The following is a 50,806-nucleotide window of genomic DNA, read 5'->3' as shown; positions in this document are numbered from 1 at the left end:
CTTTATCTTTGGCCTTCTAGTTAAAAGATGTTCCTTGTAGAAAGCATTATAAGTAAATGTAGCTTTAAAATGAAAGCTTGATGTCAAATTGACTATATACCTGATATAAGGTATATAGTCCTTGGTTTGTGGCACTCATAAAAGGGAAGTGGTAATAGTCTTAACAGGGACTCAGAAGTTTAGACTTTTTTAAAGATTTATTTATTTGAGAGAGGGGGTATGAGATGACCAGAGGGAGAGGGAGAGAAAGAACCCCAAGCCGACTCCCCGCTGAGCCCAGAGCCCAACTTGTGGCTCAATGTGGGGCTTGACGTGGGGCTGGACATGGCACTCCCCACAGGGTTTCACACGGTGCTCTATCACAGGACCATGAGATCATGACCTGAGCAGAAATCGCGAGTCTCTCACTTAACCAACTGAACCACCCAGGCACCCCTGGCAGCTTAGACTTCAGAGAGCTGAGAGGAGAGAGATCTCACTCCTGGTAGATTATTTTTATATAATAAATTACCACCCTCAGATTTATGTATTTCTAAAGTATTTTATCTTTATTATAAATAGTGTTAGGTTAAAGAAGAATAGACCTGAATTGTGGACTGGCTATCATTCAAAACCCTCAGAGGCAAAGCTGTGTAGTCAGTGCTGTGCAAATCTCTGAATTTGTCTTAGAAAATTTCTAATTGAATTATTTCATATTGGAATGATAGATTAAACAGAAGATTTTTAAGTGGTAAGGAAACTGAGAAACCATCCCATGCCCATTATTATGTTTCTGAATACTTGGATATGGAAATACAAAGTGTACTCTTTTTTTTTGTCATGCAGATAAATGAACAGCAGAATACTTGGAACTTTGATTTTAAATGTCATTATGACCTTTAGAAATAACAACTGGTTTAAAAATGGACCAAAGTGTAGGTAAAATGGGCAAGTAATACACTTCAGTTCCCAATGAAAATTTATAAGGAAAAGTTATTTTTACTTTGCAGCTTTTGGTCTTAGAGAAAAGACTTCATCATTTTATATGTGATGCGGCTTTCTGGGCTCCTGGTATCTTCATAGCATTTGACTGGAATTTCTTTTTCTTGAAAATGAATTGGCATTTTCTTGCTCTCCACACTCATGAGCTTCACTTGCAGGGGACCCAGGTTTACATAATCCTGTGGTGAACAGAAGAGAATAGGAGAGGTTATTTAACAAGTTACCAGTCTCAATAGTTAGGTTTCCTTTATTATAATTGGCCTTTATCTGACAGATTTCACTGCCTTCTTAACTGCCTAAATAACATATGAAATATGAGAGCCACTGTAAACAGAAAACCAGTCAATAAAAATATATGCCCAGTGGGGCATGGTAGGCAAGATCTCCAAATGAGCACACCGCAAGGCTGACAGGCTTGTCTTTCTGGGAGTTGGGTGAGGGGCACCAGTTACAGTGGGGAGATATATTCTCTCAAAGTCTTTAATTGGTAAAAGAAAGTGGTGGCTGTACATATGTAGCTCTATGCTGGCCAGGATATAACCATGGCAGAGTTTTCTGTATTATTCAAGAATGGGAAGGATTTGTAAACATCACTTTGACTATAAGTATTCTAATATTGATCAAATTCTCCATGAATTTTTCTCACTTTTCACAGAACCGCTGACTACTGGAAAGGTAAAACTTATCATTTTCTGCCTTAAACTATAGTTTAAGATATCAACAAATGGAATTAAAAATCTAATTTACATGAAATCCCACAGCCAACCAAATACTGAGTTGAAACAGCTCACTCAGTCCCTACCTAGCATGCCTTCTCAAGCCATAACTCTCTTTGGAATTCCTTCAACATTTCAGCAAACCTTTCCTGAGTGCCCATTTTGTGCCAGGCCCTGTACGAAGTACTGGGGTGCAATGATAAGGTCACACACTGGTCAGTGAGAAAGACACAGGTGGTACATTTCTCTTGTACAGTAATAGTGACTTTCTATCTGTCTTCTAGCATGTAAACAATTTGAGGGTAGGGCCTATCATATAGGCATATAATTAATTCTATTTATTGTATTTTAAAAATATATAATTATAGGGCTATAAAAAATGTAAGATAGGAGAAAAACAAACTAATGGATGTCTACCACATATTTCAGAGTCTGCTTAAGCTGTCATGACAAAATATCATAGACTGACCAGCTTACACAACAGACATTTAGTTTGTATAGTCTGGAGACTCAGAAATTCAAGATCTGAGTGCCAGCATGGTTGAGTTCTGGTAAGAGTTCTCTTTTTGGTTTATAAATGGCTACTTTCTTCCTGTGTCCTTACATGTAAGGCAGAGACTCTTGTTATAAGCCATAGTCCTATCAGATTGGGGCTCCATCTTTTTTAACCTCATTTAACCTTAGTTACCTTCTAATGACCCTATTTCCAGATTGGGTATTAGGGCTTCAACATATGAATTTGGTGGGTTAAGAGTGGAGGTGGGGATACAATTCAGTCCATAGGATATACAGTGCCATTTCCACCATCCAAAAACGTCCATGGAAAGTAAGAATGTCTTTCATCAACCAAATGGTATGTGACTTTGGAATTTTGTGGACAATTGTCTACTAGCCTGAGGTCATGATAACATAGCAGGTGTCAGGATTTCAAGACTCCCATGGGGGTGTTTGAATGCCTTAGAGAGAACTTTAGTCTTTAAGTTGTCACTTGATGTTAGCAGGACTGAGCTGTAGTTAGCTAATAATGATTTTTGTTGATCTTTTCCGTTTTTTCTGCTTTCATATAGCACTCTTTCTCCTACCAGACTTTAAGTTCTAGGAGAATACTTAAAGTTATCAGTAGTATTAAGAAGGAAAATAGCAAGGGATGGATGTGGGAGTAACTGGAATGTACCAAAAGGTTTTAAAATTAAAAAGCTTTGATATTGCAGTTTTCACCTAATATGGTATATACGGCAGTTTGTACTTTCCAAAGATGGCCGCACTGATATCCTGTCCCATGTGCTTTTCTTTTTTGTTGTTGTTAGATTTTATTTATTTATTCATGAAAGACAGAGAGACAGAAATAAAGAGAAGCAGAGACACAGGCAGAGGGAGAAGCAGGCTCCATGCAGGGAGCCTGACGTGGGACTCGATCCCAGGTCTCTAGGATCAGGCCCTGGGCCGAAGGTGGCACTAAACAGCTGAGCCACCCAGGCTGCTCCCCCATGTGCTTTTCTTATTTTTTTTTTTTTTTTTTATGATAGTCACACAGAATGAGAGAGAGAGAGGCAGAGACACAGGCAGAGGGAGAAGCAGGCTCCATGCACCGGGAGCCTGACGTGGGATTCGATCCTGGGTCTCCAGGATCGTGCCCTGGGCCAAAGGCAGGCGCCAAACCGCTGCGCCACCCAGGGATCCCTCCCATGTGCTTTTCTTATAATGTGATGCTCCTTCCTCTCTCCAGATGCTGGAACTACATTCCCTCCCCTTGGGTGGAACTTTGTAACTACATCAACCAATAGAATATGATGGAAGTGATGATGTATGATTTCCAAATCTAAGTCATACAAAATACTGCAGCATTCACCTTGGTCTCTGGCATTGCTTGTTCTGGGAGAAGCCAGACACCATAACAGAAACAATAAAGGCACCCCAAGGAAAGGCTCATGTTAAGAACCGGGGCTCCCAGCTTAGCCAGCATTAATTTGCCATCCATATGAGTGAGCTACCCTGGAAATGGATCCTGGCTCTAAACAAGCCTTCAGAGGACCGTTGCCCCAGCTGACATATGACTGCAACTGCCTGACGGCCCATGTGAAAAATGTTCATTGGAGCCCTTTCCAAATTCCTAACCAACAGAAGCCACAAAAGAAAATAAATGACAATTGTTATAAGCCACTAAGTTTGGAGATAATTTGTTATATAGCATTAGATAACTTTCATGGTATGCTAGGAATGGGACCTTGTTAATGAATATATGTAGCAAATTGCACAAGGGTAGGAGTGAAAGTTATATCTAATGAGAAATGTGAATGGTGGGCAAATTTTACTAAAAATTACAAATAATTTTTCAATATCCATATTTCAGGTTAATTTTTTTCCATTAATAAAACGGCATTCTCTTAATACTCAAAATTTTTTTCATGAATCCTACCTTGAAATCCTGTTCATCCTCATATAGTAAGTATTTCATATCAGAGGCCCCAAATTCTATACATGAGTTGTCTTCTTCATCTATCTTCAGGTGCTTGACATATCTGATACTATCCTCATGACAGAGATATAAAGCACTGCTCTCAGATGATGAGCTCATGATGTCTGTACTTTTAACTTCTACGGGTTGTAATTTTGACTCTTCTGGATGAATACAAAGAAACTGGTTATTTTGGGATGGATAAAAATGAAAATACAATCAATACACACTTTGTCACACTTTTAGTTTGAAAAGGATTTTAGAAATGTAGAATCTATGTATTAAGGCGAGAGTGAGTCCCATTTTTAGAATCACTAAGTTGTTTTGCCTTCTGTTAGCTAATAGGTTTTGGTAACTGAGGTGCATGTTGGTGTTTTGGTTCATTGACTAAATTGGAACCAAAATGCACCAGTGTAGACAGCATCCCATCCCTCCCATTACTTACGTAATTCACTGTGAAACATGGAGACTTTAATTCAAAAACAGGACTAGAGAAAGCTACAAGGAGAAGAAAACTATGGAGAAGCTGTCATGTATCTATTCCCTGAATAGCTCTTGGATATGAGGTACCTGTCTATAATATATGCTCAATAAGTATTTGTTAAATTTTTGAGATGCTATCACCATTACAATAAAATAATACCTTCATGTATTTCTGGCAACTCCAGAGGCACTTTATGTGGTGCTTCCAGTCCAGCAGCTTGAGTAAGATAGAGTTGCCTAAAAAGAACAAATGAGAAAAGAAGTCTGTCAGTCAACAAATTTTATACCATCTGCTCACTGGTGTCTGTTTCTCTGGTAGGTGTTGGAGACACAGTGATGAACAATGAGACATAGTTTCTACCCTTTGGAGCATAAGGCCTAGTGGGGTGACAGGCTCACAGTGTTTTAGGACAATGGTCTGTAACCCTGATGGGTGATTGGGTAAGTGTGAGAAATACTGTGGGGCAGAGAGAAGAAGCACCTGATTGACCTTTAGGAGGTAAAGGAAGGTTTCCAGGAGGAGATGGTACCTGAGCTGAGTCTTGAAGAACCAGAGGCTGTTTGCCAGGGAAGGGCTTGGGTGAGGAAGGGTATTGCATGATAAGGAAATAACACACTTATGTCCTGGAAATGAAAGTAAGCATGACACCAGTTAGGGTGCTGTTGTAGTAATCCAGGTGAGGAACAACTGTGGCCCGAATGGATGGTCTTAAAATGAAGAGAAAAAGAGAAAGACAGTGAGCAGGAGGGGTCACTGGTGACGTTGAGATTCTGGCCATTGCTGAGTGGCATGTTCCAGTCACATGCCTGGTGACTTCTACATCTGCTACTGCAGCTCTCTATGCATGTAGGCAAGCCTGTGCTCTGCTTTTCAGCACCCACTGAATTTCAACCAGAACATATAATGTCTTGAAAGCTCCATGTAGCTTTTCCTTGAAGTTTGCCTGAAGAGAGCATGAATCAGACTCATGCAGATATTCAAATCACCACTCCTGCTTAGCAGCTCAGCAATCAGAGTGAAGCCCCTGGATTACAGGTTGTCAGTTATTTAAAGAACATGAGTAAAATGTTATTCAAAATGCTTAAGTCTCCAGCAATAATGTAACTACATATAATATTTATTTTGTAAAAGTTTCTGAAGGTTCAACTTTGTATAGGTCACTTTCACATGTAGCTCTGGTCTACAGGTGGATATGTCTGGGGTTTTAGAATTCCCTTTTCCCCTGGTTTTTCCATTTTGAATCATTATGATCTCACTAAATGTTATAAATATTATAAATCTAGATTCTCTCTTAACCATTAATTTATTGTCATTTTTGTACCACTACAGGGTGACAACACTCGATGATCTAGAAAATACTTAAAGAATATTATTATTAGATTTGTGAGTGTTAGATTTGTAGGTATTGGTCCACTTAGCCTCAGTTCTGTGACATGGGAGTCCCTGGGTAGTCACCTTTGGTGGACATTGGCCTCATCTCATATGAGTTGTAAAGGGAAAAAGTCTGAGGAGCATTGGATGGGAAAGGTAGTAAGTCTATTAGCTAAAATATCCCATTCTTCAGCCAAATAGGAAAACAACCTTTTGTATGTGCTTGGGGCACAGTTTATGTCTACTTCTCACTACCTTCTAGTATCTTACAAGACCTGAGTTCTCAACAGAAAGGTGAAAAGGGAAGTTGCCATAAAATATGCAAAATGTATTATATTTCTTTGACTTGAAAATGGTTTATAGTAAAAGCTCCTGAATATGCTCAAAGTTCCCCTTCTAGAAAAGTAGTCTAACAGACAACTGAGGGTTTACACATTTCTGTTCCTTTACACAGATTTTTCTAAAATTTCCTAAAGACTTGCCTCGAGGAATTTACAATCTAGCAAGGAAGCAGACATTAAATAAGTAATCATGGGTGTGATAAATGCTGGCCATGAATGAAAAGATTAGGGTACCATGGAAGCATATACCAGGGCTCCTCGCCTGGTTCTCATAAATGTCACTTTCTTTTTGGTTGGCCAGATTTTGAACTCCTCTGTCCCAACTCTGAAGCAAGACTAAACACTCAGGTCTCTCACTAAAGAAAACCAATCCACAAGGCACTGATGAACATTGTTTTACTGAATTTTTGTGGAGTTAAGGATAAAATTGGATAGGGTTAAATTGTACATGTCACAGCAAACAGCTTACTTAAGCTGACAGCCAAGTTCTCCCTGGCCAGTGAAAAAATTCCCCTTTGTATGACTAGCGATTCACATCCACAGCAGCACCAATCAGACGCAGCAGGCTGAGCTGACCAAAGCAGCAAGTGGAGTTGGCACTTCGGAGGGTAGCTCCTTCCTAAGGTTGGGCCCATTCAGAAGAGGAAAGACGACAGAGGAGGCAGGTGGAGCTGTAAGCGTAAGCGTGTAAGCCACGTGTAGAGATTAGACCTGCTGCTAAGAAGGTGGCAGCAGCAGCAGGCAGCGGTGGGACAGGAGCATGGAGCTGGAGACCTGATCGGAGAGGAGAGGCCTGGCAAGAGCGCGTCACCTACTGGAGGAACGGTGAGGCCCCCACCCCCTAGGACACCTTGAGGGCATCAGGTCAAGAGATTGGGAATTCAGGAGTCCAGTGAACAGCCAATTCATTCAGCCTGACTGCCTACCACATCTGCACATCTGCCTCTCCAGGGCAGTACGTCTACACTGTGGAAGGGAGCAGGTGACCCCCTTCTCTGTCCAGTCTCGCCAAGCTTTCAGCCTGTAATGCAACTGCATTGTTTCCCAGATTCTCCAGTTTTGTATCCTGCTGCCCATCTCTTAGCCCAGCAAACAAAAACCCCACAACTTACCTGTATCCACCCTTCTTGGAACACATCGGGAAGTTTGTAAACAAAAAATGCCTTATTATGTCATAAACAGTATTTTTCCACGCCACACCAGCAACAGGAGCTACTCGGGTAGAAATTTTTTCATGGCCCTTTCACCATGTTGAATTTCTCTGCTTTAATTCCTAGACCTAGACATTTGTCTCCCATCTTCCACATGTACAATCTACATTTGTGTGAGTCATTTCTCCTCTTTTCCTAAACATGCTACTATTCCTATTAGTTCTTGTTTCTGACCACTTGCCCAACTTATAATCACCACTTTGAATTTTAATTTCATATTCCAAGGCCCTAATTTTCCTTAAGACTTGTGTATTGAGAATTCTTTTGTCAGGTAAGAAAAAGAAATGACCTAAAATACACCGTTGGTTTTTCTTGCGCAGGAATAAATGTGACTTGGAATACCAGGCTACCTTCTCTGTCTAGAAGGTAGTTTGACTCTTCCACTAACTATCAAAGGAAACAATTTTACAGTCCACAAGGTAACCAGAAGCCGAGAAGACTTCCAGGAAGTTACCACAAAGTTGATCACTTCCTCCTTTGTGCTGACTCCACACCTCATACATCTTGTGCTGCACTGGTATGCTTTCATTTTCATGCCTACTTTCCCTGCTGACTTGGAGGCTTTTGAAGGTCCGCACTTGTAATGTTCATGTTAAGTGTTTGTTATTAAGACTAGTGCACTGCTAGAAAAAGTAAGCCAAAGTTTGCACTGTACCAATGAGCAATTGTAATACTTATACCTTCACCACAGCCATTTGGTGAGTTCCTTTCTTTTCAACTATTGCCATCCAGATGGAGCACTAAGAAATCATCTTTTAAAAATAACTTTTACAATACAAATGTTTACAGACTACTTTCTAGATATGTTAATGACTTTCACCTGGGTATTTTGAGATCCACAAGTCTACAGTTGAATAGTTGATCAATAAGTACCAAGTTTTCTTCTTCCAGTTCATGAATAGTACTTTCCAGTTCTTCAACTTCCTTTCTGTGATTTGCAATCTGTTCTCAGAAGAAGACAATGGATGGATGTTGGTACTTGTTAACTTAGTTCTATCTAGTCTTCTGTAAGAAATTCACTTCTAAAAAAGTTCATTTGCCTGAGGGAAAGATCTATCCTTTATTATTTGTTACTTGGTTTCTTTGTCCTTACTGTCTAAGAAGGAATGGGTGGGTCTTTTTTCTAGACTGTTTGCCGAACTTGTTTGCATGGTTAGACAATGAATGGCAGGAGTTGTCCTTTCTTACCCTTTCAAAAACATCACCGGATTTATTTGTGAGCTGGAGTTAGAGATAAACATGAAAATACGAATTAAATTATCAATGTGGTTAAATGGGGGAAGATGGTGATAAAACCAAAAGTGGTATGATCAAACCATAACAGAAGCTGCCAGGTACTATGGGGGATTCATCTTATGTCTGGTGTAGGGGGGAAGGGAGTTTTAATAGAGGAGATGACATCTAATCTGGATTTTGAAGACCAGAGGGTACACTGTAGGCAGAAGAAACCACATGTTACGCACATTATTTTGGTGTAGATAGATAGAAAGAGGACGTGGGGAGAAGTAGGAGAGAAACTGGACAATTAGGGAAATAATGGCAAAGGATCTGGATTTTAATTTTGCAGGTGATAGAAGGTCATTGATAGACATAGTAGTTTTGATGTTTACTAAGGAAATATAGCTAACTTCATTAAACATAAACAAAATTTGCTGTTTCTATTGATGGAATTCCCATTAGTCTTTAAGAAGTGTATTTTGAAAACCTCTGTCTAAAGAAGGCTAGGATAGTGGGAAAAATGTATAGAACGTGACTAGATAGAGCTCCCGGCTTCCCTCCCTGCCCACCTCATATGGCATGAACCATACAGATGCTGCATCAAGAATTCATGGAGAGAGGTCAGGACAATAGAATTAGAAGCAAGAGTATAAAAGGGGGCTCCTGGGTGGCTCACTCTTGATTTCGCCTAGGTCATGATCTCGGGGTCGTGAGATGGAGCCCCGTGTCTGCTCTGGTCTCAGGGGGGAGTCTGCTTGAGATTCTCCCTGTCCCTCTGCCCCTCCTGCTGCTCGTGCTCGCTCTCTCAAATAAATAAATAAATAAATATATATATATTTTTTTTTTTAAAAAAAGATTTTATTTATTTATTCATGAGAGACAGAGAGGGGCAGAGACACAGGGGCAGAGACACAGGGAGAAGCAGGCTCCATGTGGGGAGCCCGATATGGGACTTGATCCTGAGACTCTGGGATCACACCCTGGGCCGAAGCCAGATGCTTAACTGCTGAGCCACTCAGGTGTCCCAATAAATAAATATTGTTTAAAAAAGATTATAAAAAAGAAAGTAATAGGCTGATGAGAATAATAGAGATAAACTGGGAAAAGTATCTCAAGGGACAATGATGAAACAAAAAAGGTTCAGGGGTTAGTTTAGATGCAGTATCTCTTGTTAGGCATTGCCAAGAGAGTGTAGCTGAGATGAGTACTTAGATAACTTAGACATTTTGAATTTGTGCTTGAAATTTATTTATTGGATTTTGGAGTCTGGAAACATTCTGTATATTACTATATGCATATCTCTATCACATAAGTCATGATTAAATGTTTGATTTTCTATTATGGGCAAGGTTCTGTGCAAGGCACAGAAAGATACAAAAGTGAATAAGGCATGGAAAGAATTTCCTCCAAAGAGGTTTATTGGATTCAATGAACAAATACACAAATAATTATAACATAAAACAATACTAGTGCCATAGAAAAGGCTCAAATATTGCTAGTGGCTTGGAGTTCGAGAGAAAAGCATATATTATTTACCTGCCTTAAACTATTTAGCAAACCATTAAGTCCATTATGCTAAATTAGAAAGCAAGGGGTTGTTTCAGCATCCCATGTGTTGGGAGTTAATCAGCCTGATTATAGGCTTGAACGCCTTAAGGAAAAGTTAATACTTTTCAAATGTCAAAGGATGAGAAAGAAATTATATTTAGAGGATGTAAACAGAAGGAATTGATAGAACATTTGGATATGTTTGACCCAAGGGCTTGGCATGCTTGGGAGGCAGCACACAAAGTTCTTGGTCTCCTTCCAAAGCTGGGAATGAAGAGGACCCGTTCAGGGAGTTAAGTCTGATCTTTGGAGCTAAGGATATCTTGTGGTATCACTTGGCCATTTGGACTACTAAGGTTCTTAGCATTTACTGTCTCCTTTCCAGCCTATCAAAATACAAGGGAAATGAAAACTAGTTCCTTGTTATAACCATATATACGGTTTAAATTTCCAGGGTAAGAAAGTGAAAAGGAAGATCAAGATTGCTTTTTCCTCCCTATCCTGCTTCTCCCCAGATACCCAAGAAATGGACTTAGGGAATTGATAAAGATAATTTAGTTAGAACTTTTATAAGTCAGACCCCTAGGACCCTGAATTAAATGCATGCTCTTGCAATTTTATCCTGTGAGATCCAAGTTAGCTTTATGCGTCCTCTCACTTGAAACTCTGATTTCTAACTCTTTGAATCCCTTTGTCTAGTTTTATGGGCTATTTGTTGAGTTAGTCTAAGTCATTTGGAAATTTCAGGTTTCTTCATTTCCTTAATAAGCATGCTAAATAAAACCAGATAATGGAAGTCATGCATACGACATTTCATATCCTTCCCTCAGATCTAAGTTTTTGGTTATTGTTGAATAGTTAAATGGAGAAATATTTTCAGGAGTTCCATTATTAAATATCCCTTGTTACTCATTCTAAACCTTCCTTAAAGAAACTAATTGTCATATATCATTCCATTTCTAGGCAATTTTCAATTCTTGTGATAATACTTATAACCAGAGATGGTTTTAATTAATTTGTGAGTAAATTTAATAATGCTGAAATAAATATTTATTGAAATAAGGAGAAATTAAACCTATTAAATTTCCTTAAAATGATTTGTCCTTTATTACTAACCTCTTTTGCTCATGATTTAATTAAACTTGACATTTTTCCCTGTCTTTTATTTCTACTGAATTATGAGACATAAAAAGTAAAATGAAACAAAATGTAATTTGTGGCTTTAGTAGGATGGATCAAGACACCAAAAAAAAAAAAAAAAAAACCCTTTCTTATCAGTCAAATACAAATTTTTGCAGTCATTTTCTCTGAGCCTAATAACTATGACATCTTATAAGATTTAAGATTTGAGGTGTGCCTGGTGGCTCAGTTGGTTTAGTGTCTGCCTTCAGCTGGGGTCATGATCCCATAACCCTTCAAATATCAACCTTATATATATATAAAACTTGTTAATAAGAGCTGTGTATGATTGAAGTGAATTTTTTCAAAAGATGGTAAGTTTTCTTTCATAGATGGTATCTGAGCACAGGTCAGGTGACTGTTTCTCTGTAATATAAAGCGAATTTCAAAGCAATGAGTTTGCACATCTTCTGTAGCACCCTTGTGACAACTAGTCTGAGGATTATCTACTTGTTTTACCCAATAACATGCTCTCACATCTTCACCCAAGATCTAAGCCATGTACTTGATTCATCTCCCCAATGACTATATCTATACTCATGGATATCCTTTCATTCAATAACTATTTAGTGAACATAGATTACTCTATGTTTTAATGGACATATAGTTGAAAAGGCACAGCTTGCTCTGTGCAGTGAAGAGACAGATGGATAAACAGACAATTTCAATATATATTAGCAAGAGTTATGAAACAAGAGAGGTGGAGTTTTCCATGTATATGAGACTAAGAAGGTAAGACAGAAGGACTAGTCTGTGCAATGTAAGGCAAACAGGACAGTGCCTCATAACAAAGAAGGTCTGGAAGTCCTCAAAGACCACATTTAGCAAGAGTGGGACTGTAGCATCGGTATAGAGAGACAGGTGGAGCAGAGTCTAAGGCAGCACACTGGGCCCCTAGTTCCTGCATGTTCTCCAGAAGGAGGTGTGAAGAGAGCCTGATGACCAAGCTAGGATAGGATGTAGAGACTGCAGTGGTCAGGGACATCTTGACCGTGGGCAAAGAGCTGTCACTGTGGGTTTGGTGTTGGCTGCAACACAATGTCCAAAAGACCAGAGCAATCCATTTAGCAGTCACCAGTGCAGGGAGCAGATGAAAGCATATCCTGTACAGATGAAAGGCAGAGGGAGCAATGGTCCAAGGCAAAGCCCATAGATCTGAGCCCGCTTTAGTAACATGCCCCAAAGAGGGATATAAACTTCCCTTCCTTATATAACAGGGTACATCTTGGAGAAGAACAGAGGGAAGAAAGGAAATCTAAACAACTGAACATTTATGCAAAGGACACTCTCTGTCATCCAAAGAGGCAATTTAAAAACAGCAGAGATTGAGGTTAGAATGATCCTTTAGCCTTACTCCCACCACCCACAAGGAAGTAGGGTCTTGAAGAAGGCCAGATCAATTTTAGGGCATAAAGAAGCTTCATACGTATGAGTTTTCTTTTTTTTTAATTTTTTTTAATTTATTTATTTATGATAGAGAGAGAGAGAGAGAGAGAGGCAGAGACATAGGCAGAGGGAGAAGCAGGCTCCATGCACCGGGAGCCCGATGTGGGATTCGATCCCGGGTCTCCAGGATCGCGCCCTGGGCCAAAGGCAGGCGCCAAACCGCTGCGCCACCCAGGGATCCCCATATGAGTTTTCTGCATGAATTATGATGCCAAAAGTGATTTCTGGTTGTTATTGAAATTATTGGTGGTGGTCATTGAGCAACAGTTTGTAATAAGATTAGGATTCCACTTGAATTTTATTTGACGTCAGCTAGTCACAATTCTATGCTTTTTCCATGCCTTCAGCTCACAAAATAAAAGTCATTTCCAGTTCAAAAAAAACGAGAAGGAAGGAGTTGTTTTTTAAAATTTGACCTACCTCTCTTTTCAGCCAGTCATTCTCCCAGATCTCTCGGTAGCTGCCCTTGTCAATGAACTGTATGGCATTCTAAAAGAAAGTTTCTGCATTAAAGAAGACTCACAACATGGAGATTCACAATCAACTTATCTGATCATTTTATAGTATGTTTTGCAATCACTTTGGAAACATATCTAAGAGCTTTTGCTTCAGTTGTTCTTTACTCTCATATTATTTTGGTGACTTACACTGCCTAATACAGTTAGAGAACTGGACAGTAGTCATCCGTTCAATTTGGCTTCTATTGTGACTGAATCTGATTGCCATGGTGAAATCAATCATTAAGTTGTCTGCTCCATGATTAAAGTGGCTGAACTGTAATGATAAAATATTCTTCAAGTTTATGGTCACAGACATACTCCAACAAAGAACAAAAACATGAATAGATCCTATTACTGACTTTTTAATTTGAAAGATTTATGCATATCAGTAATAACAACATACATATTTACAAACTTAATAGCAAATAGTTTCAGAGTAGCTAGACAGTCTCCTGGAGAAAGGCATTTTAGATGAAGAAAATAGGAAAAGCATTACTTTGTCAGTAAGTTCATAAAATGTAAATTCATTTTCAATTCTTATTATAGTTTTCCCCAAAGGAACTTTATAATAGATGAAAGATCATATTTATCAGTGAGGCACTTTTTTATGGCTACCATGTTACAAGTTCTACATTCAGTAACTAAAGGGCATTATCTAAGGAAGGGAAATTAGGAAAAATCTTAAAAGTAATAAATACAGACAAAATAATTAAAAAATATGTTAAGAATAAATTTATCTAAGTCTTTAGAGTTGGAAGATTTGCAATAATTCTTTTTCTTTAAATCATGCTAATTAAACTAAGGGTGCACCTACACTGCCTAGGAATCAGGAACTTTTATACTCTAACTGCAGCTGATAACTCTGAAGTGCCCTGGCACACAGAATTTTAGTTGAACAGAAGCAAGACATAGCTCATAACTGAAGTTAGTTGACTAATGGCTTAATTCAGTAACAATGGAACAGAGGTTTTCAACTTTGGCTGCACATTAGAATCTCCTGAACACTTTGAAAAATCCAGAAACCAATGCAACATCATAGGCCATTTACATGAGCATTTCTGAGGCACCAAATGAGTCAACCAAATTTCTCAGGTGACTCCAATATGCAGCCAAGATTGTACAACAGTGGATTATCAGATGTTAAATATATGCTACAAGAGCCAGATGAAATGGGGAAAATTCATTCACGTGTGTTAGGCATTATGTAGATAAAAGAAAATGTACAATGTAGTGATTAAAAGCAGTGATCTGAAGAGACATCTTGAATTGAATCTCCACTCTATCACTTGCTCTGGGAAAGTCACAAAAATTTCTCTGTGCCTCATTCTTCTCATTAACAAGTCCCTGCCTTACAGGATTGTTGAGAGACATAAATGTAAAATGCTCAGAACTGTATCTGGACCAGTCCTCATTATATGTTGAACATGTATGTTTGAAATATGTTTGATTTATAGATGCATTTTTAATCATCTTAACTATGTTCAGATCATTTTATTGTTGACTTCACCATTTAGTCATACTCAGTCACAAAGGGGCTGAATTTTATGTGCAGATAAACTATTGGTTGGTTTTCCATAATCCTCTATCTTTGTATACATCAGTAAAATCATGCAGTAGGATAGTAATTGAAAAAAACAACTGAACTAACAGTTAAGCAACAAAGAAGAGCAACTGAAATTCAGTGAGGAACTGTAGAGAACCCCAGGTGTTTACAATTCTGCATAAGAGCTATTCTAGATGAAGAGACAGTCTAACTGACGAGGTCTGTCTGGGGGCAGGGGAAAGACAGTGAAAACAAAGGGGTTAGAAAACATATAATGTTGGAAATTATATCTCAAACATTTTTTAATATCCCAAATTTTTAAAACTCTGGCAATGTAAAGTATACTCTCTTAGATTTGGATATATATGAAAGTACTTTTTAGACAAGTCCTATTTCATTCTATAATGTGTCCAAACTTTTATTTAATAATTTGTTGTAGTCATTATTATTACTTAAAAATAACTCAATAAGAAGTTACTGAGCTCTTGTTCCTTATGAGGCACTATGCTCCTTAAATCATCTCATTTAACCTCCATACTATTTTTAAAGGTAAATATCATTATTGCTCCTTTTATATAAATTAGGAAACTGAAGCCCAGAAAAATCAGGTAACAAATTTAGTTTATATTCCCAGTAAGTGGTAGAACTGTGATTTAAACTAAGTTGCCAAATTTCAAAACTCAATCTTCTTAATCATTATACCACAGGAAATAATAGGGGAACAATTTTTGTTTTGTTTTTAAGAAAATTGAAATATACCTGTGTGGCCCATTCCTTCTTTTGATCCAGTTGCAACAAAGTTTTTCTGATTATTCTCTTTCTAGCATCTTCCAGAGTGATTTTATAGTGTTCTTTAAAAAGAAAATTAGAAGCCTTAACAAGGCAAATCCTAGGTAAAACTATGCTGCTAGTAAATTTCATCTTCCACGATCCTCCCTTCTCCTTTCTACAAACATTTTCCCCCTGAATTTTCAGGGTGCATTCTTATTGAAGCATCTAGTACCTCCAATGAAAAGAAATGCTCCAAATATTTACTAACACCCTAATGTGAATTAGCTTAAAATGGTATCTCTCCCAAGAATACTTGTGTTTTCAAAGGATTGTCTCTCCAAAGGGAGAGTTTCCAAAAGTTTAATACTTGTGCAATACTTTAATACTATTTTGCATACCACACACTTCTGATTCCACAAGGGAAATATAAAGAAGATATGATTGTCTGGGGGGTGGGGGGAAAAAAGATTTGATTGTCTGCATGAGAAGCATCCTGTACCTCTGACTCAATCTAACTAAATTTCCAGTACTCCTGGCATGCATTTCCTTGGGCAGGAAAGGCAGAGTGAGGGGCTGTGAAGGTTAGCCCCTGGTCCTGAGTTGGGCTCAGAGCAAGAAAGGAGGGCTGATATGAAGTGCAGAATTCTTTATTATCTCCCAATTTTCTTATGTCCTAGTTGGAACAGAAAGAAAAGGATCAGAAAATTTTAGGCCTTGAAAGATGCTTAGTGATCGTATCATCATCATCTCTGTTTAGGGAACAGTGAGATAGAGTGACATTAAGGCCACTGCAGAGAGTAGAGAGCAAGAAAGCTGGATAACGAATCCAGTTTGTTAGTCTTCTTTTCAACAAATCAGCACCAGACTCTTCTGATGTACATGACACTACTTAAGACACTGGAAATACTGCCAAATAAGAGACAAGCCCCGGCCCTTGTGACATGTACATTCTAGTAGGGAAGGCTGACCTTAGGTAAACAAGCAAATATGGAATATTTCAGGTGGTGGTGTGTGTGATGAAACAGAACTAAAATTCTCCATTTTAGATAGGGTGACCAGAGGAAGCACTTTTGAGGAGGTAGAGGCTGAATGAAGTGAGGCAGTCAGCAGTGTGAACAGAGGGAAGTGCACTACCCAAATCTGAGAATAATCAAAGTAGGTTGTGCCTTATGATCACATCTATGTATATGTTCCCATTAGTTGTGTTTTATTTATGACTTCTGAAGGATAACTATTTGAGAGTCAGGAGTATTTATTTCCATACGAAGGATGTTGACAACTATGGTTGTTATATTTCTGGACTGGTCCACAGAGACCCATTTAACTTATCCTGTAAGTAAAAATACTTTTGTACTAGTCATGCTGTGGAATCTGCCATTCATGACACTGCTTCAAAAGGAAAATTTTCTCCACAGACCAAGTCAATCTAAACAGAACTCTCTGCGCTCCTAGACTACAGGGAAGGAGATCTGCAGGTCTGGCCTTTCGGTACGTTGGAATCAAACCGAAGGTCTGGAAAGGAGACCAGGGAGCTAAGCAAGAATTCCTCAGCCTTCATCTGTGCTTTGTACTGGCGTAATGGCTCCCTCTATTAGTCGAAAACTCTGAAAGCAGAGTAAAAATTCCTTTTCTATATCATTTTACTCCTGTAGTCCGTGGGACACAACAGATAATGAAAAATCTTTTGAAAAAAATTCAATGTGCAAGTCTTTGGTGGGCAGTGATCTGAGGCTTCACCACCAGGTGTGGCAGCTGTGGTGGCGTGGGGAGGGAGGAGTGCAGAGAGACAAGGGGAGAGCCCTCCCAAGTTGCCAGTGGCCAGAGAGGGCCACTAACTTTCTGCCTCTAACAGAGTTGGGACCAGAGTGTCTGACTGAGGTAGCAGTTGATGAACATGAGAGTTGCGTTTTGAGGAGTCATCTAACTTGACATTTGGAGAATAAGAGAATGGAAGCCTTCATTATTCCAACCTACATATGTTCATCTATACAACCTGTATTTTTCTTATTCCATTTGGAGTCATCACTTGAATACTTTAATCATTCCAGTCTCATTTCTGCTAGAATTTGTTTCAATTCAGGATATAGTCCACTAGATTAAGGCTGGATGTTTATTTGAAACTTTTACCCAACAAAACACAACAAGCCATCTAAAAGTTGCAATGGATTTAGTTATAATGGATTTTTCATTCTTAGAATTGATTCTTTGCTGTAAATCATAAAAAATAGATAAATATACTGTGACAAAGTTATAGCTTTCTCTATTGCCACATGAACACTGAAAAAGCAATAAAAATACCCAACTGATTTCAAGTTCCATATAAAATTCAATAGACTGTTTATCTTCTTAAGAGCAAAGTAACCAGCACAAGTGAGGATATAAAAATCTCATCGGTATCTTTTGTGATTCATACGATGCTTTGAGAAACAACTGTTAACCGCATTTGTGAATACAGCCAAAGAAGCTGGGAGTATGGAATGTCTCCTCATAAAAATTTGAGATGTTGCTAGTGGGAGCGTGGGAGACTCTGGCTTGGCTGCCTTTAAACTCCTGGCTGCTCAGACACCTGTCTAATGCAGCCACTTCTCAGAACCTGATGGCAAAGCCACACTGACTGAAGCTTGCTTTGTTCTGCCTTCCCTGTTGTGTCTGGCTCTGTGTTGATTTGCTCCTCCTCAGTTTTCTGGGAGTCTGTTGCCCACTTTTCACACACTTGTTCAGGGTCATACATCTTCACCGTGCTGCCCTCTCCTGTGGGGAGGGTGGTGATAGCCTCTCTTGTGGGTTCTCTTGGAAAGCACCAAGGGACTCCCATTTTACAGATGAAGAAATTGATGTTCAAAAAAGTTACTTTTTGTGAGTGCATTTGAACCTAAATCTCTTAACTCGCTATTATGAATCAAAGAAATTTTAGAGTTTCCTGTCCTGTGTGCCTGGTAAAGGACAAAAGTAAAAATGCTCTGTGACCCTGATATCTAATGACTTATAATAACACTTTCTGTATTGCTGAGCCTCATCTAAAACCCCCTTTCCAGGCTCCCTGGGTGGCTCAGCGGTTTGGCGCCTGCCTTTGGCCCAGGGCGCGATCCTGGAGTCCCGGGATCGAGTCCCGTGTTGGGCTCCTGGCATGAGCCTGCTTCTCCCTCTGCCTGTGTCTCTGCCTCTCTCTCTCTCTCTCTCTCTCTCTCTCTCTCTCTCTCATAAATAATAAATAAAGAAAGAAAGAAAAATCTTTTTTTAAAAAAATAAAACCCCCTTTCCTTTTATTGAGAGACAAAGCCTTGTCCTGGATATATTAGTGACTGTGTTTCTCATACCCACTCCCAACATCTCCCAGCTAAAGTTCAGGGAAGTAGCTCTAGGTGATTCCTCCTCCTTCCCCCTAGAGCTCAGGGATGGTACTAAATAAGGCAGAGTTGGGGAGTTGACCATAAATAGCTGATCGATGACCCATGAGGAAGCATGGGACAAAGGCTCATCTTTGGTTAGGTAGGTGATCACACCAGCTCTTCAGAATCTGGGCTGGAGAAAACTGCAAGAACTGGTCTGTGGGAAACAAGAAGAGAATCGGACAGGACAGAGCAAAGCAGAGACACAGACCATGAAAGATAAATGTAAAGGGGAACCTTCTCTAGGGCTGACACCCTTCTATTTCCAGCTTTAACCTTCCCATTCCTCACTACAAGTGTTATATTCAACAACATGACCATGGCACATTAAGCAAACTTAGTTTTATCTCTTCCCTTTAAAATTCATACCATGAGGCTAGTAACTCTCTCAACAAGATATATGGCAAAATTCCGACTTCTCTGGTCCCTTTGTAATAATAAGAGGTCCTCCAATCACTAATTAATATATCCAGCCTTTTGTAATAATTAAAACTTCAAACTCATTCAAAGTTATGGCTATTCTCTTTTCAGCCTGGATATACAACTACTTCCTCTGATTTGAGTTTCTATGCCTCCTTTCTCACAGTTGAAGAGAAGCATGGAAAGGGAAAGAAAGCTCTCACCTAACAGATACTATCTCAAGCTAATGTGGCACTTTCTCGTCCTGACACTTAAGGTTGATTCCTTTCTCATGGGGATATTTTATAGGTTCTTCAGAGGACCACCCTCCCCATTGCTAGCTATTTCACTGGTGTTTCCTTGATGCAGGGGGATGTACTGTCCTCAAGGCTGGCTAACAACTTTACCTTTGGCCTCTGGCTCTCCATCTATTCCTCTCTCCCTTACATGCAGGCTCCTATTTCTCTGTTAGGACACCATCACCAAGATCTAACAGGTGTGTGTACTAGCTCTCTCTCATAGCAGATTCATAGGAAACACTTTCATGCTTTGCCATGACTGAGAGTGCAGGCTGCTGCAGACTGAATACTTATACCCGTGCCCCATTCATACATTGAAACTGAATCCCCAGTTTGATGGTATTTGGAGATGGGGTCTTGGGAAGTCTTTAGGTCAAGAGGGGGGAACCCTCATGAATGGGATTCGTGCGCTTAGAAAAAGAGACTCCAGAGAGCTCCCTTGCCCCTTCCACCAGAGATGGCTGTCTATGGACCAGGAAGTGGGTTTTCACAAAACACTAAATGTGCTGTCATTGAACTTGAGCTTTCCAGCCTCCAGAACTGGGAGAAATAATTTCTGTTGTTTATAAGCCACCCATTCAATGTATCTTGAATGGACTAAGATACAGGCCTAGCTCAGGGCAGTAGCCACTTCATCTTTGCTCTGCTGTCAGAATGTTTAGTTAGTTCCTTATCCCCAAGATTTCTCAGAGAAAGGTCATAAACTAGACCTCCATGTCTCCAAACTGTAGGGGACACATACTGATCAATCTGAGGAATTTCCTTAAAGACTCTCCATCTTGATTTGAGATGAAAGAGGAATTACCCTCACCTGTCCCTTTGGGGGACAGCATAGGACTTACAGCACACCAAGATCTCTTATTTAACACTGTCCCCTAATTTCCAACAATCTTTTCTTGACCTATCCAACTTCTTTTATAGACTGGAATTCAGTGGCTGAAGGTGTGAAACCAGTTTACTGCTTCATCTGCATGGTGCTATCTCAGTTTATTCTGAAATGTGGTGTCTGTTACATTGCCACCCCAGTTTAAAATGAGAATAAAACAATTTTACTTTAATAACCTATTTCAATAACCACTGCTTTCCCTAAAAATACTTGTTCCTTTGCAAGTCAACCAGTCTAACACAAATTTCATGATTGGGTGTGGGAGGAGCATTCTAGAAAAATCATGGAAGAAGGGAGGAGGTGGGAAAAAAAAGATCAATATAATAGTAAGGCTTCAGATAACTTGATTTAAGTGTCCTGCTCATATTCATTGTCCAATTAGTGTAGTGGCCCTCAAAATATTTTAATACAGCAGAGTTGCTCCTGCTACTTTCATGGTTAGGAGAAATGCCTAAAACTATGAGAAAAGACCATAGGAACTATTTTCCTAGGACACCTAAAGTTGGTTACAGACCAGGGTTTTCAATATGTAAATATGTAAATATGTAAATATTATTACCACCATCCCAAAGTTGGATACAAGAGCATGACAGTCCTCAACTCAAATCATCCAAATTTCTGATCAAGATTATGGGTTAAGTTTATCTGAGAAGATGATTCTTCCTAATTTAAAAATGTAAAATGAAAATAATTTTGGGGGGGGACTTAAAAAATTTTAAATATATCAGAACAGTAACTATTTTAAAAGTTTGGTACTGGGATCCCTGGGTGGCGCAGCGGTTTGGCGCCTGCCTTTGGCCCAGGGCGCGATTCTGGAGACCCCGGATCGAATCCCACGTCGGGCTCCCGGTGCATGGAGCCTGCTTCTCCCTCTGCCTATGTCTCTTCCTCACTCTCTCTCTCTCTCTCTCTGTGTGACTATCATAAAATAAATAAAAATTAAAAAAATTAAAAGTTTTGTACTGGTGTACAAATATAGATCAATGGAACAGAATAGAAAGTATAAGAAGGACCCAAATACACATAGGAAACTAAAGTATAATAAAGTCAGCATTTCATATCAGTAGAGTTAAAATGAATTATTTGCCATATGATGTTAGAACAACTGGAAAACCATCTGGCAAAAAATAAAGTTGTTTTCCTACCTCATAGACACACAAAAAATCAGAGATTTAAATATTAAAATGAAGCCACAAATATTCTAGAAGAAAATATTGGGCAATTTTTTCGTCATTCATAAAACAAAAATCTAAGTTGAGCATTCTAAAACTTCAGAATGTTCTCATAAACATATTCCACAATAAAAGACTAATGACAAATGGGACAATATTTGTACTTTATATCACAGTTAAAGAGCTAATTTCCTTCAAATGTAAAGAGCTCCATAACACAGTAGAAAAATGGGCAAAGGATGTGAATAGATGGTTCACAAAAAAGGAAACTCATTATAGTTCCTGAACTTATGAAAAGATATTCACTATCACTTATAGTAAGAGAAGTGGAAATGAAAGCTACAATGAGGTACCATCTTCTGCTTTTAAGACTGGCAAAGAACAAAAAATTAGCTAACATCCCTGTTGTTGAAAATACAGGAACACAGCATCCTCATCCACATGAGGAGGAGTCGGGAAGGGGTGAGGATGGTTAGTAAACTTGGCACAAGGTATATGGAGGGCTCTGCCTATCAAAATAAAAAAAATAAATAAATGGGCACTTTGGGTCAGTCATTCCTTCCTAGAGACACACACAAATGAAATTATATAAATACAAGAATATTCACTACAGTAAAATGAGATATTTAAGAATACTCATTGCAGCATTATTTATAATAGAAAACTATAGAAAACAACCTAAGTGCTAATGAGTAGGGGATTTGTAAAAAGAATTAAAATACAACGAAACAAAGTAGCCACTGGAAGAATGAAGAGGTACTAATATGTACTGATCTATGAAAATGTCCATATTGTTATATGAAAAAAGTACAAAATTGTATTTGTAGTATGCTTTGTATATATTAATATAAAATATTTCTGAAAAAGGTTACACAAGAAATTGGTAATAGTACTTTTATCTAGAGAGATGATCTGAGTGGCTGGGGGATAAACAGGAGTAAGAAGGTGTCCCCCCGCTCCTTTTTAAAGATTTATTTATTTATTATTTGAGAGAGAGGTGTGGGGGGGGGCAGAGGAAGAGGGAGAGAAAGTCCCAAGCAGATGCCCCACTGAGTGAAGAGCCTGATGCAAGGCTTGATCTCAGGACCCAGAGATCACAACCTGAGCCGAAACTAAGAGTTGGATGCTTAATCAACTGCATACCCAGGTGCCTTGGAAGGTGTCCCTTTTACTTTCTACTTTTCTTCTGGGGAGGAAAACTTTTTGAAAAATTGGAACTCTAAGTCCAGATGATTTGGAACCAAATTTACACTGCCATTGTGGTGCAGAAGTCCTGAGCTGAGAAACCTACAGAAAACTTTGGTCCAGAATTGGAACATCCCCACAGGGACCCAGAAGAAGATAATGGAAATGACCTCACATGAACACCTTTGCCACTCAGGGCACCATCACCAGCTGGGCTCAGAGGTATTTCCCAGCCAGTATTCTTTTGAGTCATCAGATTTCTCCATTTATTCTACTGTATGATTTTCCTATCCCTGGATCTCTGATGTTTTTTTAAGCCACTGTGGTAGCCACAGTGACAGAAGGGTGGCCTCATGGTTCTCAGATCTAGTCCTGATAAGTTTCATCATGCCTGGTGCCATCTGGCTCCATATTCTCTCCATTTCCCATCTCATGTTTGTGCTCCAGTTCTTTCTGACTATAACCTAGCATTTACTTGGGCATTTCTCCACAATGATTCTACTTTTATAGCCTGGTTAAGTTGTTTTTAGCTTGTCTCAGGTAAACTTCTTTTCTTTTTTTTTTAATTTTTATTTATTTTTTTTATTTATTTATGATAGTCACAGAGAGAGAGAGAGAGAGAGGCAGAGACACAGGCAGAGGGAGAAGCAGGCTCCATTCACTGGGAGCCCGATGTGGGATTCGATCCCAGGTCTCCAGGATCGCGCCCTGGGCCAAAGGCAGGCGCTAAACCGCCTGCGCCACCCAGGGTTCCCGGTAAACTTCTTTTCTAATATAACCCTGTCCCAGGACCTTCCTAGCTTGGTGTAATTGCCCCAGACAAGTATGGGAGTAGAGAGACCGACTGAATAAAGCTTCTTTCTCCAAGACACTTGGTCCCAGGGATTCTCCACTACCCCCTGAACCCCCACTCCCATCACACTCTTTTACTTCTCAGTTTCAGTGGTGGTCCTGGGAGAGTTTCTCTACTCCCTCTCTCCACCTTTACCTTTAGCTTCATAGCTGCTTGTGATAGCAGAGAGTAAAGAATGATTCAGGGAGTACACATTTTTTTCTTCTACCAAAGGGCTGCTCTCCCAAGATTTTCTACTGAATTTGAGCTAGGTATGCTGCAACTGACCTGACATTTTCTCTGCATTTTCCTTAACTCTATTGATGTCATTCTGCAAGGAGGTAATGAGTTCAGCATGTTGTCCACTCCCTACATTCTTATATTCTTCCCAGTATTCCTTTTCACTGAGTTTCTCAAGAAATAGTTTCTCAGCATTAGTTATTTGCATGCGCATATCTGTTGAAAGAAAATCGAGACATCATGTCATTTCCATTGTTCTTGCAACCATTATACATTGCAATCAGATTTTATGAAGTTAAGATCTGAAAGGTCTGATACTAAAATGCTATTAATTCATAAATGCAATTTTTAAACTACAATTAAAGGAAATCTAAGCTATTTTAACTATTTTCCATCCCTCAGGATTCATAACCCAAGTAAAATTAAACTTTCAAATATAAAACAGACATGTGGTTTTAGGCTATGACTGATAAGGTAATAGACTATCTATATGCCTAGGAACCCACAAGCTTAAATTAATCCTATGATAAGCTTGATTAGCGTCCTATTTTGTATAATATATTATATCAAATGTACTTTTTATTGATAAATTGACATTTTTCTGACCATTATGCCCTCTGGACAAAGTGACGTCAACTTATATCATGTGCTGTCCTTGGCAACCATTTTTATAAATAAATAGGTTGATTCCATCATCTAAATTTCATTGTTTGGGCTTCCTTGTGAAATGATACCATATGATAGTTATAGCAACATGTCTTCCCCTGCCTCCACTTATTAAGGCCTTCAGAGTGAAAGATAAATTCTCTAGTAAAATATGTACAAATATTGAGCTATCTCCACTGTGTAAACTTTCAGTTTTCTCTGGTGCATTTGCTAAACATGGTATTCTACTCAATCTTTAGGCTGGTCTCTTGCTTCTAAGATTTTATTTTATTTATTTATTATTAAGATTTTATTTATTTACTCATGACACACACACACACACACACACACACACACAGAGGCAGAGACACAGGCAGAGGGAGAAGCAGGCTCCATGCAGGGAGCCTGATGTGGGACTCGATCCCGGGACTCCAGGATGACACCCTGGGCTGAAGGCAGGCACTTAACCACTGAGCCATGCAGGGATCCCCACTTCTAAGATTTTAGAATGAGGTCTGACAAAGATCAAGGTACGATGAACTTAATGTCCTTTTGGCTCAATGCTGCACACCGTCTTGTTTGAGAGCTCCCTGAAGGCAAGACCACATCTTATTCTTCTCTATAAAACCAGCACTTAGCACAGAGTCTGGTATCAATTGGTGCTCAATAATGTCTAGGGAATGGCTAAAGCATTCCAAACAGGCCAGAGGGATGTTCTTCAGTATAGAGGGCCAGAAGGACTCCAGACATGTCTTTTCCCAAAGATGTAAATCAGATAATATATTTTTAAATCCCTTAATAAATGGCACTAGTTATTGCCATGGAACAGTTAATACTGCTACAACCTACCTGATGAGCTATCCTGTTATTTGATTAGCCTGCTGCTGTCTCAGCCCTGTGCCACATTCGGCCTCTGAGGGGAGGGTTGGTTAATGTCACTGAAGATTTTGAAAGAGAGGTGGGTGTAGTGGCTGTTGTTCTGCTTTCCCAGATCTCATCTCCCTTGCCTTCTCCTACCTCCTGTCAAATAAGTAGGCCAATTACCGGGGCCCCTTCTCCTGGCTGTAGGGATTTGCCCAGGGGGGAACAATGTCTCAAGCTAGGGACATGCTCAGAGTCCTTCCCTGGAAATACTTTCACTGGAACTGGTGGAAAGCATGTCTCTTCTGTCTCTATTTAGGTTAAAAGGATGTAAGGTGAGAGGCGTCCATGGTCAAAGTTCTAGTCTCATGGGGACAACAGTCTCAGAAAAAGGAGCCAACTTTCTGGGGAAGACAGAGAGAGAAGAGGGGCAAGGAAGGTGGTGAGGGGAGAGAAAGAGGGAGAGGCAGAGGAGGTTAAAAAAAAAAAAAGGCCAAGATCTGACAGCAGGTGAGGCTCCAGATCCAGGTCGGTAGTGCACGCTGCCTTTAGTGCACACTGCCTATCCTGTTTCGTTATATGAAAAAATTAGCATCCTCTTTATGCTTGGGCTAGTTTGGATTAAATTTTTATCCATGCAACTGAAGAGTCCTAACTAAAAGTTGTAAAAAAAAAAAAGGGGGGGGGTTATTACTACTTCTCAAACCTTACTATGCATAGGAATCCCCCAGGATCTTGTCTCAAAGCAGACTCTAGTTCAGTAGCTCTGGATGGGCCTGAGATTCTGCACTGCAATGAGCTGCCAAATGAAGCTGCTGCTGCTACACTGCATACCCAATGGGGTTACGGTGGCTACCTGGTACATAACAGAACTGCTTCAGAAAGCCTCTGCACATACACCTGTCCTCTCACTTTCCCGCATCTGCAGGCTCCTTTCATTCCTGGACCACCTGACGTGAGCAGTCCTCCTCTGCTGCGCTCTGGTCACCCAGCTTGGCCCCCGTCTTGTATGACACACAAATCCCAGCACTCAGCCCAAACCACAAACAGGCACACTCTCAGCTAGCTGGGCTCATTTCCCTGTGAGGGCAGTTTAGTGAGCACATCTGAGTATCCTTTGTGGTCTCACTCCTACCTCAAGGGACTTATTAAAGTCCTGCTTCCAAACATAAGTGTAGGTCTCCTGGAGAGGAGCCCTGCAAAATCCAGTATCTACCACCTTATGACATCACCACTGCCCATAAAGGGACAAGTCAGAACAGGCTTTTGGGAACAGTTGTGGAGACCCCTAAAAATGAAGTTTTCTGATTGATGTTTGGGCTTGGCAACTATTTCATTCAAAACCACAAATATTTACAGATGGTGTGCTTGCTCTGTGTAAAGTGCTTAGATGAGTAGGCTCTCTGAACCACTTGGAGAAATTCAGGCAATCTAGTCCTCATTTAGCCTTCCAGCTCCTAGTACTGCTTCCTGAGAACACTCACATTTCTTCCCCAAGTTCTCCAGCTTCCTAGCTGAGATAGTATTTTTAGAGGTTCTGGCAAAAGTAGTTTGGGAAATCTTGAGCAGCAGGTTTAGGACAAAGGAATGAAAAAAATTTTTAAATGCATGTGTTAAAACTGTGTCTGACTTATCCGCAGGACCATGGTATTTCCTAAACCCATGGCAAGAGTAGGTCCTGGGTCTTTCATCTTCTGCAACCTAGCATCATTTCTGTCCACGTCCTCCCAATCTTCCCCCTTGCCAACTCTCATCCCTCCTTTCCCATCAAAATGGGGGGCTTAGCTTCCTTAGTGATACTGGTGGGAGGGGAGGCTTCATGACAATATTCACATTATTCTCAAGTCTGAACTGAGGCTGAAGCCAAAGAGGCCGCCAGATGACAGAATTTCCCTTAAGAAAGAACAAATCTCCTCCTGCAAGAAATTCAGGGTGGTAGCTAACAGGCTGTTTGTCTGATGTCAAAAGCCAGGTGGTTTTCTTCTGTCTCTGATTTTGATCAGTGCCCTTCCTCCTCCTCCTCACTTGGTTTCAGTAGCTCTGCCCACTTGTGACTTCCCTCACACATGTGTGTGCTTGTGGTGGTAACGCTCTCATCTGGAACATGTTCACAGCATTTTGAACATACTAGGAGACAAAAGCATGAACATATTCAAGAAATAACTCAGTTCCTAAGTCACCTTTCAAGTTTTCTTCCTGGTCTCTCTCAAACTTCCATTTTTCCTTCATTGCTTTTTCAACATCTTCTCTTGTGACAACTGGTAACCCCTCTGACTTCTCTTCACTCAGCTCCTTTAGAAGGTTCTGTATGTGCCAAGTCTGCTCATCCTTCAAGCGTTTGTTCTGTTGTGAAAATCAACAGTAGGTAATTACAACTGCTCAAGTATTTACATTGATTTGCCTCAAAACAGAGTTGCACATTAAGGCTTACAAAATGAGGAAAAAACAATGACATAGGTTTATACAATATCTCTAAGAGCTTAAGGAACATGGAAGACGCAAAATAAAATTAAACCCATCAACACAGTAACTATTGGATAGAAAGTTACATTTGAAAAATTGTGTTAGTAATCTCCCAGTCTATGGCCCTATCATAGGGTCAGTGAACATTAAAGTTAGGGAACCCCAGGTGGCTCAGCGGTTTGGTGCCTGCCTTCAGCCCAGGGCTTATCCTGAAGTCCTGGGATCGAGTCCCACGTCGGGCTCCCTGCATGGAGCCTGCTTCTCCCTCTGCCTATGTTTCTGCCTCTCTCTTTCTCTGTGTGTGTCTTTCATGAATAAATAAATAAAAATCTTAAAAAGAAAATAAAGTTAGACTTTGGAGGCCGATTTTGTCAGTCTCCCACTACAACCATTCTTCTCCAGCAATCATCATTCATTTGGTCAGTATTTATGGAGCATCTACCATGTGCCAGGTGGTCTTCTAGACACTAAGAATACATCAGTGAACACTATATATAAAATACAGCAGCCCCTTCTCTTTGCTATAGGGATTTGTCCAGAGGGAGCACGTGCCTCAAGCTAGGAACACGCTCAGAGTCCTTCCCTGGATATTCACTGAAACTGGTGGAAAACAGGCCTTTTTTTTGTCTCCGTTTCAAGGTTAAAAGGATGTAAGGTGAGAAGTGTCCATGGTCAGAGTTCCAGCCTCATGGAGACAACAGCCTCAGAAAAAGGATGCTTCCATGGCAAAGATAAAAATTTAACCCAAAGTAAGCCTAAGCATGAAAAGGATATTAATTTTTTTACATAACCAAACAGAAAACACAGAATACTACACTGGACCAGAGCCTCACATGCTGTCAGATCTCAGCTTTAAAAAAATTTTAAACATCTGCTCTCTCCCCCCTTCTCTCTCATCCCCTCTCTTCTGCTCCTCTGTTTTCCCCCTTATCCCTCTTCCCACTCTGTCCTTCCCATGAAAGTTGGCTCCTTTGTAAAATGGTACAGCTACTCTGTCAAAAAGGATGCCAATTTCTTATAAAACTGAATGTTTGCTTACCATACCACTCAGCAACTGAGTTCTTTGGCATTTATCTCAGAGAAATTAAAGCTTACATTCACATAAAAGCCTGTACACAAATGTTTATAAAAGCTATATTTAGGGGATCCCTGGGTGGCGCAGCGGTTTAGCACCTGCCTTTGGCCCAGGGCGCGATCCTGGAGACCCGGAATCGAATCCCATGTCGGGCTCCCGGTGCATGGAGCCTGCTTCTCCCTCTGCCTGTGTCTCTGCCTCTCTCTCTCTCTCTCTGTGACTATCATAAATAAAAAATAAAAAATAAAAAAAGCTATATTTATCATAGCCAAATATGGGGAACAACTCACATGTCTCTCAATAGGTAAACGGTTAAATAAGTTGTGGTACCATCCATATCACAAAACAAAAATCAATAAAAGGAACCAACTAATGATACATGCAGCAAAATGAATCTCCAGAGAATTAAGCTGAATGAAAAAAGCCAATCTCCAAAGATTACTTACAAAGATTACTTACTAGTAAGTGATTTATATGACATTCTTAGAATAACAAAATTATAAATATGGAGAACATATTGATGGTTGCCAGGAGTTAATGAAGGGGTACAATTGGGAGGGAGGGAGTGGCTGTAAAAGGACATTATGAGAGATGCTTCTGTTGATGGAAATTGTCTATGTCTTGACTGTATCAATGTCAATATTGTTAATGTTAATATTCTACTTGTGATATTATACTATAGTTCTGTAATATGTTATAGGAAACCAGATTATGGGTATACAGGATCCCTCTGTATTATTTCTTATTTTTCTGCATTATTTCTTACAATTGCATACTAATCTATAATTATTTCAAAAAAGTTTAATTTAAAATATGGAGGTCAATCATTAATAGCAATTGATAAATAATATATTGCTCTTTTGTCAATTCTCAAATATTCCATTTTCTGGGAAATAAATTCATGTTTTGTTTTCTTATAAATAAACTGAATTGGGACACCTGGGTGGCTCAGCGGTTTAGCACCTGCCTTTGGCCCAGGGCATGATCCTGGAATCCCTGGATCAAGTCCCACATCAGGCTCCCTGTGTGGAGCCTGCTTCTCCCTCTGCCTGTGTCTCTGCCTCTCTCTCTCTCTTTCTCTGTGCCTCTCATGAATAAATAAATAATTAAAAAAATAAAATAAATTGAATTACTTTGGCTTGACTGAGTTATTTGAAAATGAAATATTTGTAGAAACTCGAATAATACCAATGGAAATATCTCTTGCCAAACTATTGCCCTGCTAATACTTTTTCCAAATATGGACTTTTCTATTTATTTTTGTTAGAAGATGGAAAATTCCTTTATCAAGTATAGTCTGAATACTAAAAAATATTTATCTGATTTTATTTATGTTAGCTAATTTTAGTAAGGCAACAATTGCCTCAAAATCAATTCCAGCTCTAAAATAGGCAAAGAAAATCCAAAGATAGTGATCATTTAAAAACTACTACATATAATTCATAAAGAAATAATGTATAATCAATCATACTACATATAATTCATAAAGAAATAATGTGTAATCAATCAATACATTTTTCTTTTACCTTTCACACTTAGCACAATAGTTGTCGAAGTGAATGCAGTCCTCTTAGATCAAATTTTTAACACAATGACTATTCTTTTCAAACGTATATTTTTATTTATAAATTAAAAATAGTATCACATGTCCTAAAAATGTAATTGACTGTTGCATAAATGTGACTAAACATATTTGGTATTATATGTAAATTTAAAAACCTCTATATTAAACTTCCCAAGTCCTGTAGTGAATTTCAAATGGATGGGAAATGTGTCTGACAACATGTTACAAAATTCACTATATCTGAAAGATTATTTTGAGTGATATACTGGAATACAATTTAGTTAGATATATTTATCAATGTGTTAAAAAAGACATTTATCCTACAAAGTAAACGATTATTATTCAAAGTAAGAATAATTTTCACACCATAAAATAGAAGAAAGGAGACTCAATAGATAAGCTACAAAGAAAGGACTGATTTTTTTTAAATATTTTATTTATTAGTGAGAGAACATGGGGGGTGGGGGGGAATGGGCAGACAGAGAGAGAGAAGCAGACGGAGAGGGAGAAGCAGACTCCTCACTGAGCAAGGAGTCCTATGCAGGGTTCCATCCATCCTTAACTGACTGATTCACTCAGGCACCCCTGATTTTGTTTTGTTATAAGGCCATCTCATGGGATTTACCTTTTTAACTCTTTAAGATTCACAAGAGCAAGAACAGAAGTTGCCAAATTAGCACACAGAGTTCTCCCTTACTATGTCCCTGCCTTCCCCAATGATGACATCTTATATAACCAGAGAATATTATCAAACCTGAGAAATTGACAATGGTACAATATTATTAAGTAAATTAGATACTTTATTTGGATTTCACCAGTTTTTACATGTGCTCATTTTAATTTTTTTTGTGTGTATAAGTATGATGAAAATTTGTCATATATACATATGTGAATTATCACCATATAGATGACATTTGAAGCCATGGTGTTAGGTAAGATCTTTAGAGTTAAAGTGAAGACTTGAGATCAGAACTCTGGAAAATACTAATTTAGGGATAGGTCCAAAAAAAGAGCAATGAATGAGAAACATGAAATGGGTTGGTGAATAGTGGGGAATATCAAGGAGAGTGATGTCCTGGCAGCCAAAGAGAGAGGGTTTCAAGCTGACAGCAATGACTGCTGAAGGCACAAGGGGTAACAAGGACTAGAGAGAAGCCACTGGACTTGGCTAATTGGTCATTAATAACTTCTGCCTTAGCAGTTGTGGTGGAGTAGCAGGAGTAAAAGAATGAATCTGAGGTAAGGAAGTGGACACAGTGAACTACGAAATGTCTAATGAGGTAAGTGGAGCAGTGAATGCAGAAAGGAAGATAATAAACGAAGTGAGAGTCCAAACAAAACTCACACAAGAGAAGAGATAACTTGTAGGAAGGATGAAGCGGTATTTCTGATTTCTGACCTAAATGAAAAGAAGTGTGTCTTACTAATGAGTTATATTTAACTTAGCAATTAAATATCCATGACCTCAAAAATTTTTCCTTCCACAGGTGTTAGTGTGAATCAATAAATATTTATTGAGAACTTACTCATGCTGGACCCTTCCTGAGAAACAAAGGTTAAGTAAGATTTGATTGCTGTTCCCTAAATAGCTTTCAATTTAATAATAACATTTGTTTGCAGCATCCCAGCTTAGTTCGGGGGAATGAAACGGAGCTAGCCTAGAGAAGAGCATTCCGGGAAGATGAAACAGCCTGCATGAAGGTACAATAACCAGGGAGACTGGGTTTTTCCAAGATTTAAAAGAAGCAGTGGTAAGTGAAGGGTAGAACAACTGGAGATAAGGCAGGAGAGGTGAGCAGAGGTCAGATTTTGTAGGGCCTCAAAGATTTCAGTAAGGAGCGTGGATTTCATTTTCTGTACAATGGGCAGCCACTGTAGGGTTTTAAGCACTGAAAGATTTACAGTATCCGTGGGTTTGCACCGTGGAAAACGTACCCAACTGAAGAAAGATAGGGGAGAGGTGGTGGCAGCTTAAACTGCGACATTAGCAGCTTACACAGAGAGAAACAGATAAATATAGTTGCAGCTGGAGTCTGCCCCTCCATGCTCCTCACTGCTGGGTCCCCTGATGGCCCCAAAAGAAGGTGTAGGGCTATCCCATTCTTGGGTAAATCTCCATGAAAAGAAGAATTTTGTTTCTGGCTTCAAATGAGGGGCTATGGGAAAGAGATTCCTCAGTCTGGATCTGTTGTCCTTTGCACAACCAAATGTAAGTCTGAGGATGACACCAGAGTCCCAGTGGTGACCACTGGGGGAGGTGCATTGGTCCTGTGATGACAGCTCACTCCTCTCACATGCTGTGCATCCAGACACCTACACAAAAGTTCCCCTTTCCCTTCTCATCCACAGATCTGAGTTTCTGTTGGAGTCTAGTGACTGATCCTGGAGAACCCTGACAATTCAGGGTCACAGTTATATCACCACCATGGCAAGTCTAGCCCAATAAATGTTGCTGAATGAATGATCAGATTAGTTCTATTCGGAAGACAAGAATCCCCACGTTATTGGAGGCTCCATTAAAACTTATAGATATAGTCATTTCAGATGAAAGCCAAATAAAAATTATCTGCTTCTTAACTATTTCTGCCAATCTTTAGTCATGATAGTCATATACATGGCTTTGATATTCATTTCAATCTGTTTTTGTAAAAATATTGTATCGTCGTAAACAGTCACTTTAACAATTGAGATTATACTTTTCAAATAATATTTACATATGTATCCTCTGACAATCTAGAAGCAAAAAAGATACAGAAATTAAAAATAGAGAACCAATGTTTTGTCATTTGAAAAAATAAGAAATTAAAACATAAATGTGGTTCCAGGGGGGCACCTGGGTGGTTCAGTCGGTTGAGTGTCTGCCTTCGGCTCAGGTCATGATCCCCGGGTCCTGGGATCAAGTCCTGCATCAGGATCCCTCCTCAGTGGGGACCCTGCTTCTCCCTCTCCCCCGTTCCCCTCAATGCTTGTTCTCTCCCTCTCTCTCTCTCAAATAGTCTTTTAGAAAATGTGGTTTCTGAGCCTTAAAATTCTTGAACACAAGATCCAGGTCATCATGATCTAAATAACACAGCTCAAGCTGTCTTCCTTTGACATGGTAATTAATATAACAGGAACAGCGGTGCCCATTTGTCTTATATGTACCAAAACTTAGATTGTAAATATCAATTCCAAGCACTAAAGAGGATAATTTCCTAAAGTACATGTAATCATAATTCACAAATTTTTAAGGCATTTGTGTAAATGTTTAATAACTAGATATAAGCTTTAAATGTTATACTCACTCTTTCATGATACTTTTGGTTCTTTTCTCTAAGTCTCTTTATTTGAGCCATATATCGTTCTACTGCATTTTCCTTTATTTGACAGCTGATAATAAACAAAGATAAGATGTGTTACAATTACTCATCTAGGAAAATTCATGAGACAAATATAAACTATTTAGATTGAAATAAAGTATTAAATATATTATAAAAACACATTTAGGGGTAAGATACCTTCTTAAGTGATTTTTTTGTGTGTTTCTTTTTTTTTTAAGATTTTATTTATTTATTCATGAGAGACATAGAGAGAGAGAGAGGCAGAGACACAGGCAGAGGGAGAGGCAGGCCCCATGCAGGGAGCCCAATGTGGGACTTGATCCCGGGACTCCAGGATCACACCCTGGGCTAAAGGTGGCACTAAACTTCTGAGCCACCAGGGCTACCCTTTTTGTGTGTTTCTGAGTATACTTTACTCACTAAAATATATGTTGGAGAGATAACTTCAAGTTTTTTCCTATATCAATCCCCATTTGTATTTCACAGTCATAATTTGTATACTTTCTAATTATTTATAAATAATTCAGCTTAAAGGAAACCTAGGGAAGGGCACACAGAAAACATGTTCTCTAGAATTCTAAAAATTCAGACAAAAATGACAAGATAAAGACTTTATATAAGGGCAGACACACCTTCTTGAAATACTAAGATAAATGAGACATACCTCTGGTTCAAGTTCGTTAGTATGCCATCTCTTCTTTTTTTTAAATTTAATTTTATTTAAATTCAATTTGCCAACATATAGTATAACACCTAGTGCTCATCTCATCATGTGCCGTCCTTAGTGCCTGTCACCAGTTACCCTACCATCTCTTCTATAAATAATAAAGGTTTTTCTGGCACAAATACATTTCTTTCATACCCAACAAGTATTTGTTGGGCATCTGTCAGGTACAAAGGAGAGATTGAACAGTAGAGAAAGACTTTGGTATAGGCCATTTGATAGCTATCTGAAGTGCTATGTATCTCTATTTCTCTATTACCCTGCAAATCTTTTAACTTTAAATCTGAGACCAGGGATGCCTGGGTGGCTCAGCAGTTGATCACCTGCCTTTGGCTCATCCCGCAGTTCCAGGATCCCCTACATGGAGCTTGCTTCTCTCTCTGCCTATGTCTCTGCCTCTCTCCGTGTGTCTCTCATGAATAAATAAATCCTAAAAATAAATAAATAAATCTGAGACCAAAGTAACACAGTGGAAACAGCTTCACATAAACATCTTGTCTCCATTAAAACAAAGCAAAACAGTCACTGGGTGGCTCAGCGGTTTAGTGCCTGCCTTTGGCTCAGGGCGCGATCCTGGAGTTGCGGGATCGAGTCCCACGTTGGGCTCCCGGAATGGAGCTTTTGCTTGTGTCTCTGCCTCTCTCTCTCTCTCTCTCTCTCTCTCTATGTCTATCATGAATAAATAAATCAATAAATCTTAAAAAAAAGGCAAAACAAAAATACAGCATCTGTATGGTGTAGTGAACCTAGAGGTCATTACAAAATGACTCTTGTTTGCCATCACGTTCCTGTCACTTCTTACCTATATGCTCTCAGGCAAGTCACTTCTCTGAGCATCAATTTCCAACCTGTCAGTGGTGATAACAATACCTAGCTCTAATCCTTTAAAGATTAAAATAAGAATTGTATGTGAATGTTTCTAGGGTAAAGTAGGTGCTTAGGAAATTTCAGTTGAATCTGAATCTTATATCCTCTGCCCTTCCTCCAAAATATCATTTATATGTGTGACATTGTGTATTCAGTACAGAGTAAAATAAATCTCCTTCTTTCTCAATGATGAGAAAATGCACCATAAAAACAAAACAAGCAATTCCTTTAGTGGAAAAAGTGCTCTGTTTGGATACTGTGAAACTTGGACTTCAATACTGCTTCTCCACTGACTGCCCAAGGACTCTCAACCTCATTAGGCCATGGCTTACTTTTCTGGAAGTAAGAGAATTGAAGGTGATGAGCTCTACATTTTTTCAGTTCCGAAATTCTGCAGTTTACATTGATCATTGTTCCCTTTCATGCAGTCACACGGACAACCACATACAGCACAAATAAGATTTAATGAGCTGCTGCTCTGTGCCCAGTATTGTTTAGGGCATTATGGAGATAGTGTGGAACAATACTTCCATGATCCTTGCCCCCAAGGAGCTTACATTTCACTAAACAATAAAGAAGTAAACACCCAAGCATATTATTTACCTATTGTTATGGGGGAAATAACAGGCTATGATAAGGATACTAAACAGAAGGGACTACTATGCACAGGGTGGTTTCCAAACAGTAGTGGATATAAACCATGTTTTTTACTTCCCACCTAAAGCTTAGGTGTGGGGGCATCTGGGTAGGTCAGTCGGTTAAGTGTCTGCCTTCTGCTTGGGTCATGATCCTGGGGTCCTGGGATGGAACCCCACATAGGGCTCCCCCCTCAGCAAGGAGCCTGCTTTTCCTTCTCCCTCTGCTGCTTCCCCTGCTTGTGCTCTCTCTCTCCCTCCGTCAAATAGATAAATAAAATCTTAAAAAAAAAATAAAGCTTAGGTGTGCAAAAATTCTGAAAGAGTGCCTTCTCTATCTCCCATTTTTAAGGAGAAAAATTAAAATAATGTAAATGAGAATTATCTGAAAAAGGCTTATGCAAATTATACGATTATAAATATGGTAACTTAATTCACTCTCTGCATGGGTGAAGCAGGCAAATGAATCTCAAGTATATGGTGTCCATTGGTTGAGACTGAGTCTTTGCATGGTCTGGTTAACAGACTTATTCCTGGTTTCAGCTGAGAGGCTTCCTTGGTGATGACTGAGTGTGCAAAGATGGCTCTGGAGACTGCATTCAGCGCCAACCCCAGATCCTGCATGGCAGACGCTTATACTGAAAAATATTTCCCATTTATTTGAAATTCAAATTTAATTTGGCATCCTATAATTTTATTTGCTGTATCTGGCAATCCTACACTTAATCTACCACCCCTCCACTTAGAGCAGTCAGGAGCAAATGATGTGGGGCTTTGTCTTATGTTCCTTGTGAGCAGTTCAGAAAGATCTAAGAGTACTAGCAGGCCTCAGGGGCAATTCTGACTTGCCCCGAAGGTTTTGGTGGCTTTGTTGCCCCAACTGTGGCTCACATGGTAGGTGTAGGTCTAAGTCAGTTGAACCTTTCCTTGGAATCTACTTCAACTTCCATGGGTCTCATGAAGATGAAACTGCACTTTAGAACTCAACACTATTAGCCACTGTGGGAATTCAAGTCTCACTGTTCTCTATGTACCTTTTTCTTTTCATATCTCCTTTAGGTGCCATGGTAGTGCACATGTGACACTAAAAGTGTCAGTACTAAGTACTGAAGCAAATGCAATGATAAACTAATGAGATAATACATTTAAAGCAGTTTGAAAAGGATACACTATTCTAAAGCACAGTGATATGAAATGGTTAGTAATACAATGGGTTACTTTTCCCCTTCCTTCTCTGAATTATTAAGATGTTATTAATGTGTCAACTTTTTCCCTCCAGGCAATTTAACTGAAAATTCTGAGAAGGAAAACAAATAAATCTGGATTATTATTTTTTTTTTTCAGAGATAGAGAGTGAAAGCATGGGGTGGGAGGGGCTGAGGGAGAGGGAGAGAGAGTCCCAAGCAGACTCTGAGTTGAGCGCAGAGCCTGACATGGGGCTTATTCTCATAACCCCAAGATCATGACCTGAGTTGAAACCAAGAGTCAGACGCTTAACCGACTATGCCACCCAGGCACCCCTAATCTGAATGTTTTTTAAAAAATGTATACTTGTATCTATTTTTTAACCTATAATCATATCTACACCTATTTCTATATCTATATTCATACTCGTTGTAGAAAACTATGGGGAAAGCAAATATAAAGGAAAAAATAAAACCACAATTACCTAGAGATGATGATTATAGATTTTGCACTGGCAGTCTCAGCTCTTAACAAACAACCATAGAGGATCATGACGTTATATTCTTGGGACAGATTTTAAAAAAATGTTTAGTTGTCCAGAAATCATTGACTACCTACTATGTGCTCCCAGCTCTTTGTTAGATGAGATTATATAAGAGAAACATAAGATGCTGCCACAGAATATTTGGTCAATCTTTTCTCAGAAAGTGAGGGGTGTGTTTTGGTTATTTGTCATGTGACAAAAGTTCTGTCACCTGGGAACACATGGAGTGAGTCAAGTGTAACTAGCAGAGCATGGTAGAGCAAGGCCTTAACTGTTTCAGTCCATGAGATTATTTATTTAGTCTTAATTTTTTTTAAATTTTTATTTATTTATGATAGTCACACACAGAGAGAGAGAGAGGCAGAGACACAGACAGAGGGAGAAGCAGGCTCCATGCACCGGGAGCCCAACGTGGGATTCGATCCCGGATCTCCAGGATCGCACCCTGGGCCAAAGGCAGGCGCCAAACCGCTGTGCCACCCAGGGATCCCTATTTATTTAGTCTTAACAAAGGAAAGAACAAAAACATGAGATGTTCGATTTACATCTTGCACTAGGTCATGAGAATTTTTAAATGTTTGTCTCTTTGTAAACCTCTGTTAAAGAATAGAAATACTGGCCTCTGGCTGACCTAGAAGAGAAAGAAACAGTTATATTTGGATGTCATCAGTGTAAACCATAGGAACAAGTAGAGACCAGGTTGTATTCACAGAGCCTGGCTTTTTGTCCACCTCTCCAAAGATGAGATGAACAAGTTTTCCGTTATGCTGACAGATGGGTGCATGTAGTTTCTGGTTATAACTTAATGTCTCAAGTAGAAAATAAAAGGGAACTTTGTTGAAAGTCCCTTCCCATGGGTGTTTCTCTCTTAGTGTTCTGACCCATTCACTCACTGTCCTCTAAAGAGAATAGACAGGTAGATTTGGAGTTTCTCAAAAATAGGAGATGGATTTTTCTCTGAATGTTTAAAAAAAAACTCTTGGGGCGCCTCAGCAGTTCAGTTGGTTAAGCGTCCGCCTTTGGCTCAGGTCATGATCCCAGGGTCCTGGGATGGAGCCCCACATCAGGCTCCCTGCTCAGCAGGGAGTCTGCTTCTCCTTCTCCCCCTGCTCCTCCCCTTGCGCATGCTCTCTCTCACTGTCTCTATTTCTCTCTCTCTCTAATAAATAAAAATAAAATCTAAAAAACAAAAAACCAAAAAACCCCAAATCTCTTAAGGGCCAGCATCACAGGCTAGTCACCAGCATCACAGGTTCTGCACTTTCAGCCTTGTTCCCCCTTCCAATAATTTTCTATTCCCAAATCCCACATGTTCCACAGGGCTTGACTGATCTAACAGTTGCCTATATAGCAGCAGGTGGCTCCTACCCTCTCTCCCACATTTCTGCCTTCTCTCAGTTACTGGACTGTGAAAAGCTCTCCCTTACCCCAGCATCTTTTCCATAAGCCTTTCTCTCTTCCATTCTATGTCTCCATAACAACTGTTCCTCTTCCAGAGATCAGTTGCAATGCCACTTTCTCAAACAAGTTTTTCCTGACCCCTCTGACCATATCAAGACCTTTAGTTAAATTGTCGCACAACACCCTACACTTTTCTTTCATAATGTCTTAATTGTAGCTATGCAATTTTTTTTAAAGCTTGAAGTAGTTGTCCAATATCTGCCTCCCATGCCTCATCAGGCCAGGAACTAGGTGATCTGTTTGTTGCTGTCTTCCAGCACTTGCCTTGGACTTGGTAAACATTCAAGTATTTGTTCAGTAAAAGCATGAATGAAGTACATACTTTAAATATATATATATATTTAAAATTTTAATTCCAGTGCAGTTTTTCTGGCTGAATCATATACATATATATTATAATGAACATATAAACATATACATATATTATGTATAACTGTATATAAATATATAGAGAGATACATATATATATTATCCATTCTGCTTTATCCATTCATCTATTGATGGACACTTGGGCTGCTTCCATAGTTTGGCTATTGTAAATAATGCTGCAATAAACATAGGGGTGTGTGTATCCCTTTGAATTAGTGTTTTTATATTTTTTGAGTAGCGTAATTACTGAACTGTAGAATAGTCTATTTTTAACCTTCATACTGTTTTCCACAGTGGCTAGATCAGTTTGCATTCCTACCAACAGTGGATGATTTTCCTTTTCTTCACATGAAGAAAGGAAAAAATACATCATTGTATTTTTGATGTTAGCCATTCTAACAGGTGTGAGGTGATATCTCATTGTAGTTTTGATTTGCATTTTCTGATGGATGAGTGATGTTGAGCATCTTTTCAAGTGTCTGTTGACCATCTGAATATCTTCTTTGGAGAAATGTTTGCTCATGTCTTCTGCCAATTTTTAATTGGATTTGTGCGTGTGTGTGTGTGTGTGTGTGTGTGTTCAGTTGTATCAGTTCTTTATATATTTTGGATACTAACTCATTATTGGATGTCATTTGTGAGTATCTTCTATTTAGTAGGTTACCTTTTAGTTTTGTTCATTGTTTCTTTTGCTGTGCAGAGCTTTTTATTTTGATGTAGTCCCAATAGTTTATTTTTGCTTCTATTTCCTTTGCTTCAGGAGACATAGCCAGAAAAATGTTGCTATGGCCAAAGTTAGAGAAATTACTGTCTATGCTCCCTTCTAGGATTTTTATAGTTTCAGGTCTCACACTTAAGTCCTTAATCCATTTTGAGCTTATTTTTATGTATGATGTGAGAGGGTGGTTTTCATTCTTTGCATGTGGTTGTGCTGTTTTTCAACACCATGTATCAAAGAGATCTCTTTTTCTTCTATTGTGTATATTCTTGCCTCATTTGTCAAAAATTGGTTGATCATATAAGCATCGATTTATTTCTGAGCACTCTATTCTGTGCTATTGATCTATGTGTCTATTTTTGTGCCAATACCATATTGTTTTGGTTACTACTGCTTTGTAGTATATCTTGAAATCTGGGATTGTGATACCTCCAGTGTTGTTCTTTTTCACGATTGCTTTGGCTATTCAGGGTCTTTTGTGGTTCCATACAAATTTTAGGATTATTTGTTCTAGTTCCGTGAAAAATGCTATTGGAATTTGATAGGGATTTCATTAAATGTGTAGATTGCTTTAGGTAGCATGGATATTTTAACAATATTTGTTCTTCTAATTCATGAGCATGGAATATCTTTCCATTTGTTTGCATCACCTACAATTTCTTTCATCAATGTTTTATAGTTTTCTGAGTACAGGTCTTTTACCTCCTTTGTTAAGCTTACACCTAGCTATTTTATTCTTTTTGGGGCATTTGTAAATGGGGTGGCTTTCTTAATTTCTCTGTCTACTGCTTCATTATTAGTGTATAGAAATGCAACAGATTTCTGTATAGTGATTTTGTATCCTGTGACTTTCTTGATTTCGTTTGTCATTTCTAGTAGGTTTTTGGTGGAATCTTTAGTATTTTTCTATACATATAGCATCATGTCATTTGCAAATAGTGAAAATTTTACTTCTTCCTTACCAATATGGATGCCTTTTATTTCTTTTTGTCTGATTGCTGTGGCTAGGACTCTGGAATAAAAGTGGTGAGAGTGGACATCCCTATCTTTTTCCTGACCTTAGGGGAAAAGCTCTCAGTTTTTCACTACTGGGTATGGTGTTAGATGAGCTGTTTTCATACATAGCCTTTGTTATATTGAGGTATGTTCTTTCCAAACCTACTTTGTTGAGGGTTATGAAGTACATTCTTATATGAAAAGGACTGAAATGAATTCATTTCCTTCCTAAGACTTATACATTAAAAACCTACCTCGTGCCAAAAACTGAGGTTCAAAACCTCAGCAGGGATTTACTATCTATGAATTGGATAAAACATAAGCATAGAATATGTATTACCTCTAGTTTTGTCTCCAGCTCCTGGGAGTGAGACACTAAGAAATATTTTCATTAAAAATAATTGTATCGGGGATACCTGGGTGGCTCAGCGGTTTGGTGCCTGCCTTTGGCCCAGGGCGCGATCCTGGAGTCCCGGGATCGAGTTCCATGTCAGGCTCCCAGCATGGATCCTGCTTCTCCCTCCTCCTGTGTCTCTGCCTCTGTGTGTGTGTGTGTGTGTGTGTGTGTGTGTGTCTATCATAAATAAATAAATAAATTCTTAAAAAAATTTAAAAATTAAAAAAAAATTGTATCAGGGGGATCCCTGGGTGGCTCAGTGGTTTAGCGCCTGCCTTTGGCCCAGGGCTTGGTCCTGGAGTCCCAGGATCGGGTCCTGCGTTGGGCTCCCTGCATAGAGCCTGCTTCTCCCTCTGCCTGTGTCTCTGCCTCTCTCTCTCTGTGTGTGTCTCTCATGAATAAATAAATAAAATCTTTTAAAAAATAATTGTATCATTTGGATTTTATCTGTAGCCATTGGAGATAATGCTCATTGGAATGTCTAGAAATGAACTCTTCTATAAATGTATGCTAACTATTCCATGTTACAGTAAACCTATTAATAAGCCAAAAATCAGCATCAATACTTCTAGACATAATCATATTTTATGAGGTAAGTCAGCCAGCTGTTATATACAAACTGTGTATACAGTATGTGGGAGAGTGGTGGGAGAGAGGAAGCCAAACCACATTAATGAATGCTGTTTCACTGCTACTACTTGAAAAATATTATAGTCAAAGTTTCAAAAACTTTAAAAATATGCACATAGCACAAGAGTGAAATTATGCTTCCAATCTACCTCCAGTCTCCTTGACAGCTTTTGAGTGCATCACTTTCCACTTGGAGTTATATGAATCTTAACAATGATTTCCATTTACACGTGGGAACATTTGGATTTCATAATTGAAACTTACTGGTAGTCTAGAAGTGCTTCACTAGTAGGCAATTTGACTTCTTTGTGTGGCCCATCTTGAACATCCTTTTTATTTGCTTTTGCTGTGTTATCCATTGTGTTGCTTAGTTAGTAAGAAGCATACCTGTTTGAAAAGAAATGGGAAAAGTAAATAAATTCTGTCTTTGCTCCTCTACTTGTGTTTACTCAAGATAAGGAACTGCTGGGACTTAATTTAGAACTGTTTTTTTTTTTTTTTTTTCATTTCAGGTCTCCAGGTCTCCAGACCTATTACCTACCACAATGCTGGGACATAATGAATCAACAGATTCTTGAGTCTGGTAAGTTCCATGCCCAGGTACAGCATTTCCCCACCCAAAACTTTCTACGAGACTCATCCCCTTATGTTATCCATCTACATCTGTTTTCCCTCTCAAGCATTTTTAAGAACAAGGACTTAACTTTTTCAGTCATTTTATTCCACCACAGTGTTTGGCAGAGTGCACTGCATATAGTAGCAGTTCAGGAAATGTCTGTTAATTTTTTAAAACTAAGATAAAACAAAAGTACAACTTTCTATGAACACCAAGAAACTAGAGCCCAGAAGAATTAGGTTTGGCCAGGATTGTTATAAAGAGCAAATAAAAGCACATATTCAAATGTTTTTTAAGGGGCTAAAAGGTTTACAAATGCAAAATAATAGTAATTATAATATTATTAACAGTAACCGCTCATCAGCTATTAATTGCTTTTTAATCAATAGTAAAAAAAATTGTCAAAAATGATACATTTTAAAAGTGAAAAATCAGGTTCACCGTTCAAAGATTTATAAACAGGAATACTTCTTGGATTCTGTATAGGTACTAAAGTACTTCTTTTCAGATTACATAGTCTCCCTTAACAGATTTTTATCTTTTAATTTACATTAATCTCAAAAAAAAAGAGTTCCTAAACTTCAAAATATTAGTAATTGGGTATGGTAGAAAGAGTGTAGCCTTTGTGGGACGCCTGGATGGCTCAGTAGTTGGGCGCCTGTCTTTCGCTCAGGTCATGATCCCAGCATTTGGGATTGAGTCCCGCATCGGGTTCCCTGTGAGGAGCCTGCTTCTCCCTCTGCCTGTGTCTCTGCCTCTCTCTCTCAGTCTGTGTCTCTCATGAATAAATAAATAAATATTTTTAAAAAGAATGTAGCCTTTACAATTATTTATTTAGATGGCTGGAAACTCCATGAAAGTGGGGATGATATAATTCTTGTGCATTACTCTATTTCCCCACACATGCACAATAAATCCTTGTCAGATGAAAAAATGGATGGATGAATCAGGCAGACATGTTTTTTTTTAATTTATTTTTTATTATTGGAGTTTAATTTGCCAACATTTAGCATAACACCCAGTGCTCATCCCACCAAGTGCCCCCTTCAGTGCCCATCACCCAGTCACCCCAACAGGCAGACATGTTTAAATCCCAGATCCACCACTTATTGTCAATGGAACCTTGAGTAGATTAATCTTTTTGAGCTTCAGTTTCATCATTTGTAAAGTGAGAGAAAAAAAAGCCTTACTTTAAAAGCTGTCGTAAGAATTAAATAAGCTAATATTTAAAGCACCTAGCATAGTGGCTGACATACAGAAAGAGCTTAGTTAGGTATTTATGCCCCTTTAGTTAAACTCCAGATCATGCTTCTTCAAACTTCAGGTAACTGAAAAGCAGAGGACATCTGCCTGTTGCTAAGTATGATGATATGTGGAAAAACTAATCTGTGTGATTTGCTGTTGTCAACCTTCATCAATGATTTAGGTCACTGAATCGGTAATCTGCATAGATCACTGAGATCCACAGTGGGAAATCTCTCTGAAATGAAACATGTTTTCCTAGACATGATGCTTGCATACCTAGACCTCCATCAAGGCTCAGTCTTTATGTCTGACACTTTTCTTTTCCAGCCAAAATGTGTTCATCTCTATACTCTAACAGACTCCAGTATGCATAAATGGAAACATACTATAATACTTCCCAACTAAAAAGCATATAGGTGATACAACAAAAAAAATTAGCACATTAAGACAGTGATATATTAAGTGATATCTTCTCAGATATGAAAGTCTTGAGAATAATTCCATAATCTACACACCAAAATGTGTCATTTATACCATCATAATTCACAGAAACTTGTCAGTTGAGAAAAATTGCTTTCTTTTGTTTTAGATGCAGAGTTGAATTTTTATATTATTTTCCATTTTAGAATTAGAGTTTTTAACTTGACTATTGAACAAAAAGATAGCATGCTGACCAGTGTTTCATTTCACAACAGTTACTGTTCGACAGTGATTTTTACTATAAATATTTCAGTTAAAAGTTAAAACAAATGCTAACTTCGATCTCTAGTTCTCTTTCTGAGTCATATGGAAGAGATCAAGTGTTACAGTTTCCACCTACAGTACCCATCTGGTGCTGGGGGAGGGGGGATGACCTCATGATGCTCAATTACCTCAGTTACCTGGCTAAACTCTCTGACTAAAGTATAGTTACGTAACTGCGGCTCATGACAAAGGACTTTAATAAAACATGAGTGAAAATGTGGATACATTAAGCACAAATGATTTATGCAAAAACTATATTAAGATTCATTGTTTTATATATTTTTCAGAAAATTAGGAAGCATCGGTTGCCCTTTTAATAGATGCATTCTTGCAACGAGCTAATGACATTACTTCAGAAAGTACTAAGTACTTCTACATTTGATAATGTCCTACAAACAATGGGGATTTTCATAAATATTTACAAGGATTTACAGTTCTTGACCACCTAGAGGATTTCTATCTCAGCAAAAGGTGAGAATCCTAGAAAAAAACTCACAAAATAATGTGATTACCTTCCAGGAAGGTTTCACAAAGAATAATTCCTGACAGAGGGACACTTAATCTGTTTGCCAGTAACTGCAAACATCTATTTAGTGCCTGCTCTGTGCATGGCACTTTACCTGACCCTTAATTTTAAAATATGAAGAGACAAGATCGCTACTCAAAGAAATATACTCCAGCAGAACTTCAAAAAAATAATGAGCAACTTTAAAAGACTAGAAAGATTGTGCAAGTAATGAATGCTCCCAAGATCGTGACTACAGGGTGACCTTTTGTACCTGTTTTTCCTCTCCCAACGCTGGGCTTTCTTTTTTTTCTTTTCTTTTTTTTTTTTTTAAGATTCTATTTATTTATTCATGAGAGACACACACACACAGAGAGAGAGAGAGAGAGAGAAAGAGAGAGAGAGGCAGAGACACAGGCAGAGGGAGAAGCAGGCTCCATAGAGGGAGCCCAACGTGGGACTCAATCCCGGGTCTCCAGGATTACACCCTGGGCTGAAGGCGGCACTAAACCACTGAGCCACCCAGGCTGCCCAACACTGGGCTTTCAATATACGTCGTGGTGGGAGGGCAGGTGAGGAAGCTGAGTTTGAAAGACTGGGTGTCCAGCCTTGTCAGAGCCCACTCCATAATCATTTCCCATCAGAAAATGTTTCAAAATATATTCCCCAAGTGCTTTTCACTGAAAAGTAAGAAGCCTGTTTGGAAAAAATGGACATATAATAGCCACATTCTTCAAATGTACTGTTAACCCATGTCTTACTTTACTCTGCAAAATTATCCAAAAAACAAAAAATGGATTCTCAGGATCCTAGCTCAGTATCTAGAAGGTTCCTCATGACTCTTTTTCATTTGGGACGAATATCCAGAAGCCTCCTACTGACTCTTTCCAAATTTTATGGAGGCTGGGAGGGATGGCAGCTCTGCCCTGATACTTTTCCGGACATTTAGAATGGATTCTGATGTTGATTAGCCAATGTTTTTATATAAATGTAGATTAAAATGGAAGATATTCATTTAATAGCATTAGTAATAGCAGAAGTTCTGAATAAGATTTCATCAGAGGTTGAGAGTATGGTTTAGTTAAAAGATCTCTATGTGGGTGTTGGAAGTCTTGAAATCTATCTAGTCCTGGCTCTGCTATTACCTACCTAAAACTGTGTGACTCTAATAAACAACAACAATAATAATATAGTAATATCTCATTACAGTGTTAACTGCAGTATATATTTGAAAACATTCATGGCATTCATTCTCAACAAAATACAACTCCTTTAATACTGAATAACAACTAATCACTTCATCTTTGAACTTTCAAAAAATATATGTTGGAACATAGGCCAGCATCTTCCATGGATGCAAACTAGATGTTCAATAAATGTCTAATTTGAATGACTGACTTGCAAATCATGTGTACTCACTTTCTTTACCAATGACCCTATTTATTTGCTCATAATGTCGTGCGTATCCTTAGTTTAGAAAGTAAATCATGTTTGTTTATTTATTTACTTATTTATTTAAGGTAAGCTCCAAGCCCAGCGTGGAGCCCAATGTGGGGCTCAAATCCACAACCCTAGATCAAGACTTGCACCAAGATCAAGAGTTGGATGCTCAACTGACTGATCCACCCAGGGGGCCCTGAAAGTAAATCATTTTATTTTATTTATTTTATTTTATTTTATTTTAAAGATTTTATTTATTTATTCATGACAGAGAGAGAGGCAGAGACACAAGCAGAGGGAGAAGCAGGCTCCACGCAGGGAGCCTGATGTGGGACTTGATCCTGGGACTCCAGGATCTTGCCCTAAGCTGAAGGCAGATGCTCAACCGCTGAGCCACCCAGGTGTCCTAGTAAATTACTTTTAAATGCAAATACTCTCTTATGGTAGAACATATTTTTAATACAATTTTTAAATATTTAAAAAGTGTTCTTCAGCGTATGTTAAAAAAAACCTCTAAATTCATTTAAAGGCTTTTAGTAGTGAGAATATCACCTAAAAGTTAGTTTCAAACAAAAATAAAATAAAAAAAGATAATAATAAAGTCAACTATCATTAATGTACCTTATATTTTAAAAAATAATAAATAGAATATCTGGATAAATGACACTTTTAACTTTCACTTGCCTAACTGATGATTTACATTACATTGCCACATTTTCTTTGCCAGCGCAAATCCTTTGGTCAGTAGCACATTTCTGAACTGCAGTTCCCAAATTATACTGGATTCTTAGCTTAATAATTATCTATCTTCTGATCCAGAATTGCTAATAACATAGTTTGAAAAGCACTATCTTATACTAACTTATCTAGCAACCAGAACCACATTTCCCCCCCCCAACTCCTTCTGTCCTTCAAGCTTAGAAATGTCACAAAAGAAAAGAAACATAATCACGAAAAGAATATTGTGAAGATTATGGAAATGCATGCAGTATTTTCATACTCTGATGGTGGAGAACAAAAAGGTTTCTATCATCAAATAACAGTGGTGATTATGAAAAAGATCTACTGGAGCCAGGTCTTGGGATGGCAATAAGGAAATCCATGAGCGGTTATCACACACACACAATGATAAATACCCAATCTCATTATTTTCCTTCTCTGCCTTCCCAGAAACATATGTATGTATATACTTTTTTCCTTCAATGGGACATCTTCCACCTCTCATCCTCCTCCTCAACTCTCTCTTGCCTAACAGAGAATTAATCATGGAGTGAGAACGGGAGTGAAGAAGCAAGGTAGTGTGAAATTGAACGAAGTTGTAAAAGAAGGATGTTGCAGCATCCAGAGCGAGGAGCTGAAGCCAATCTATGGACTGAGAGAGTGAGGGTTAAGGCCATCAACAACATTCAGGGCACTCAGAAAGTACCCACAGGGGAGGGCTGTGTACTGGTACTGAGAAGGATGCAAGGGTGTGTGAGCCTTCACTCAAAACGCATTCACAAGACTGGGAATGTGCTAAGAACACTAAGCCAAGCAAGGCTTGAGTCTAGTCCTAGCCCCTCCACTATCAGTTTTATAACCCCAAACGAGCCTCTAAACCCCCTGATCCTGAGTTCTCTTCATCTTCCCTGCCTCCTCCCAGGGTTATCAAGGAAGCTCAGTACTTTGGGAGTACTGTCAAGCAATAAAGCTCCAAACAAATGGAAGAACTGGTTTACTGAGCATCTACTGTATGCTAGAGGCTGCCTGTGAGGTGAGGGCATGAAGGGTAGGAAATATCAGAAAGGGAGACAGAACAGAAAGACTCCTCACTCTGGGAAACGGACTAGGGGTGGTGGAAGGGGAGGAGGGCGGGGGGTGGGGGTGAATGGGTGGCGGGCACTGAGGGGGACACTTGACGGGATGAGCACTGGGTGTTATTCTGTATGTTGGCAAATTGAACACCAATAAAAAATAATTTATTATTAAAAAAATAATATGGGGCTTTCTGAGGGGGAAAAAAAAAGGGTTACGAACCTGAATCAAATTCAGATCCTGCCCTCCGGGAATGGAAGATCTAGAAGGGCAAACGAGCAACACATCCGGGGGTTCTACTGCAAGGCGGTTAATATTTTGAGCAGATCAAAAGATCTTCCGTTTCTGTGTCCTGCGTGAAGAGAGGTGGGCGTCTGAGAAGCGCTCCCGGCGGCGTCCAACGGTCCAGGAGCAGGGCTCGGGGGAGGACGCCCGAGGGCGCGACCCCAGGCCCCGGTGGGCGCAGGGCAGGCCCGGGAACGGCGGGGGTGAGCGGGGAGGGCGGGGAGGTCGGGCCGTAAGTGCCGGGCCGGGAGGGGTCGGGGGCCGAGGCAGGAGGCCCGCCAGTCCCCCTACCGCGCCTCCGCGGCGTCCGGGAGCGGAGGCTCTGCAGGGGGCCCGCAGTCCGCGCTCGCCCGCGGCCAGAGGACCGGGTCCCCCCTTCCGCCGCCGCGCCAGCGCCCTCCGTTTCCAAGGCGACGCGCGCGCTCGGGCTGCCCCGCCCCCCGCACCCCCCCCCCGCCCCGCGCAGGAGCTCCCGCGGGCCGGGCGCGCCCCCCGGTGGCCGCACAGGGAAGAGGCCCGGCCGAAGGCCCGCGCTGCCGCCTTTTGCCGCCGAGATGGCGCCCTCCCGCCTTCTCCCCGCGCGATTTTCACCCCCGCAGTGCGCCCTGCTGGGTGCACACTAACGCACGCCCCTCCCGGCCTCCCTCGAGTGCTAAACCTGTAGGCGGTGGGTTGTGCGGAGACGCGGCACGTGGCTCTGCGCCGAGACCGCTGCGTGGCTTTCCAGGCGCTCGCGGGGCGGGCGGGGGCGTGCGCGCGGCCGGCCTCGGCCCCTCGGCCCCCCGGCCCCTCTGCCCCCCTGCCCCTCTGCCCCTCTGCCCCCCGGCCCCTCGGCCCCCCTGCCCCTCTGCCCCCCTGCCCCTCTGCCCCCCTGCCCCTCTGCCCCTCTGCCCCCCGCCCCGCCCCCGCCCCCCGCCCCCCCTGCCCTCTGCCCCCTGCCCCCCTGCCCCCTGCCCCTCTGCCCCCTGCCCCCCTGCCCCTCTGCCCCCCTGCCCCTCCCTGCCCCCCTGCCCCTCTGCCCCCCTGCCCCTCCTGCCCCCCTGCCCCTCTGCCCCCCTGCCCCCCTGCCCCCTCTGCCCCCCTGCCCCCCTGCCCCTCTGCCCCCCTGCCCCTCTGCCCCCCTGCCCCTCTGCCCTTCCACCCGCAGGGCTCGTCGCTGGCCCGGGTTGGGTGCGACAGTTCCCTGGGGTTTGGTCCTTAACGGAATTGCAGCCTCCTCCACTAAGTGCTTGTGTGATAACATCCGGCTCTGTAAGCTCCTTGGTCCTATTTTGCTTCTCTCTTTACTTTTTTGCTCCTAAACCTCAAGAAAACCAACACAGATTCCGATTCCGTTTTCCCCTCTTTCTACTTGTTGCAGCTCTGTCCTAATTTGAGGGGGAAATATATCACCTGGCTACAACCTCCGAAGGTGCCTTTTCTATCCTGCATTTTTTATTTTTATTTTTAATTTATTTTTAATTTTTTAAATTGGTGTTCAATTTGCCAACATACAGCATATCACCCAGTGCTCATCCCGTCAAGGGCCCCCCTCAGTGCCCATCACCCAGTCACCCC

The 50,806-nt window shown here is 39.9% G+C and overlaps 1 protein-coding gene across 1 annotated transcript; it reads right to left on the bottom strand.

The window, feature by feature from the left end:
• Positions 1-641: 641 nt before the first annotated feature.
• CCDC83 (coiled-coil domain containing 83) lies at positions 642-49,316 on the bottom strand. Its single transcript, XM_055320709.1, has 11 exons — positions 49,187-49,316; positions 42,885-43,007; positions 34,059-34,143; positions 27,853-28,015; positions 24,215-24,382; positions 15,753-15,844; positions 13,371-13,439; positions 8,380-8,501; positions 4,796-4,872; positions 4,114-4,316; positions 642-1,160 (listed from the first exon to the last, which is right to left on the bottom strand). The coding sequence occupies exons 2-11, from the start codon at positions 42,977-42,979 to the stop codon at positions 999-1,001; spliced, it is 1,236 nt and encodes a 411-aa protein (XP_055176684.1). The 5' UTR covers positions 42,980-43,007; positions 49,187-49,316; the 3' UTR covers positions 642-998.
• Positions 49,317-50,806: the final 1,490 nt, after the last annotated feature.

Source organism: Nyctereutes procyonoides, unplaced genomic scaffold, assembly GCF_905146905.1.
Source record: "Nyctereutes procyonoides isolate TBG_1078 unplaced genomic scaffold, NYPRO_anot_genome, whole genome shotgun sequence".
NCBI classification, from domain to species: domain Eukaryota; kingdom Metazoa; phylum Chordata; class Mammalia; order Carnivora; family Canidae; genus Nyctereutes; species Nyctereutes procyonoides.
The sequence above is the reverse complement of the archived record's forward strand: the minus strand, read 5'-3'. Positions and strand labels throughout refer to the sequence as shown.

Coding starts and splice junctions, on each gene's coding strand:
- CCDC83 (XM_055320709.1), bottom strand. CDS start 42,979: ATGGATAACACAGCAAAAGCAAATAAAAAGGATGTTCAAGATGGGCCA. Junction 34,144..42,884: donor GAAGCACTTCTAGACTACCA/GTAAGTTTCAAT, acceptor GTTTATTATCAG/CTGTCAAATAAAGGAAAATG. Junction 1,161..4,113: donor AGGATGAACAGGATTTCAAG/GTAGGATTCATG, acceptor TGTTCACCACAG/GATTATGTAAACCTGGGTCC.